The sequence below is a fragment of the Pagrus pagrus genome (genome assembly GCF_965226575.1).
Source record: "Pagrus pagrus genome assembly, chromosome: 7".
NCBI classification, from domain to species: domain Eukaryota; kingdom Metazoa; phylum Chordata; class Actinopteri; order Spariformes; family Sparidae; genus Pagrus; species Pagrus pagrus.
Window position 1 is genome coordinate 32,728,116 of NC_140191.1, and position 72,089 is coordinate 32,800,204.

General features: G+C 40.8%; 1 protein-coding gene across 1 annotated transcript; it reads left to right on the top strand.

The window, feature by feature from the left end:
• The first annotated feature begins 508 nt into the window (after positions 1-508).
• LOC311259812 (uncharacterized protein) lies at positions 509-36,650 on the top strand. The gene is made up of 5 exons (XM_084357145.1): positions 509-557; positions 1,870-2,073; positions 34,961-35,035; positions 35,212-35,274; positions 36,402-36,650. The coding sequence occupies exons 2-5, from the start codon at positions 1,898-1,900 to the stop codon at positions 36,481-36,483; spliced, it is 396 nt and encodes a 131-aa protein (XP_084213271.1). The 5' UTR covers positions 509-557; positions 1,870-1,897; the 3' UTR covers positions 36,484-36,650.
• The last annotated feature ends 35,439 nt before the right edge of the window (positions 36,651-72,089 follow it).

Consider the following 72,089-nt stretch of genomic DNA (forward strand, 5'->3'; position numbering starts at 1 on the left):
GCTTCAGTGAGCAGAAGCGTTACGGTCTGTGCCAGTCACTTCACCCTGGACTGTTTCAGCAACCAGGGTCAGTACAACGCTGGACTGGCAACGAGATTGTCCCTTAAAAGATGGATCCATACCCGCTGTCAGTGATGGAACTGTAAGTATTTAAAAAACAGTGTAGTTTGTGTTACTTTGGTCGTTTAGCACAAGAGCTAATGAACCAACATTACATGTGAAGTTATCAACGGTGGGCTTACTGGCCGTAGGATTCACGATAATGTGAATGATACGAAACGTTAATTTGACATATCAGCACTCTTTTAAAACATGACGGTGAATTGAGAAAATGAATTAGGATATTGAGATTTTATCGCTTCTAACCGGCCGGTGAACCACTGCTCGGCCGTGAACAAACAGAGGAGACGGGTGAAATGTCTCAGTTGTTCGCGGACAGTGAGCTGCTGCTCGGCGGTGAACAAACAGAGGAGACGGGGTGAGATCGTCTCAGTTGTGTGTGTCAGTTGTTCGCGGACGTTTAGCTGCTGTTCCGCGGTGAACACGCAGAGGAAACGGTGTGAACTGGTCTGTTATTCACAGCTAGTGAGCTACGTTCATTCATTAGCATGTTGTGCTAAAGGACAGTGTGTAAGCAAACTTCTAGCAGCGTGTCTTGTCTGAATGCACTGCTGACTGTGTGACAGCCCGAGGAGCTGCTGTAGTTGGGCAGATGTCATGGCTCTGGGAGACTGTCCTCTGACCGTTTTTCTGTGTGTTGGTATACATGTAATACGTGTGTAGCGTTAGCCGTAGCGTTAGCTGTAGCGGTATAGCTAATGCTACAGCCTGTAGCGTTAGCTGTAGGCTACAGCTAACGGTACAGCTAATGCTACAGCCTGTAGCGTTAGCTGCTGGCATGAGAGACCAGACCTGAGAGTACCAAAACGTTATCTGCAGTAAAGCAGTCACTACTTTGTTTTGGAGCTGGAGACAGCGGCTACCTGCTGCATGTCTGCTGTGCTACTATCAGTTATATGCAGGCACGGACACTGAAAAGCTGCGCCGCGCTGTGTATTGCTCGTTGTTTTTTTGTTGTTGTTTTTTTCTCAACTTTATTGAAAGTTGCTGTGTAGCGCTCGTTGCCATGGTCCCGCGATGCCGTCCTCACGTCTTCCGGTCGGCAGGAAGAAGTGGGCGGTGCACGCAGTAGCTCATTAGCATAAAAGGGAAAGTCACTGAATCCGGCCGCTGAGAGCAGGGCTGTGAAACTGGTGTGTAAACAACCCTGCTGTGCTCAATCCTTCGGTTTTTTCGACCAAAGCATGTTACTATCATTCCATTTAGACATCAAGGACCCATGTCAACAAGCAGAAATGAGCATAATATGTCACCTTTAATATCAGTGGTGTCATTTACATTTGTGTTTGTGTCTGTTTGCGTGCGTGTACGTGTGTGCGTGCGTGTGTGCTGTATAGGATTTGTAGGATGTCAAAGAAAAGAAAACTGGATATAAGAGACTTCTTTAGGAGTCAAAGTGTAAGTTACTTCAAGGGTGTATAGGTAGAGGCTCAACGATACAGATATTGAATAAAAGAGAATATTTAATTTAAAAGTTATTTTTAATTCTTGTTTTCATGTATTTGTGTAGAAGAGAGCAACGGTTTAAAAATACAAATAAAGAAAATTTGTGGTGGAAATGCATAAAAAACCTCAGATTCTAGATGATCATGTGATTTTATAATTATAAAATATAATTAATTAATATTAAGTAATCTTAATATTTAGTCAAAGCCTTTTTTGCTCAGGCAATAACTGTACCATCAAGCTCTATGATCATTGTATCCCTAATGTATCTGTTCATGTCATGCATCAACATATTTTTGTAAGGTGACAGACAGGAGAGAGGCTGGAGGAGATGGAGGAGGAGAGGCCAGAGAAGGTAGAGGAAGAGAGGCAGGAGGAGGTAGAGAAGGAGAGGCCAGAGAAGGTAGAGGAAGAGAGGCAGGAGGAGGTAGAGAAGGAGAGGCTGAAGGAGATAGAGGAGGAGAAGCTGGAGGAGGAGAAGCTGAAAGAGAGGCTGGAAATTCACAGGTGAGGTTAAATAATGATGGATATGTTAGTCATGAGATTCAGCACTGTGACAAATGTTAGTGTGATGATGATCTGAATAGCAATGCTTCACCCATGTGGCTTTAAAATCAGAGCTTTATATCAAGTCTGGTGTTCTAAGAGGCCTCATCATGTATTACTGTATTGCACTACAGCCCTACAGCCCTGCACTAAAGAGTAACAATGAGAACTCTTCGAAGTTGCCTCCTTGTCTTTCATTAGTTGCTTTAACCTATAACATCTGCATGACGTGAAATTATGATTGCTAATGCAAAAAAACGTCAACTTTCAGGAGTGCTGCCTTGGAGCACTTTTGTGTCCCCACCAATCTCAAAATCAAACCTACTCCCTTGGTATAACATTTGCTGAATTTACTTAGGAATTTGTCATAGAAAGCATTTTGCAAAGTTTATAAAGTTTCTCCAAACTCATCAGCTCAAAAATGAAAAATAAAAAATTGTGCAATATTTTAAGGTAGTCTGGGGATATTGTGGTTACTAGTTCAATGTTGAAATCAGTTGAATCTGCCTTTTATCATGACAAGTGAGAGACCACAAACAACAAAGAATCCATTCTGCCTGTTGTTGTGGATTCTTCTTCTTGTTTCACAGAAGACCTCGGTTGAGTAGGCCCCTGGGACAAATGTGCATGTGCAGAACAGAATGTGGCCATACGTAGCCCAGATCACCTGATTGTTGTTTAAGCGTCGGCTTTCGATGCGTCCTGAATGTCTGCGGTGCATTCACATCTGTACATGGAGCTGTCTACTTGTGATTGGATCATCCAGGATACATGTCAATGCCAGGGCTGTAGATACATCACTTTTTCTGTGTATTATGGGGTGGTCCAAGCCTTTTTGGAATCCTAAGAAGCATTTGATCCCTACCTATGTATAAATGATTGTTGTATTGTCCATATTGTCTGTTTCTAAAATAGATGTCAAAAAGTTATAGGCACTACTGGTACCAAGACTGTGAAAATAAACCAAAAAAAACAGCAGTAGCAGGAATTAGAGAGCAGGGACCCTAGATGAGACACTGAATGAACAACAGAAACAGACAATATCATTCATATCATTATCATCATTCTTTCATCAACTTTGACACCAAAGTTTTTCACAAGCAACAATAACTCTGTGGCAACACATGAGGGTTTGTCTATAGCTGGAACAGTCATCACCATCCCATAAGGTTCAAATGCAATGGAAACTTTGGTCACTATTCCGGTATAGGAAGACCCTCAGATATGACTTGGCAACAGGAGAAAAACTAGTCTGCTCAGCTCATGGAGCCCTTTGGCTCATTTATTAGCCAGAAAGCTAATGTTATGCTAGCGAGATTCAAAGTCATGGTGTACAGTTGACAAACAGTAAATATATGTCGTCCCCATACGAGTATCAAGAGTATTCATTTACATTTTTTTATGGATTAAAAAACATCATACAGTGTGGCAATTAATGAGTTTTAGAGGTGATGTTCGGTGCATTTCTGAAATTTGGAAAAGACAGTCATGTTTCCCCCTGCTTCCAGTCTTCATACTAAGCTAATCAGGTACTGGGTCTTCATACTTAGCACATGGATATGAGATTGGTATTATTTTTCTCATTTAACTCTTAGCAACAAAGATAATAAGAGAGATGATTATTAGTATCATAATTGTCTGCCCTTTTGTGTTTGACTTGTGTTTGTTTGAGGATAAAGCGAAGACACGCACATTCACCTGCAATTTGTGAATCATGATTTCATCAATTGTGAGCTAAGTTACAGCCTATTAAAGTGCCATTAGCAAGCCAAAGTGCAAAATAAATAGTGTTTTTTCTATAGTGGCCTGACTTGGTAATAAATCATACTTTTGAATCAAAAACATTTTTCCTTTAGAGAGATAACATGTACGCTTTTTATTGTGACAGCTTGATTTTTTACCTTCAGCAGAGAATTTGTTTGATGACAGGTTGAGAGAAATGCACTCAGCCAGCAGATGTGTTGCGCTGAACAATAATCTGTGGTTGAAATGTGCTGTCGCAAAAACAGCGTTTATCTGTATTCAAAAAAGGATGTGAGGACACATGCCACAGCAGCAGCACTATCCACCCACACAGTTACACTGCTACCGAAGAACACAGGAATTATCATAATCTTTTGACCTGTTGATCAAAACAGATGGAGGGTAAAGGCCTCAGTCACATATAGACATGTAATCAATATGCATGCTGAACATCAACCAGGCCAAAGAAAAAAAAAAGATAGGGAGAGTGAATCGAGGCAGACTGCTGAGCTTCACAGTGTGTGAGGGGGATTAAGAGGCACCATGAGCTGCACAAGCTGAGGGTGGAATATGTGTGTATGTGTGCATATGTGTGTGTGTACTGTACATGAATTATAATTGCACTTGTGAAAGCTAGTGGGAGGCTCTGCATACAGTATGAGCAATCATTTGCATATGTGTTTATCTTATTCATAACTCTGCATCTCAGATATTAACAGTAAGTAGTTATATGACAAGCTGCAGCCTACAGCACTTAAGTCCTCCTCAATACATGACCGCAGAATCTCAGAGCAGCACATATTTCTGACGATTATACAGTCTTCTGCACACATCAGAATGCAGACTAATCCACAATTCACTTTAGAGACATGTGGGGAGCTCTGTCACTCCGGGCGATTACATCAAGGTTAAAGAACTTCCCCCTGTGTGTCCTGCTGCAGCTCCAAAGCAAATATTTTTGCCGTGTGTCCAGAGGACTGCATTATTTCTCCTCTGTAGTGTGGATGCTGTGTGGGTTCCCGGCGCTTGCCTGCAGCTACTAAGTCAGCCATCTCTGAAGTGTGAAAACCTGTCTTTGAAAGCACAGGAATGGAATTTTCTTTGGAGTTTTCCAAAGACTGCCACAGACTACAGGATTATGATTGCTACAGGGTTGTTTTGCTACACTTTGACATAATGAAACAAGCTAAGCAGCTGCAGGCGAGGCAGAACACGGCGGCAAGCCCAGCAAACTCTGCACATGAAAACAGTTTGTATTTTTGGGTAATACTATTTAAAATCTTTCCCAAACTAGCTTATATTTGTAAAAATACATTTGTCATATTAGTCTGACAAAATGAGCACCCATCTGCAGTTTCAATTTACCTTAGTTAACCATTCTGTACAGGCCCGTGCAGAGACCTTTGGAGGGGCAGGTGCTCAAGAAAAAAAAAGGCATAGAAACTATATATATGTGTGTGTGTGTGTGTGTGTATATATATATATATATATATATATAGCAGTGATCCTAATGATGATGAGAAAAGAAAACACATTAACTAACATTAACACATTACCTATGCTGGGATTCAAACCCACACTATAGGAAGGTTCTGCTTATCAAGGGAGCTGCTCTACCAGGTGAGCTATACATCAGTCATAACACAGTGATGTGTCTACCATCTTTAAGAGTTGTCGGCGGTAAAACAGCTGGCCCCAACTGACTTTTATCTTGATCACATCAGCAGGACTGCATCTTCACCCAGCGGTCGCAGTCACCTCGGTCGTTGTGGCATTTGCCCACATCCTCCTATGGCCAGACCGTCACTACTTCCGTTTCATAGCGTAAATGCAATATTGTTGCTGTAACGTGCGATCTGTCGGATTTTGGGCCGAGCCCGTCTCTCGCTGCGGCGGGGGCATGTCGGGGCACGTCTTGGTGGATGATGTTACCAAGGGGAGCCAGGTCATTTCATTTAGGCTACATAAATTATCATTATTATTTTTCAAATGTTATTCTTTAAGGGCTACTGACAGGCCTTCACACAAACACACACACGCAAAAAAAATAAATAAAATAGCACCGACAAAAGGGCACTTTGGGTCTAAGGGGCAAAGGGGCAGGTGCTTCAGCACCCTCCGCCCCCCCCCCCTCTGCACGTGCCTGATTCTGTATGACATTGTGGGGCTGTACTGATATGATCAGAATGCAAGATTCAGTAAACTGTGGAAACACACAAACAACGTATCTGTTGCATTAGTCCCATGCCATGCCAGAGTCTGTCAGAACTCCAGCAAACAGCAGCATGTAGTCAAAAATCTGTGATGTCATCACAATGTAAAGTCTTTTGACTATGTGGGAACTCGTGAGTGGGGCTAGCAGGAGAAACTCTACTGCACATATTCAGTGGGTCACATAGGAAGAAAAACCTGGAGGCTAGAAACTTTTTTGGTTTATGTCCCAGGTAAGCAATTCTCACTGGACTGACTGAGTGCCATCTTTCAGCCCAGTATCTAACTCTATGCCATCTATGGCTTTCAACAAAGAAAAATGTATATAATCACAAGACATTCAGTGTTGGATTTATCACTATAGATATATTTTGCAAAGCCTCCAAAAAGAGACTGTAGTTTGCAGTTTAGATTCCAAAGCTGCTCAATGGATTGGCTCACACCAGAGTTCTCAATAGCACAACAATATCCTTCTGGGCAAAAACATCTATTATTATGACAAGGAGAGGTGGACTCTGTTTCCATCATTGGTGCTTGGTGCTCACACTCAGTCAAAGTGAATGGACAGTGTTTACCTGCTGACTACACTATCATCACCATCTTGTTGCTGCTGTTTACAGTTACCCTGAAGCTAATTTAAAAAACAAGCAACAAAATTGTTTCCTGGGTGTATATGTGTTTATCTATATATGCATATTTTTATAGCCCAAATCACTGTATATATGTTCTATGTTTGTGTATTATGGTGACAAATAAATCACCTTGAATCTTGAAGATGTTACATAGTGAGTGTAATAATATTACCAATTTGTATTTGCAATGCATTATATCACTTTGTTATTGCAAAAAGTAACTAGCGCACTGCAGTTCATTACTTTTGTTATGAGTTACCTCCGACATTGGTAGCAATGATTAGGGGTTGGGTATGGATGGCTACGTGGAGATTCTACTGAAAAAGAATAGCTTGGAGCAGCTCAGTAAAAAAAAAAAGAAAGAAAGAAAGGAATGAGCACTGTAGGTAGAAAAGACATAATCATTTACTGAAATAAACACTGGGAAGCACAGGCTATAGGTGCAAGGAAATATCAAAAATGTAAGATTGTTAATGTTCTATCTTGCAATGTTGAGAAATCCTTTGTACAACTGGACCTGGAACAAAAAACTAAACACTGCAAATACAGTCAACTAAACTCATTGAAAATATTTCAGTAATTAGACAAAAAAAATAATTGGAATTAAAAGAGACCACCACTTAACAAAAGGCCATTATGTTTGTAGGGAGACTCTAACTGTGGAGCCAAATTAAATGTCACCTTGAGCTGGACTGCAGCTAGCAACTGAACTTAGTAACAGGGGCAGCAGCAATTTTCATTACTTGATGTTGTTTCCTTGAAGTTGGAATCTTCTGTTTGTTTTTTATGTGTTTGGTATTTTGAACCCCTTTCAACAAGGTTACTATAAGTGCTGCTTTTGTTTTTGCTTGGTAAAAATGTTGAAATCACAAACGCTACTGGTGTTAATAAGCACAGGTGCTCATGTGGGCAAAAGTCAGACATAATTTATCTCTGAAACAACGAGGTGCTGGATACAACTGCTTTATTTTCACCTTAACACATCAACCTCATGTACTGTATGTAACAGAATTAATGAATTATGTTATCCTGTTTAGATCCCCATAGGGAAATTTGTTGCAGTGGGCAGCAACTGTGCAGCACCAGGGGACAAACTGGCGTGCTCTGGTTTCCCTTACTTACAGGTGAGGGAAACCACAGCACCCTAAGGAAACCTATGCAAACTCAGAGAGAATACACAATAGCAAGGACCGTCTTGTGAGGCGTCAGTGCTACAGCCTTCATTAGCTTAAAAATCCTGTTCCTATGGCAATGGGATATATACTGTGTTGCCTTTTACTTGTAACAGGTTCAATATGTCTGCATGTTTTATGCAAGCCTTACAAAACAAAAACTAGCTGTGTATCATCCTGTGACAACTTAAAATCATGTGCATTCAGTATTATACTCATTTATCTTTACAGTAAAGCTACATTTTTACAGCCCTATTCACACTGGGGGACCTCAGGTGATTTAGAAGTGATGCCCCACCTTTGTGTTTCATGTGGTACATTTGCATGGGAAATGCTGTCGAGGGTCCGTTCTTCAGCACCAACATTATTTATATAGTTTAGAGTTGATTTGCCCACTTTTAGCATGTGTTAGAAGCAGAAATACACTCATTTGGACTACGTAAAAGATGCTCTGTGAATGTACTTGAATATGACGACCTTCTGTTGCTCCTGACCTTCTCTGTCAACACTTTTAAGCATCAATCCAGCCAATGTCACAACACAGCTGTTGACTGCTGTTAAACATATTGTGTGCACCAAACAAATTTTATACTTGTTTAGTTGTCTGACACAAGAAGAAAAGACTGATTTGCACAGGACTAATATAATCACATGACCTCTGTGTTTGGAGAAATACGGTAGGTCATGTGCAGAGGAATTCTCACTTCACAGACACGGCAGATTACAAATTCCTTGAGGCCTAAAAAGGGTCAAAATTTCACCCTTGGATGCTCTGCTGTTTCCTGTACGCATATATAGTCACACAAACGTTAGATTAGATTAGATTAGATAGATAGATTAGATTAGATTCAAGTTTATTGTCATTGTGCATAGTACAGGTACACTGATAAAAATGATTCTGTGGCTCACTAAATATTACTTTGATTATGTGTTTAAATTTTACAAGAAATTAACATTCCTCTTACTTCAAATGTCACCTTTTATTTAATGTGTTACTTAGTGTTTGTATGTCATTTTATATCATTTTGTTACGTAAATGTGAACCATAGCACCAAGTAATAGTCACTAAAGTAATGCATTAACTGTACAACCTTAAACCTTAAAAAGCAAGTAAGATGTACTTGGGCAACGTTAGTTAACCGCGTGCACTCAAGTAGTGACGTCAGAGGATTTGTCAGCAGCACTTATGTGGGAGCTGCTTAACCACATATTAGTGTTACAGTAATGTTTCAGATGTGCTGAAATGTTCCTGTTTAAATGAGCTACAGCACGTTTATCTTGTGGTGGGCTAAAAGCAACGCGTCGCAAAGCTCGCCTCTTTGTCTGAACAGGAATAAGTCTCTCTCGCTGTAACCAACAGTGTGTGACGTTCGTCAGAACTCCCGCCAACATTGGTTTCTGTTTAAAATCTGACAGAATGAATCTCAGCTAACATCACTGGTTTACTGCTACTTTATAATCAGCCTTGCTTGGGTGCTTGCATTATGTAACAGCTAATCTTAAGACCCCAGCAGTGAGTCTCTGCAGTCTGTTGAAGTAACGTGTCCTCTCACAGTACAACAGTATCATGTTACACCAGCAATGCAAGGCACCTGACCATGCAGGTAAAATTACTCACAATTTGTCCAAAAATAATGCTATAAATAAAAAGATGGGTAAGTGCTACTGACAGTGTCTAGTCATAAATACATAATGTTGTGTACTGTATTATTGATGGTGAATCACATATTTTGTATTTGGTGCAAAACAATTAAAATGATAAATAGTAGAACTTTCTGTAATGTCATGTCTGACAAATTAATTTTGTAGATGGCTCTGAGCCTAATGTTTACAGTTTTGAAAAAGGGTCCAGTTTAGTAATGCATCCTCTCCTTTAAAATTGGTTGATATAAGTATTACAATGGACAAACACCAAGGTGCGAGGTAAATAAGCTACGGATAATGAAGCTATGAAGCACCTGATGTCTGTTACATTGTAATGAAAGATTGGATTTTGGATAAAAGCATTGCTATTTAGTAGTGATTTAGTGCCAGAGATTGCATTTTTTGCTTTGCATATTGATTTGCATATTGATTTGCCTTGAATGCAGTGACTAGTTATGTCTATAAATGTGTAACAGAATCATGGACTTTCTGAATTGAAAAACTTACACAATTTCTTCAATTCAGTTTGACATGATACAAAAAATGCATTTATTGTCACAGTCTGCTCTGCTACTCCCCTGCTCTGCTGCTCAGCCACACCCCTCAGCAGTCTAACAGCTTTCATCTGCTGCTCTCACCTGCTCACCATCTCCAATCAAGCCAGTATATATGTATGCAGCCTTACTCCACTCACCCTTTGCCAGATTGTCTTCGCTCCCATGCCTGACTCTCCAGCACTTCTTCCTGGATTGCTTACCTGGTACTTGGTACTACACTTGGCCTGTTCCTGCTCCACCAAGAGACCCACCTGGTCAGCTTCACCTCTCCAGCTCACATCCTCTGGTCTGCTGTGTGCCTGCTTTAAAACTGCTGAATAAAGACTGTTTGAAAACTAATACCTGGTTCATTTGTGCTGCAATTGGGTTCACTCCATACCCGTTACAGTACAATCTGGCCAGCTATGGACCCAGCACACAATCACACACCACTTAGTCGCTTTGAGACGATTGAGGGCGTCCTGCAGCAGCATGAGGCCATGCTGACTGCGTCTGCTGCTGAAGCCAGACAAGCTGCTGAGACTCATGGATGAGTGCTTCTCACAGCTCTCCCCATCTGCTGTGTCTGCCCCCTCCTCTGGAGCATCGGCCTCTGCTCCTGCACATGTACCAGCCTCTTCACCGCCCAGAGATGCTCCTGAGCCCTGGGTGGGAACCCCGGAGCGCTACGACGGTGATTGGGAGACTTGTGGCCCCTTCCTCACCAACTGCTCTCTTCTGTTCGCCCTGCAGCCCCGCACCTTTGCCACGGAACCGGCAAAGGTAGCATTTGTGATCAACCACCTGACAGGCAGAGCTCGACTGTGGGGAACAGCTGAGTGGGAGAGACGGTGTCCAGCCTGTGCTTCCTTTGACCTGTTAGCTGCCGAGCTTCGCAAGGTTTTTGGGTTCGAGAATTGTGGTTCCAAGCCAACAAGGGGACTGATGGGACTGAAGCAAGGCGAGCGAACGGTGACAGTTTATTCAATTGATTTTCGCACCAGAGCCAGCCAAAGCAGTTGGAACAGTTCAGCCCTCTGTGATGCCTTTCTCCACGGTTTGGCTGACTATATTAAAGATGAACTGGTCTCACATGACACACCCATCACCTTGGACGGGGTGATTGATTTGGCCATCCGCATTGACCTACGTATCCAGACCCGTCGACGAGAGAAGCGTCAAGGGATGGCCCAACGCTCTCTTCCACCTCGCTCCAGTGGGGGTGCTGCAGCAGCCAACCCCACCCCACTGCATCAGCAGGTTGAGGATCCTGAACCCATGCAGTTGGGTCGCACCTCCCTCTCCCTGGAAGAGAGGGAGCGTCGCCGCAAGTCTAATCTCTGCCTCTATTGTGGGGCAGTGGGACACTACATCTCCAGCTGTCCAGCAAAAGCCAGAGCTCACCAGTAGTTGGGGAGACCCTGGTGAGCTCAACTGCCCTGTCACCTCCCCGAAGCCAGAGACCTCTGTTCCAAGGCCGTCTTCTCCTTCCTGATGGCCCCCACACCTTGGCTATCTTCATTGACTCTGGGGCTGATGCCTGTATCATTAATGAGGACGTGGTCCTTCAGCTGGGGCTCAAGCGGGTTCCTTTGCCTCATCCAGTTCCTGCTAGAGCCTTAGATGGACACATCTTGGGCACTGTCACGCATCAGACCTCTCCTGTTCACTTGCTGCTTTCTGGTAATCATCACGAGACAGTCCAGTTCCACATCCTAAGCTCTTCCTACCTGCATCTCATCCTGGGGTTTCCATGGCTCCGTCTTCACAACCCTCGCATCGACAGGGTCATTGGGGCTGTTCTGGCGTGGAGCTCCTCCTGTCATCAAAGGTGCCTGCAGCATGCCTCAGCTCCACTTCACGCCTCCAGCTCCAGCTCCAGCTCATCACCTGACCACCTGACAGGTGCCACGTGTACCATGATTTCCGCCAGGTCTTCAGTAAAGCTAGAGCCACGTCTCTGCCCCCACACCGCCCCTACGACTGTGCCATAGATCTCCTGCCTGGTACCTCACCTCCCAAGGGGCACCTGTACTCAGCAGCCTTCAAGACCCTCAAGGATCCGTTCACCTCATCACCCATCCTCCTGATGCCTGACTCTGAACGGCAGTTTGTGGTCGAGGTGGACGCCTCGGATGTTGGGGTGGGGGCTGTCCTGTCTCAGCGCTCTGGTACTGACCATAAGCTCCACCCCTGTGCCTTCTTCTCTCGCCGCCTGTCCCCTGCTGAGAGAAATTATAACATTGGCAACAGGGAATTGTTGGCAGTTAAGATGGCCCTAGAAGAGTGGCGCCATTGGTTGGAGGGGACCAAGGAGCCTTTTCTTGTATGGACAGATCACAAGAATTTGGAGTATATACGCTCTGCTAAAAGACTCAACTCTCGTCAGGCCCGCTGGTCCCTGTTTTTTGCCCGTTTCAACTTCACCCTCTCTTACCGTCCAGGGTCCTGCAATGTTAAGCCCGATGCCCTTTCCTGCCAGTTCCAGAGGACAGAGGAGTCTGCTGATGAACCTGAGTCCATCCTCCCTACGTCTTGCCATATTGCCACATTGACCTGGGACATAGAGGAGAGGGTGAGAGCAGCCACAGAAGGACAGCCGGGTCCCAGCTCCTGCCCGTCTAACTGCCTTTTCGTCCCTCCAGCCTTGAGGTCAGATGTGCTACTATGGGCCCACTCCTCCAAGCTCTCCTGCCACCCGGGGGTTCAACGGACACGGCATGCCATTCTCCAACGTTTCTGGTGGCCCACCTTGCAGGAGGACATCCAGGAATTTGTCAAAGCCTGTCCAACTTGCAATCAACAGAAATCCTCCCGCCGGCCTCCTGCTGGGCTGCTTAAACCTCTTCCTGTTCCTCATCGCCCATGGTCCCACATATCTTTGGACTTTGTTACTGGTCTTCCCACCTCTGACGGCCACACTGTCATCCTGACCATCGTGGACTGCTTCAGCAAGATGGTCCACTTTGTGCCTCTGCCCAAGCTCCCCACGGCTAAAGAGACTGCTCAGTTGGTCCTGCTCCAAGTATTCCGCCTGCACGGCCTTCCCGTTGATGTGGTGTCAGACCGGGGGCCCCAGTTTTCGTCTGTGTTTTGGAGAGAGTTCTGCAGTCTGCTGGGTTCCACCCCCAGAGCAATGGACAGACTGAACGCATGAACCAAGAACTGGAAACAGCCCTACGGTGCATGGCCTCCCAGAACCCCTCATCCTGGTCGTCGCAACTACTGTGGGTTGAATATGCTCACAACTCCCTTGTCTGCTCCGCCACCGGCCTCTCTCCATTTCAGTGTGCATACGGCTATCAACCACCACTGTTCCCAGCCCTTGAGAAGGAGATTTCCTGCCGGTCTGTCTAAGCTTTCATCCGTCGCTGCCGCAGAACATGGCTCCAAGCTCGCTCCACCCTCCTTCGTTCCGTGGGTCGCTATACTGCCACTGCCAACCGGTGCCGTACACCTGCACCTACCTACCAAGCAGGATAGCAAGTGTGGCTCTCCACCCGAGACATACCCCTTCGGGTGGAGTCAAGAAAGATGGCACCTAAGTTCATTGGGCCTTTCACTATCCAGAAGGTCATCAATCCAGTGGCAGTCCGGTTGAAGCTCCCGCGTTCCATGAGAGTTCACCCAACCTTCCATGTATCCAGGGTTAAGCCAGACCACAACAGTCCCTTGGTCCCTCCGGCACCGCCACCTCCTGTTCGGGATGTTGGAGACCGTTCTATGTCAGGTGTCAGGAAGTAAATAGGCCTAGGGGAGGGGCTATGAGTTTAAAGGGGGCCATCTTGGCCTGGTGAAGTCAGTTTTGGTTTGGTTACAGAGAAGGTAACATCTACTGAGTGAAGAAGCATGAACCAGAGGAGGGACTCGACGCTGCCAAGCTGCCGCTACAGTACCTCAGTGCTTTGAGAAGAAGGACCGGCTGCACATCCCAACAGTGCAGCACACAGACTTACACTGTAGCCACCCCAACCTCAGCTCTGCCCCAAACTATCATGGACCTGGTAAGGACCCTGTTTGCTTTTATTGTCAACAGCCAGGTGACAAAGTCTCTGTGTGTCCCGTACGCAAAGCTAAGCTCACCTGCGCTTGCTATGCACCCTGACCTGACGTGGGGGATGGTGAAGGGACGTTGCATTGCTAAAAAACTGTGACTGGAATGGTCCACAGGTTACTTCTCTTTTGGACAGTGGTAGCTTCATGTCACTGGTTAGGCAGGATCTGGTGCCAGTAGTGGATCACAGCAGACAAGAGGAAATTCTGTGTGTTCATGGGGATAAGCATCCTTAGATGCTCCCAGACTTCGACAATAGTCCGTGTGGCCACCACAAAACATATCTTTCTATCAGTTCACGCTTTTATTGGCCCACCATGTACACAGACATTCAGAAACATTGTGCCACATGCCCAACATGTCGGAAAACATGCACTGCCCACAAGTCTAACTGAGCTTTTCTGCAGCCACTTCCTGTTATCTCCACTCCATTCCACAGGATTGCTATGGATATTGTGGGCCCTTTGGTACGAGGCAGCGATGGACATCAGTACATATTGGTGGTATTTGCATTGGTGCAACTTTTCTCCTGAGTGGGAATACCTGATGAGATCCTGACGGATCAGGGGATCAACTTCATCTCCAGCTTGATGTAGCTCTTTCACAAGCAACTGGGCATCTTGGCAATCTACTATATGCCATACCAGCCACAGACAGATGGTCTTGATGAAAGGTTGAATCAGACGTTGAAGAAAATGCTTCAGAAATTTGTGAATGATACTGCAAGGACTTTATGACTGGGAGGTACAGGGACCCTTGGATCTGTTCTGGAAAGGCAGGGAGACACCTTCCACTACGCAAAGCGAAAGAGGTGCGCTGCAGTTTGTGCTGGCGATGAGGTTTCAACTGGCAAGGTACCAGGAGGAGGCAGAGGTTAACCTGCAGGAGGCCTAGAAAAGCAAAAGACCAGGTATGACCAACAGGCCCGGTGCCGTGAGATCAAGTCTGGCCAAAAAGTCTTGCTGCTTCTCTCTTCATCCAACAGCAAGCTCCTCACAAAATGGCAAACTGTACCTCATCATCCGCAAAATCGGCCCGGTCACTTGCAAGGTAATCTGCCATGACACTGGCCCCACCTGATCGGTGTTGCATGGTAACAGTATATTTTTCGACTACTGTATTGTTTGTCCCACTACAACCTACGGTAGTTGTTTGACTCTATAAGGCAGCTGAAACTGACAATGTAAAGAAACAAATGTTGGTCTGTCAGTAAGAAACAGTGCATTTTCTAAGTAAAGTTAGTAATAGGGTAGTTTTTTAATGTGAAGTGATATTCTTTCTTTAAAAATGCAGTTGTCAAATTCTGCTTAATCATGTCATTTTTTTGTGGAAGACTAATTTCAAATTAATTTGAATGTAAGAAAGAAAACAATTGTAGGTTGAGAAAAGGGATTTGAGGATTACAGCTGTGAACATCTCTTCTGAACATTTACTAATTAAAATAATTTTTTACTGTGTCTGTGGTTGAGCCATGCAGACATGAGCAAACAACCCTCCACCTCTCACTTTATCCTGAACAATGGAGCAATATTTACCAATTTGTTAACAGCACTATGCCTGATGCCTGTGTATGGCTGCTTGCCCAAGCCATTAGCTTGTTTAAGGTGTAAAGGGCTGTTTTCTCACAAAGGAAATTAGCAAAATCCTTGGTCCATAATCACCAGAGTCCAATGAGATTAGTCTGAGAGAGAGAATTGATTCTTTGTTGTTTTTCAGCCGGAGATGGTTACATTGTCTGAAAGTCTGCCTTACAGCTGCTCTTCACATTTAGAAGAATCCATTCCAACTAATATGCTCACTTTTTCTTCATCTAGTAATAGTCCATATACTGTAACTTAAGGCCTATGCCATTCCGTGTTGTGTTCCTACCAGGAGAAACATGCACAGTTCTGTTTGCCCTGTCTAGCAAGCCTCACTGCAGTTTTTTTACTAAAGACAGAGGAGTTTTAATACCAGTATGAAGATTTACTGTTAAAATGTTTTTTTTGTTGTTGTTATTGTTTTAAAAATAAGTACAGGTGAGGCTGATGGGAATGTCTTTAGTTTCGCAGTCATAAACCAAAGAATTGGAGATGTTGAAAATCAACCTGGTATCATGCCAAACTGTGTAATAGATCTGCCAGTCAGCTCTGTCAATGTCACTTGACCTTGCCTACCCATGAAAAGAAGTTTCAAGTTTATTTCATTTATATAGCACTTTAAAAGCAAACAGGTTTTGCACCAAACAGACATATGTATATACATTACAAACAGGCTAGGCCGTAATTACCATGTATCTTGGGGGGGATACATCCCAAATTAGGTTTATTGGCAAAGTGTACAAACTAGCAGCAATTTAAATAGCTCAACTAATATTACAAGTGGTTTATCCAAATTCAACACAAAATGCCACTTTAAACTACTACTTTAGACTATTGCAGTCTCAAAATTATTCAAGCCCTTCATGACAAGCATCTTTAGTACTTAGTAGAGCACCCTTTTAATGTTATGACCTGCTGCAAACGTGATGCATAGCCAGACACCAGCTTCTGGCAGCATTCCTGAGGAATCTTAGCCCATTCCTCATGGGCAAAGGCCTTCAGTTCACTAATATTCTTGGGTTTGCGTGCTGCAACCGATTTTTCAAATCCAACCAGATATTCAATGGGGTTCAAGTCAGGCGACAGTGATGGCCACTCTAGTCTAGCCAGCTGCATGAGAGGGTGTAGAGGGCCATATGTCTGACAGCACCTGATTTTTCAGAGCTTTGGAGAAACTTTTGTTGTAAAAGTCGTGCAGGTCTGAATTGTTAATATGTGGTTTGGCGGCCCGGGATGAGCGCGTAGACGTCCGTTCGGTGCCGATCGGACCCACGCTTCTCGAGAGGCGGGGCTTTAGACAGACGCGAAAAAAAGAAAAAAAAGAAGTCAAAATTCAAGCCAACTTTCAACTTTCACTTTTATTGTTGAATTTTAACAATATAGCACCATTTCATTCAATTCGACCAATCAGACACGTCGCTGATAGACATGAGGATTATGGGTAATGTAGTGCTTCTCCGTGATATGACATTGGAAATAAAACGTGTTTTCTTAAAATAAAGTTGATATTACACGGGGATTTTGGACTCGACAGAAGCACATACTATCGTTACACAGTCTGCCTTGGATGGTTACAACGTTATGGCTAGCAATCAGATCTTTCTTCAGAATATCGATTAATCTACATTTGCACTTCCGGGATCTATGAAACAACACCCACAGCGTGACGTCTTTGAAGTTCGACCAATCAGACACGTCGCTGATAGACATGAGGATGACGGGTAATGTAGTGCTTCTCCGTGATATTACATTGGAAATAATACGTGTTTTCTTAAAATAAAGTTGATATTACATGGGGATTTTGGACTCGACAGAAGCACATACTATCGTTACACAGTCTGCCTTGGATGGTTACAACGTTATGGCTAATAATCAGATCTTTCTTCAGAATATCGATTAAACTACATTCGCACTTCCGGGATCTATGAAACAACACCTACAGCGTGACGTCTTTGAAGCTGACAATGCGTGTGTCCGCCATGAAACGGATCCTAATTGACTTTCAGTGAAGGCTGTTTGCGTGGTGATCACACGGAATTCTTACACAATGCGTGCCAGGAGCACGCAATGCGTTATTAAAAGGTCGTGCTTATTTCACGCATTTCTGTGAGATCAGGTTGGTGTACCCAGCACACAGGTGAGAAAAGTAAGGTTGGGAAATCGTGATAAATATCAAAATGAGAGGTTGTTTTGTAACAACATATAATGTTTCTGACATCTAAGCATAGGGCTAACGTTAGCATGGAGTAGCTGCTACCGCAGTAGTAGGTAGTAACGTTAGCCTATGTACTGCGTGAAAAACACAGATAATGCTGTTAATTTGAATAAAGGTAGTGCTGTTTTGTGGTTGCAGGAATGCATGGGGTGCTGAAAAAACACAAAACGACCTCTCATTTTGATATTTATCACGATTTCCCAACCTTACTTTTCTCACCTGTGTTCTGAGTCCAGTGCTACGTGTCGGACATTTCAGTACTTAAAGTGTGGGTGTCTGTGCACAATCTGGCGTGATTTTGTCGTTCCTGTACTACAACTGGTCCTCAGTACTGTCTAAAACAGCTTCCACATCTCACATCTAAACAGCCTTGGAAATTAAAACAGTTTTAGCCGTGCAGGATATTCGTGCATGGTGTGCAAATGGAAGTTTGTCACTGTCAGCAGTTTTTTCACTGCCAATCATGTGGCGTAGCCGAATGAAGGCAACATGATAGGGGAAGGTCTGTAGCCTTTTGGTTAAGCTGTCTGTCATGATTCCACACCCCTCTCAGTTGATGCCACGCCACCCACGCTAGATCAGGGTCAAAAGTCTGAAACTGAAAAAGAAAGATCTGAAACTGAAAAAGAAAGATCTGAAACTGAAAAAAAGATTTTAAACTGTAAAAAAACTAAGATCTGAATCTGAAAAGATAAAACATGCAACTGAAAGAAATAGGATCCCAAATATCAAAACATATGAAAGTGAAAAATGGTAATTCTTTTGAATAAATCATTTATTTTCAGAGTTGATCATACTTTTTTTTAACCTGAAAAAACTTATTTTGAATATGCTGATGTATTTTTCAGAATTCAAGATCAAAACTTGAAATTTCAGTTTCAAATTTTACTTTTTCAAGTACAAAACTTTTGACCCTGATTTAGCTCCACAGTGTAGCCACTGTTCCTTTAACTTTAAACTTGCGAACTATGCTTCCTACTGTATCTCTAGGAACATTCAGTGCCTTTGCTATCTTTTTGTATCCTTTTCCTTGTTTGTGCAAGGCAATGATCGCTTCTCTGAACATTTTGGACAATTCTCTTGACTTAGCCACATTTCTAACATGCAATGAAACATCACCGTCAACAGTCCAGGTATTTGAGGTGTTCTATCTCAAGCACACCTGATGCAATTCTATTCAGGGGGTTGAATATTTTTGAGACTGCAGTAGTCATTGAAAGTAGACTTAGTGTTGAATTTTTGATAAAAATCCTTGTAATATTAGTTTTATTTAACTATTTAAACTGTTCTTGTGTAATTTGTTTATTGCAAGAAAAATTTAAAATTTTGCCAATAAACCTAAAATGCAATGGGGGTTGAATAATTTTGATTGCAACTGTATATATATAGTATTACACTATAATGTAATATGAGTGTTGCTAGACTATATTATAACTGTTGATTGTGATTATGTAAAGTGTTATGAAAATTGTATTTTATGAATGGTTATCTTCTTGTAATGTTGCAGGCTAGCTAACGTTCTGACAGGAATTTGACAGTGAAATTCCTGTCAGAATGTTAGCCAGCTAGCTAGTATACATTCTGTGCATTAGCTAGTGAACAGCCCATATATATTCAGAGCATATTCCACACGCTAGCTTTGCGTGAAGTTAGGAACATCACTTGAAAGTTAATTTGCTAGCATTCACCCAGCAACCAACAGTGCTTACGGGCATATTCAACTAACGTTAATGTCTTTATTACATTACATTTGTCAGAAAGCCCATGGGAAGTTTAAGTAAAGTGTCAATCATTTATGTAGCGCTGCATGTGTAATTTCACAGTGTGTCATCATGAGCAAGAGGAAGGGTGGCACTGCCAGTGACATTCGACAGTTTTTTGGGCAGCCTTAGAAAAGAAGAAAAGTAAGTTAAGACCAATGACAAAATTAATAACGTTACCAGTCAGATGATAGAAGTATACAGTAGTACAAAAGATGACTAAATGTTTCTTGATATAATAATCATTGCCATTAAGATCAGAAATGGTTAGTACCTGGGCAAGAAACATGTTCCATGTTCACTCTGGTATGTTCAGAGTAAAGAGAGAGAGAGGGAGAGAGAACATGAGGATGGCGACAGGACAGGGAGAGTGTGTTCAGTTGACCTGGGGTTGAGTGAGAAAGGAGCAAATATTGATGGTGAAGACCGAATATTAACAACATAGCACTCTCATCTTAGTGTTAATTTAAAATGAGATTATCCTCATGTGTATTTCAGATAATACCATCAAGTGGGGGGGGGGGGGGTGAAGACAGAGAGATAGAGAGAGAGAGAGAGAAGCCAGGCAGATGAAGATGAAGGTACAGGGGAGGAGCTTGGACCTGGCCCAAATCAGCCAAATGTGAAAGTCATACCCCGTCAAACCCTATGGAATAGAACACTCTACTTTCAGGAGAAGTGGTTTAAAGGTCATACATGGCGCCATTACAGCCCTTCTGTAAAGGGTGTCCTTTGTTTCTATTGTGCTAAATACTTTGCAAAGTCTGAATTGCGTCAAAAGCAGGTTCAGCATTTGTCAAGACTGGCTTTAACAATTGGAAGAAGGCACTGGAGAAATTTAGTGTGCATAAAGACAGCAAGTGTCACAAATATGCTGTGATAACTTGGATTCAGGAGCCAAAGCTTGTTTATGTGCAACTTTTATGTGAGCTTGAAAGACAGCAGCAACAAGTGAGAAGACAGTATGAGACAGTGCTGACAGCCCTTGATGAAATGGAATCATGCAGCTCACCTGAAACTTCAACTAAGGCCAGTGGTCTTCATGAAACATTTCTGAAAGGGAACACTGTGCTTGGCCTTGTGATGGCTGAAGACCTGAGGGGGGGATTTGGGGTGCCTGAATACCTCCCCGCAGCTTAGGAAACAGACCGTTTCAGGCATGATGGAGGCTGTGGACCATGTCAAAACAAGCATGCAGGCCAAGCGAACGGAGGAGCACTTAAATGTCTTGTTCTCAAAAGCAACCGCTATGGCAACTAAGTTGGAATGACAACCTATTCAGATGCCTCATGTCCGCAAACCTACAAAGCATAACACCGGTCAGGCTGCAGCCCATACCCATCTCGATGCCCAGTCCTTGTTCCAGTCCTTGTTCCAGACCCCAATTCTTCAACGCCCTGGACACAGTGAATACTCAATTCAGAGAGAGGTTTGATCAAGCTGGACTCCACAAGCTGCAGCAGCTTGAAAATATGCTGCTACACAGAAACATGGACAAGGTGTTAAATGAGTATCCTGAATTGAATTCAAGACAATTCAAGGTGCAGCTGACCATGTTTGGGGCTAATTACACATATGAAACGAGCTAAGATCTTATTCGCATTATTCGGGAAATGGTGCCAGAGGTGAGAGGTCTCTTCGGTCAGGTGGCAGCTTTAGTAAGGCTTCTGTTGGTCATCCCTGCCTCCTCTGCAGAGGCTGAGAGGAGTTTTAGTGCCCTGAGGAGGCTTAAAACATGGCTTAGATCATCAATGAGTCAAAGAAAGCTGAATGATGTGGCCGGGAGAAACTGGACAGACTTCGAAGCAATATGCCATGTCAATATGCCATGTCTTTTATCAGTGTCAACGATTACACTTTACAGGTACAGAATTGGGAATCAAGTCAAATAGAGTGTCAAGTCAAAATAGAGAATCCAGTCAATAGAGAAGCAAGTCAAATATGCATAGTGAACATAATATAATAATAGCAATAAGCAAGTGAAGCGTGCAAATGAAAAAAAATTAAAAAAATAGTCAATGTAAAGTGACTAGTGACTGGAGATTAGAGGAGAGGAGAGGAGATGACTGGAGAGGTAGATGAGAAGAGAGACCAGGGCAGGTTTTGGGGCAGATTTGGTCCCCCCCAGTGTTGACTCCATGGTTACAGCCTTGCATACAGGCATAAAAACACACACGTGTATGGTAAGGCAATTTAGCCACCACATGAAACACAGTATCTTCTCTGGTAAAGTTAGCATAAACAAAATAAAGGCACCAAGACTACTTAGGGTTAGGAAAAATCATGGTTTTGACTGGTTTGACTAGACTGACCAGCTATGCTATCCGTAGATCCATGGCATTATATTGAAAATTTAAAATAACAACATGCATTTTTTTTTATTTAGATCTTTTAATTTACTCACAACAGTCTGCAAAAATGATCTTGATCTTGATGAAATATTCCACTTTGGTCGTCTCTGTGAACTCCCTGTGAAACTACAGCAGATTTGTAAATGTAAGTACCTGACATTCACGTCTGGTAACATCAGAAAATGTGTTTTAAATATTGCTAAGAGTGTGAGCCAGCCAGCTGTAAGAGAGGAGAAGGATGCCAAATTTCAAACTAGTGTCATTTTCATGTCAATCATCAACACGTGTGGTCGTGCCACGTGTATCTGGATTGTATGTGTTCATATGTGATGCATGTCAGAATTAGAGTATAGTGAATGTATTTGAGTTATATCATTTTTGTACATCTTAATATTTTCAATTAAACCAATTCTTGTTTATGTGGAATATGAAGTAAGTACGATTAATTTTGGCTTCAACATGTGTTATTTAATTTGTTATTTGTGTTTTAGTGTTTAGTGGGCCCTATTCAAACAATCCATGGTGCTTTAGGCCAAGCACCAGGTGCGAGTGCGTTTAGAGTGTGTCCAAGTCTATTTTGCTAGTTGAAGGACAGATAATCCGGCACAAAGTGAGGCACACAGACTGTTCATTAGTCATGGGTGTGTTTTCCTTTTAAGAATCAGGTGTACCAGGACCTGGTGCTTTACTATCAGACAGCGGCACTCATTTTTCGCTGAGGGACTGCTGCCCCCTCTTCCCCACCATTTCAAAATCATCTGTCCCATCAATAACTCCATTTGACTGCAACTTGAAGTTGAGAGCTTCAAACAGCTAACATGACTGCTATGCAGTTGTCAGAAATAAATGAGCACTGGCCTGAGCAAAATGCTAACTTTGGTCCTTTTTCTATCAATCCACAGACATTATGTTATTGGCTACGCAGTGCTTCTTAGCCCGTGTGGCTTCTGCTGCTGGTCCAGATTTCCCCTAGGTCTGGCATTGGTAACATCCATAACAATGACTAAAACCACATGATGTTGGAAGACCTTTGGAGATTTAAGGAAGCCAATAGGCAAAATTAGCCATATTTTTGGGAAATAATAAATATGTGAAACCATGGCCGTAGGATTGGGTGGGGACACTAGGTCCCCACCAATATCCAGTGAGGGAGTCATGCTATGTAGGGTCGAGGTGAAGTCTCAACAAGTGAGTCTTGAGTCTTTTGCGGAAGATGGCGAGTGACTCTGCTGTCCTGACATTGGTCGGGAGTTTGTTCCACCACTGAGGCACCAGAACAGAGAAGAGTCGTGACTTCGCTGAGAGACCTTTGTTTGTTCTCAGCCATGGCAGTACCAGTCGGCCAGCTGATGTAGTGGAGCATAGTGCTCAGGCTGGGGCGTGTGGTCTGACCAGTGTTTGGAGGTAGATGGGTGTAATTCCGTTGACGGCCTTGAAGGCCAGTACCATCGTCTTGAATCGGATGCGGGCTGCAACAGGAAGCCAGTGGAGGTCACGGAAGGGGGGTCACATGGGAGAATTTGGAGAAGCGTTCTGGATACGTTGCAATGGTTAAGTTGCAGAGGCTGGAAGTCCAGCAAAGAGTGAGTTGCAGTAGTCCAGGCAAGAGATGACCAGCGCTTGGACCAGGAGTTGTGTTGCGTCCTTTCTGAGGAAAGACCGGATCCAGCGGATGTTGTAGAGGGCAAATCTGCAGGATCAAGCCACAGCAGTGATGTTGGAGGTGCAGGATAGTCTGTCATCGAGGATTACGCCCAGGTTCCTCGCAGTCGATGAAGGCAATACTGTGATGTCCTCGACAGTGACTGACAGGTCCATGCGAGGGTAGTCTTTCCGTGGGATGAAGAGGAGTTCACTTTTATGAAGGTTGAGCTTGAGGTGATGCGCAGTTGTCCAAGCGGAGATGTCTGCCTGACATTCCGAGATGCACGTTGCAACTTGGGTGTCGTAGGATGGGGGAAAAGAGAGGAACAGTTGGATGTCGTCTGCATAACAGTGGTAAGAGGATCCATGTGATGTGATTGCAGAGCCAAGTGATCTAGTGTATAGTGAGAACAGACGTGGTCCTAGTACTGAGCCTTGAGGGACACCAGTTTCCAGAAAACAGAGTATGGACAAGGAGCCATTCCATATAACCTGAAAGGTGCGATTTGTCAGGTATGACGTGAATCAGGTTAGAGCAGAGTCAGCGATGTCAACTTCTAGTATGCATGACCTCAGTATTTATAAAATCCTGGCTACAACCCTGCATGCAAGAAAATGTTCCACCTTAAACGTTGCCGGTAGTGTTAAAAAGAAAGTAATCGTGTGCGTGTTTACCAACACCCATCACATGTGCACGTGCGTATGTACACACATGAGCAGGTGTAGGTGCGCTCCAATATTTAAATAAATAGTACACCTGGTAATAAAACTTGCTCTGTCTGTCCTTCTGGTGCCAACAGATAACTAGAAACCTCCCGGCAGGGCGCGCTTTGCAAATGCTTCGTATTTCTGTGATTTCCTCTGTCCCCACCAATATCAAAACCAAACCTCCGTCCTTGTGTCAAACATACTGAGTGTAGCTGATAAGTGGATAATGCTGCAGATATTAGATATAGATAGATAGTAGATTTAATTATTATATTTTTTCACAGTGCAAATTTGTCGCCATTGAAATCACTTAATGACCCAATTTTATCTGTCAGCTGCCTTCATGGTAATTCAAAGAAAATATAAACTGGTGTAACTTATTATACAGTATAGTATCAAAAGCTTGGGTAGGGTATAGTTATTAGACCAGGAAGTCTTTAAAAGGCACCAGTAACACAAACATCACTCCAAATTTTGGGGTTATCAGCTTATGATAATACGTTTCACGTTTTCACTCAAAACAGGAACACATTGGACTTTGATAATAAAAGTGATAGTTTTGTTTCACAGTCACATGTCTGCAATACTATGTATGTGTCCAAGAAAATGCATCAAAACAGAAAGGTTGCTGGTGCTTCTTCACCTGGGTAATAAGTCAGTGTCAGTACACTGTCTGTATGGTAGACCTGTTATGGCTGCTTCTCTTGGCTTATTTATATGGGACAATGTGACAGTGTGTTTGTATGACTGATGCCTTTGTTCCTTAGTCAGGCCTTCAGTTCAAAGAGGGAAAGGAATAAGTGGAGTTAGAATGAGCAGTGCGCATGCACACGCACACGCACGCACACACACACGCGCGCGCGCGCACACACACACACACACACACACACACACACACACACACACACACACACACACACACACACACAGAGTCACACATGAAGGCTGCAGAACAAGCTGGAGTCAATAGCCTAATACACTGAAAGCCACTGACTTCACTGCTCATGCAGGAAGGCTGATTTAGGAGGGATTATCTAGGCTTGATAATGACAACAGCATCACACTGAAATCAATGGAGCTGATGATACTACTGCAGCTTAACAAAGTAAATGTATTTTGCACTAACTAAATGTTTTTTAAATCAATACACACCCGCACTCTCAGACTCTCTCTACCCACTGAGGTTTGGCAACATCTTTCGATTATACAAATTAAAAAAAAAAAGAAAATGGGGAAAAAAACAGCAGGGAGAAAGAAAAACAGGAATCGGAAGATGAGTTCTTTGCTCCTCAATTCAGCTGGTCACGTCGATTAAGATGTGAACTTCTACAATTCCAGCAGTTCACATTCAGCTCCGGGGCCTTATCTGAAATTAAAAAAGTCCCCTTCTCCCTGGCTTTGAAGTTTTTCTAAGCCACTCAAATAGTTCCATTCGCAGAATGTGGAAGCTAAAGGAGGCTTTGATTTTTGGAGTCGGCTTTGCCTGTCACTTTGTGTTACATGCTGGCTGATCTAAAGGCTAAAATGGAGAGACATTGCCATGCTGTCAGCCTTCCCCACCCCTCTGTTTCAGTGTTTGATTCACCCATTATTGACTGTTGCACAGCCTAAATGACTGGCAAAAACAGTCTTGGGTTAAAGAACAATACTGCAGAGAGGAATGAGACATGCTGTTGCTTAAATGATTCACTATATGGATTTGGTTGTTTTATTTTAATGGATGGCCAGTGGTTCTGAATGTAGGTTCTCACTTAAAATGTCTCACTACATGCTGTTAGTCAAAGATGGAGAGCACCACTCTAGGATGATTTGCTTACACTGTTAGTGATACAAAACGCTTGATTTCAGAATGAATTGCAGCTACTTTGATGGATTAAATGTTTATTTGAATGTTAACTATATAGTCTGTTGACCAACCGACATTTCAAAACCTGTATGTATGCCGCACTAAACAATCCATGTGGGGAAAATACTCTAGTATGAGGCCTATTTGTATTGTATCAAAAGTACTAGCCAAACACAACTGGTTAATATGAATCTGCAGAGTAACTAGTAACTAAAGTTACCAACTTGTCAAATGTTGATGAAGGTTCTCAGTCATCGAGGTCATGTGCTATATCGCAGGCAACTGGACTGGTTTCAGTTCTTTGAAGACGTTTCACCTCTTATCCAAGAGGCTTCTTCAGTTCTGTCAAATACTGACACTTTGGGATTGCCACCGTCCCAAGCTACAATGAGACTCAAAAATATACTTTCTTACAAAGTGGACATTTAAATAAACTGAACGACTGAACTGTGGAGAATCTGACCAATATAACCATGTATATAGCATATCCGCATTGACAAAGGCTATCGTTATGAACTGTTTTGAATGAGCTTAAAATGGATTGCCAGCAACCAGGTGGGTCTTAATTTGGGGTAACGCGTTACCGGACTTAATAACTGTAATAATGCTACCGACAATTCAATAAGAAATGATTATATTACTCTGTTACTGCTTAAAGTTATATGTTACCGTAATGCATTACTACAGCACGTTATCCCTACGCTGTTGGGGAGTTCTACTGTCTTTGTGGAAAACAGAGCCTGTTTTCAGAGGGCTGTGTGAAGTCTGATAAATGACCTCAAATTGTGTCTCTGGAATCAGCTTTGGATTGGGCTGAATACTACAAAATTATACTAACCAAATCTGTGGAAAAAAGTGTGGAGTTTAGATAGTGAGCTTACTTTTCAGACCTCTGTAGCCTGCTTTTCATCTTGATCATGCTTGAGGCTAGAGGCTCAAGGCTACATTTGCAGCTACTAGCATAGCACACCAGAATCTCTGAGTGAACTGTTGGTGGTTCACCATGAGTCTGAAAAACGGGTTACAACCCACCATAGCTGCGTGTCTCAGGCCCTAATACATTTCTAATAAAAAATAAATAAAAATAAATTCACAAAAGATAGTTAGTTGTAGAGACCATAAAGACATAAGTTTATGTATTGCAAATCAGAAGATGGGAGATGGATTTTTTCTTGGGCCAGCATCGAGTGGTCACTAGTAGTACTGGGTGATAAACCTCAATAGCGTTTTGGTACCCACTTAAATGAGAGTAGCAGCATTAACACCATAAAACCATTTATTTGATGACATAACTACCTGTACAATAAAGTCAGAGTTACAGAGTGGACAGTCACCATTTGACATATCCATCTTGGTGTGTGTCCCGTAAGTATGTGGTGCAAAATAAATGTAAATTACAGTCCTGCTAATCGAGTAAGAGTTTAAGAAACAGTATAAATGCATTCATAATTCAAAAGAGAAACAAACAATCAACATATTTCACAGTAAATAAAATGTGATGAAACCAGAGATGAAGCAATACAAAATTACCACAGGAAATTGATAATAAAATAGAAATTGTTTGTCAGCACTGCCCCAGTCTGCTATCCCAGTAACACAAGATATCATGTCATACTCAATCCCCATGAGAGAAATTAAGAAAATCATTTTCGGGTTGTAAGTCTCATACTCAGCCACGTGCAGTAGGTTATATACTATTAAACATTTCTGTTTTCCATGTTAAAAAGAAGGGGACACCTGTAGTCGTGGTCAAAGGTTTACATACACTTGTAAAGAACATGTATATCATGGCAGTCTTGAGTTCCAATGATTTCTCTCATTTTTTGTGATGGAATAAGTCGAACACACTAATACTACTTTGTCACAAAAAAAAAAATCATGAAGTTTGGTTCAATAATGAATTTATTATAGGTCTTCTGAACATGTGACCAAATCTGTTGGGTCTGGCTGAATTTTGAACCACTCCTCTTGACAGAATCAGTGAAGTTCAACTAAATTTGTCGGCTTCCTGGCACAGACTTGTTTATTCATCACAGTCCACATGTTCTTGATGGGGTTCAGGTCAGGACTTTGGGAAGACCATTCCAAAACCTCAATTCTAGCCTGATTTAGACATTCCCTTACCACTTCTGATGTGTGTTTGGGATCACTGTCCTGTTGGAACACCCAACTGCACCCAAGAGCCAATCTTCTGCTAATGGTTTTAGGATTTCCTGAAGAATTTGGAGATCCTCCTTCTTCATTATTCCATTTACTTTCTTTAGAGCACCAGATCCAACATCCCCACAGCATAATGCTACCAGCACCATGACGTTCTTGGGGTTAAAGGCCTCACCTTCTCTCCTCCAAACATATTGCTGCTCATTGTAGCCAAACAACTCAGTTTTTGTTTCATGTGACCACAGAGTTTTCCTCCAGAAGGTTTTTTCTTTGTACATGTGATCAGCAGCAAACTTCAGTCCAGCTTTAAGGTGCCACGTCTGGATCAAGAGCTTCTTTCTTGTCTGGCAGCCTCTCAGCTCATGCTGATGTAAAACACACCTGACTGTGGACACTGACACCTGTCTTCCAGCAGCTTCTGATTCATTGCAGATTTGTTTTTTGGTTGATTCTTGACCATCCTGACCAGTTTTCTCTCAGCAGCAGGTGATAGTTTGTGTTTTCTGATGGTGGCAGTGACACAACTGTGCCATGCACTTTATACTTACACACAGTTGTTTGTACAGTTGATCTTGGGACCTGTAACTGCTTTGAAATGGCTTCAAGTGACTTTCCTGACTTATTCAAATCAATAATGTGCCCTTTCAGATCAATGCTGAGCTCCTTAGTCTTTCCCATTGTAGTGTTTGTGGCTGAGTCTAGTGGATCAGTGTATCAAACAAGCCCTATCAAAATGGGCCCAGAAAGGTCATCAGCTGTTATCAATCATAATCACTCAGAAGAAGTTAATAGGTCATGCTACAAAGAACATTTGATCAACACAACTTTCTAGATCACCAACATTGGTCATTCAATTTGTTGTATAGAATAGAATAAAAGAATAGAATATTCTTTATTGTCACTATACACATGTACAATGAAATTGTGTGTGGCTTCCTCTTCAGGTCAATAGAAATCATTAGTGCAAAGTAAGAACGGTAAACTATACCAAATAAAATATAAACTAAAAATATACGCATATGCGTATATTTTTAGTTTATATTTTATTTGGTATAGTTTGGTATATATTTTTTATTCTGTTTTTCTTTTTTTTTTTACAGTAAAAAAAAAGAAAAACAGAATAAAAAATATATAAATATATACGGTATACAGTACAGTAGTCAGAGGTAGCAGCTTTGGCAGAGCAATTGTGCAAAACAGTGGTGGTGCAAGATAGTGCAAGTATGTCACCTGCTGCTGCAGGTTCTGTGGGTGGGATTGTTCATTATGGGGGTCGGATGGAGGTCACAGCTCTGGGGTAGAAGCTGTTTCTCAGTCTGTTGGTGGTGGATTTTATTGTCCTGAACCGTCTGCCTGAAGGCAGTGGTTCGAATAGGGAGTGTCTGGGGTGTGTATAATCCTTACAGATGCTCTTGGCTTTTTTCTTCAGCATTCAATATTGAATGAATATTTTTGAGCCAACACATTTGGTTAGATTTTCAGAAGACCCATAACAAATTCAGATTTGAACCAAACTTCATGAATGTTTTTTTGTGTAAGATGTGTTCCACTTGTTCCATCACAGAAAAATGAGAACTGTAGAAATAATTGGAACTGAAGACTGCCATGATATACATCTTCTGCATATGTGCAAGTGTATGTAAACGTTCAACCACGCCTTTATGCTGAGTAACACACAACCATCAAACTATGTTTTATATATCTTGACATAAAAGGAAGAAGGCATCACATCATAATGTTTTTATATAGGTGAGACAAGAGACAATGAGAAAAGAAAACCAATCAGAAGAAGTATTTCAGGTGTAAGCCAAAAAGCACAGGAGGAGAGCGGGAAGGTGGGCAGGAGGCAGTCATCTGAGAGGTCACAGAGGTCAGAGCTGTGCATTTGTCTTGTCCTTGCAGTGGGGCTGACTCACAATCAAAAACAAACAGCCTGAACACAGAGGCTAGGTGTAGATCAAGTCCCAGCAGCCCTTATCACACCACTGCACTGACAATAACAGCAGCAGAGACAACAAACAGCAGACACAAGGGGGTAGGCCCTGACAGACAACATTTTCTGTCTACCAAGACAACCGCTGTTTCCTGACTGCTACTAATGTAGGGTAGAAACTTGGTACACATATCTGTGGCTTAAAAATACAAGAAACTGCAAAATGATAACTGTTTTCTCCTGAACTTTAACATAATTTACAATATTGTCAGCAGTGTAACTAACTTGTTACAAAGTAATCTGTTGGAGTACTCAGATTATTATTTTTTTGTAACGAGTAACGTAACATGTTATTTAGTAAGTGTTAATCATAGAAAAAATCAGTTACTAGAAAAAAGTTGTTGTCTTTTCTTTTGTTGCCACAAAAATAAAAATAAAATCCCTGAAGCATTTGCACTTTTGCAGTTTCCCCCTTGCTACTCAGCAGGTGGCTGCGTGTGTTATAGAGAAAGTATTCTTCAAGAAAAATACAGAGACTGCAGCTTGGAAAGAGTTTAATTGCAACAAAACTGAAACTTAGTATGAGTGTACATCCTCTTTATACAGAATCAAACAATTATGATTTGTTTACAGGGAGACATCTGTTTCCTGGTTATGTACTATAGGTTCACATCTATTTCCTGTTATGAAATCAAAATGACCCAATGAATAGGAGATAACAAGAGTGAGATCCATCCATCCATCCATTCTCTCCCGCTTCATCCGGGGCCGGGTCGCGGGGGCAGCTGTCTGAGCAGGGACACCCAGACTTCCCTCTCCCCGGACACTTCCTCTAGCTCTTCCGGGAGGATCCCAAGGCGTTCCCAGGCCAGCCGGGCGACGTAGTCACCCCAGCATGTCCTGGGTCTTCCTCGGGGTCTCCTCCCCCCGGTGGGGCATGCCCGGGACGCCTCCCTCGGGACGCCTCCCGGGGGCATCCGATATAGATGCCCAAACCACCTCAGCTGGCTCCTCTCGATGTGGAGGAGCAGCGGCTCTACTCCAAGCTCCCCCCGCGTGACGGAGCTCCTCACCCTATCTCTAAGGGAGCGCCCCGCCACCCTGCGAAGGAAGCTCATTTCGGCCGCTTGTATCCGGGATCTTATTCTTTTGGTCATGACCCAAAGTTCATGACCATAGGTGAGGGTAGGAACGTAGATTGACCGGTAAATCACCACGACGGACCAATACAACGACCGCATTACTGCGGCCGCCGCACCGAGCCGCCTGTCAATCTCGCGCTCCATCCTTCTCTCACTCGTGAACAACACCCCAAGATACTTGAACTCCTCCACTTGAGGCAAAACTCTCCCCCGACCCGGAGGGAGCAAGCCACGTCCTAATAATATATCCATACCCTATGTCCCCAGTACATTCAGTAATACAAATACACAATATATTCCCCCCTTGGGGGTCTGTTTTTTTTTTTTTACCCCCAAACAATCAATGCAAGGACAGGCAAAAAAATTTCCGTAGGGTAAATTTGTGCTTTTATGGTTTCTATGTAAGCACTCATAGTTTACGGATTCATTAATGCATGTTTAAACATCATATACTGGCTATAAGTTAAGTTTTACATGTTTTCTTGTAAACAGCTGTGCCTAATACTGTCGGCAGTTCACTGTCAGATTGTTAGCAAAATAAAGAGCTGCAAATATTATATTACGTCTGTCATTCCTATTATTATGCTGCAAAGTTACCGATTGTGGGCCATAAAGAAGGCTACAAAATTACGACAGAGTCAGTACATTCAAAGGTACATGTACAGTTAGCTACAGGGCATCTGGACAATACAACCGACATGCGCAATGAGTCGCAAAGGGGTTTTACCTTAATTTTTGGTGACTCAAAAGTACTCTAACGCATTACTTTTCTCAGTAGATAATGCAGTAATATAACATGTTCCTTTTTAATGGCAGTAATCCTGTAACGTAATGAGTTACTTTTAAAAGTAATGTTACCCAACACTGATTGTCAGATGAATATGGCCTGCTAATGAAACAGACGACAATCCTGTAATCTACTACTAATATCTACTGGTCCTACCACCATGACTACGTAACCCGATAAAAATTAAACATATATGACATATGTGCTCTTTAGAAGCCCAACACTGGTAGTATTGGTACCTCCAACACTATGGCCCAGAGATAGACCTGACTATGAATGTTATTCATGAGGTCCTCAATTGCTCCATAACTTCCATACTTTGGACATTAGCAGCTCAGTCATTGTTAGTGACCCAAAAGTTGGAGAAACCACCCAGGCAGAAATGCATGTCTCTGTGACCTGAAGTGTGCAAAGCTGTTTTGTTCCACCCTCCTTGAGTGGAGAGACAATGGAACCACCAGCCTTTTCTAGCATGGTCAGATCCACTCTGGCGGCTGTGCTGTTGACAAAATGCAATGCAGACGTGCCTTGTGAAATCTGGGAGTAAAGTTGTTTACCTAAATGCTGCCACTGGTGGCCAGAATAAAGGAGACTACCATTTTAGTCAGTGGTATTGATGTAAATATACAGCAGCTTCCAGCCACTGGTGGCATCAGCCGGCGCACCGATGCTGGGCAACACATCCTCATAACTAAATGACTGAGTGGTTGCTAGAGACTCCAAAATGACATATCATCATTCACAAAACAACACACACGCACGCGCATGCACACACACTGGTCTTCTGGCGTGGCCAGTTAAACAACAGATTGACTGCTTTTTTTCTTGTACTTTGTCCCAGCTGTTGTGTTGCAGCCTCCTGTCAAATTCTCAGTGGATTATAGATAGATTTAATCCATAAATGTGTTCCTAAGGAATCAATACTTCATAAAACTAAATCAACTTCTGAACAAGAGATATTTTTGGGGGCGACAGAGGATACTGGTTAAGTAATAAGGAGCCAGGCTACAGTGTGATTCTACAGATACATGCAGGTCATTTTATAAGATTTGTAGCACTCAACAATGTAATCATTTCCTGCAAACAAAATGTAATAAAATGAATCGTTGGACTTATATTGTATTACTAATTTTACCGGTAATGTTATGGTGTGTACCAGATATTTTAGTCCCAAAAGTGGACACCAAGACAGGGAAATGGTTAAAGGAACTATAAATGCAGAGTTGGCAGGTAGTGGAAGAGGCTCTGGCTCAGGTCCAGGAAGACGGCACAGCAGGTTTCTTGGCTAGCGTAGTGAGGTTTGGGCTCAGGCAGGTGGCGTGGTGGTGGAGACTCACAGTGGCCCTGGCTGAGGTATAGGTGGAGGCTCAGGAGGGTAAAACACTGAGAATCCACATTAGTGTGCAGGCAGGTTGCAGAGGTGCTAGAGGCTGGGTGGTAGGGCAGCCAGGAACCTGGAAACTGGTACTGTAGCTAGTCGATCACTAGAGAGGTCGAGGAGAGACAATGTTAACAAGGTAACACACTACATAGCACCAGAGACGAGTTTCAATGAAGATAGCACAAACGAAGAGGCTGTGTACTACATCAGAGAGATTAAATAATCTGGCAGCGAGTAGAGAGAAGACCAGGGTATTTAAACTGGCGCTGATGATCAGATGCGTTGCAGTTGTGTGAGAGTGAGAAGCTCTAGCCAGCAGCAAAGCCACGGCCAGCCTCTGAGGCCACGCCTGAGAAGAGAAAGGCACAGAAACACACAACACAGCCACACCAAAAGTCCCAGTCATGACAATTGATTACATCATTGGTAATTTATTACATTTTCAGGTGGGCTATTCACATTTTTTCAAAGCTTGTAATGTTATGACATTTTCGATCAAGTTAAGTGCAAATGTTATGACATTTTCAGGAAATGATTTCATTGTTGGGTGCTACAAGCCCTTGCTTTAAAACAGTAACTGGAATCCATTCATCCATTTGTCTGTTCATACTTACTGTACATTTCATCATAATGGTTCTTATCAAAGATTGCTTTATTTAGTTTTTGTCTTGTAAGGTTAAAAGTTGTTTTGTCATAGGTTTTGTTGACAAAACTGTGAAGGCTTTCCCAAAAGATTCATTCTAATGTTTTCAGTGATCTTTTTTAAATATATCTTATAAAAACTAGATTAGCACTTAGTAGAGTGAAAATCTTTAGCAAGGCCAAACAGTACCCTTTCAAACTCACACATAAATACAGCCAACTAAATATGCCTGATTTTTTTCCAAGATTCATGCATTATTCTCTGAGATATTATCTCTGAGATATTTTATCATGGCCATCATGGTGCCCATGATAAAAAAATCTCACTCCAAGTTGGCTGAAATTTTCCTCTCCTAAGGATCATATTGCAAATGTAGATTATAATGTTTATTTAATCATATCATATTAAATATGTATTTGTAACAGTATTTTAGCATTGTCAACTGTTGATTCTCATTATATATGAACCACTATATCCTCATAAGATTATTCCTGGTCCTGGTAGAGTAATGTATAGCAATTATTGGTGAAATAACAGAAAGATAAAGACACATATTACAGTTTTGAGCTATTACATTGAATTGTAAGTGATTTAAATACAAAGTGAATGATCCAATTGCATATTGATTATTTAAATGTTTATCTTTTTATTTGGGAGAATGTTGTCAAGCTTTAATTCTGTCTTTTATGTCTCTCACAACAAACAGTCCGGTAATCCTAAAAAAAGTGAACACCATCCAGGCTACCATCAAAATGAAGACTGGACTGCTGATTTTGAGGAGGTTTGTGTCTAAAGTTGAACATGTAGCAAGTGTATTGCCCCTAGAGGTTATCAGTAAAATGTAGCAGTGGGACAGTTTATTTAAAAACTGCGAAAATAGTGTTGCTTGATTGAATACCCATATTTTCGTTTATGTGCTATGTGCTGGTGTCTTCCTCTCACGACTAACAAGGCCAGCCAGAAAATCAGAGCCATCCAGGCCACCATCAAGATGGAGGCTGGACTGCTGATTATATGGAGGTTTGTTTCTAAAGTTAAACGTGTAGTAAATGTATCCTAGAAGTTATAAGTAAAATACGACCGCATATTAGGGCCATTGTTGGTTTAAAAAAATAAAAATAGAAAATACGGAGCTGGGGGAGATGGGTAATATTCACAGAAAAAACTTGGAAATTCTGAGATTAAAGTTGCAAATTTAGAAGAAAAAAATAATTCTTCCCGTTTAATCCCCCATAAATGACACACACACTCAGAGAATTACTGAGTTTTTTCAAAAATATTTGACTTCATAATCTCAGAGACTATCCAAGTTTTATTCTCATAAATTGATGACTTTAATCTCGGAAAATTTTTTGCTTTGAATATTACCCCCCTCCCACGGATCTGCTTTTTTCCCCCCTACCTACAGTGGCTAGGGTAATAAAATGTGGCAGTGGCCCAGTTAATAAAAAAAAATGTGAGGAACTGTTTGCTAAATTGAGATTTTTAAGTGTGTTTATCCTGTGTTTTATGCTGAATTCATATCTTGTCAAAATCTAAAAAAATTCTAAGTCTCTACTCAGAATTCTACTCTCTCTCTCCTTGATTCGTGCTCATCAGAGCGGAATTTAGAGCTTTGGAACATCTAACATCATAAAGGATGTTAGACCAGATCGATTCAAGCATTTTAATTTAACTGACTACACTTTCACATCACACACTTCTTTAAACTCTATACTTTGCTTCTCTAAATGACCTACTGTGGCCTCATAGCAACAAGGTCTTGGGTTTAAATCTTGCTGAGCCAGACAGACATTGTGTTTATCATTTCCTTGTTTATTGCCATGTGATTGTGAATTCTTAAGTAAAATTGCAAATACAGTATAAGACATGCAAATGTGGTGGATTGAAAACTGTGTAATTGTCACAGAAGTAAATGTGTATACTGCCTCAGACTGAAACGTGCAAAGATAGGCTTGAGCAACCCAGAACAAAATAAGCAAATATAGATAATGTATTGAATTTGTTGTTTAACTAACATTGATCTTATGGCAGCATGTGCTGCTTAAATCACATGATGGATTTATTGTAAAAACATTTATTGTAAAGGATTACAGTTTGAAGTTCTAAGGTATTTGCTAAGGAATTTTGTCTTGCCTCTTTTTCAGCAACGGTTGCTGTCCAGTTTCCGGGTACACCTCGGCATGTCCTTTGAGAAGCAGCAAGGAACAAGCTTTCAAATTAACGTAAACTGTTAAAAAGGAAAATAAAATAATCCAAAAAAGAGGGATTTTTTTGGCCACCAGAGAATGTAAATTGAATATCCCCTCCATTTTATTCTGGTTTGGCCTCTGTTAAATATGATTTATAAACATTAGTTTATTTTTATTGTTCCTAAATCCACTAATCTATTTACATGTTTTATTCTGTCTGTCTCATACTGCATATTTTAAAATTGTAATTAAATATGACCTCTGAGAATAAGGTGTTTCCTTTAACTAATTATAAACAACTCATTTAAAGGTTGGGTTTAGGTTTGTTGTAGTTGTGTATGATATAGTATGGTATACTATGGTATAGTACCACAGGATTTGTAATACAGTACCACATAATGTAGGGTATAGTACCACAAATGTATAGTACAGTACCACAGAATGTGTGGTATAGCATGACAGGATGTGTAATACAGTACCACAGAATGTGTGGTATAGCATGACAGGATGTGTAATACAGTACCACAGAATGTGTGGTATAGTACCACAGAATGTATAGTACAGTACCACAGAATGTGTGGTATAGCATGACAGGATGTGTAATACAGTACCACAGAATGTGTGGTATAGTACCACAGAATGTACAGTACCACAGACTGTATGGTACAATACCACAGACTGTATGGTAAAATATTAGAGACTGTATGGTACAATACCACAGACTGTATGGTACAATATTACAGACTGTATGGTACAATACCACAGAATATATGGTATAGTACCACAGGATGTGTAGTACAGTACCACAGAATGTATGGCATAGTACCACAGAATGTATGGTAAAGTACCACAGAATGTATGGTACAATACTACAAACTGTATGGTTCAGTACCACAGTATGTATGGTAAAGTACCGCAGTGCCTGAGGTACAATCCTGTGGTAAATGTCCCAAAATACCACATAAACCTCTAGAGTACCACAGGAATTTACTACAGGAACATGTGGTATAGTACCACAAGAACATGAGATACGAGTACCACAGAAATTGCATTTTTATTTTATGGTATTTTACCACAGGAAATTTCCGTAAGGGTGACAGGGCTGGGTGTCTTGTTTAAGGTGAGTGAAAAGAAAAATAAATAATATTTCTTATTAATAATCAATTTAATTTGGGCGATCGCCACAGAGATCCTGGATCTGTCCCTTAATACGGAGCCGGTTCTCTCACCTTGTTGGCCAAATCTTGTGAGTTTTTGATGTTGTGTTGAGTGTTACTGACCGAAGGAGCTAGGATACTGGCTAGGTGCTTGGATATGTTATAGGTAACTGAGTTGATGCTGTTGCTGATGGGTCTGAGTGGCACTCCTTCCCTGTGTATCTTGGGGAGTCCATAGATACATGGGATGGCTTCTCCGGGGTACAGTTGGTAATATAATGGCCTGTCAATGGCTTTGTCCTTTTCCAGTTTTTGCAGATATTTTATAACCTTCTTTTGTAGATACTTGTAGGATCTTGCCTCAGTGTCTCATAGGTGTAAGTATCACTAAGCAGATCAGTGATTTTGGTGTGGTAGTCCACTGTGTTTAGCGCTACAGTGCATCTCCCTTTGTCTGCTGGCAAGATGGTGATGTTCCGGTCTTGTTTGAGTGATGCCAGGGCCTTCCTTTCCTCAGTAGTGAGGTTGGAGGGGGGTACTTTTGCATTAACAAGAATGGCTGATACAGTCAAATGTAGATGTTCTACCTCTGTGTCTGCCAACTTGTTGTTTCTGATGGTTGACTCTTGCTGTGATGAGATCTACTACTGGTATCTGTTCTGGAGCTACTGCAAAGTTCAGTCCTTTGGCAAGGACTTTCTTCTCTGGTTGGGTGAGCTCTCTCCGTTGGACAAGTTTTTCACCCACTTCTCTTGTATGTCCAGATGTGTTGTGTTGTTGATGTCCTTATTTCTCCAGATCAGAGCTTCTGTTCTATGTGAGTTGCTTTAACGTGCCTGTAATGTTTGGAATTTTCGTGTCTGCCGCTCCTTCTTTGTAGGAACACATCTCAAATGTGTTTCATGCGTCTCCTCTGAGATGTAAATTGGGGCCTTGTTCTCTGCAAGGTAAACATTCATTTTATCATAAGCTGACTTTGTTGTACCAGGAGGCGCCATATAGTCTCCACTACCTCCATCTGGCAAGAAGGACTTTATTTTCCTTTGTAATAAAGCCGTCAAATTGGACACCTCCCAGATACCACTGCTCCTATCACGCTCATCTTAAGGGCCCCTTTTTAGTTGTAGAACTGAATTCACCACTAAAATATTATTAACCAGGATGTAAAGTTCATAAAACTGATTCTACTCTCATTTCTGCGTGATGAAAATTGACTGAGGTAAATTGAAAGTGTGAAAATATCCTGTATTCCATGGAACCACAGTGCTCTCTAGTGGTGAGTCATGGTATGATTTGGACAAGTTTCAAAAGACTAATTTATGCATGTTACCAGTCAATGTTTAAAGTATTCCCTATTATAATAAGTATAAGCTAGAACTAAAAGAAATGTGTGCAAGTAATTAGTTCTACAGTGTAATCGAGTGTGTTTGAATGTTTCGACCAAGTATTAATTTTCTTTTGAATGGTAATGATTTAATGATTCATGTGATTTGTGTTTAAAACAGTCCACATATTAAGCCATGGTGACATTCTGGGAAGGGTGAAACCCGATCTTGAAACATTAAAAATGTTAGTTTAGTTTTAGTTAGTTTCTCTGCGTTTTAGACTTATAATCTTCTCTAAAGTGCGTACACTGGCAGCCCTGCCCCTTTGGGTCACGCCTGATATCAGTGTTTATAAAACCGAGAGGCATCCCCCTCTCTCCGTCTCTTTTGTTTTACCTCTTCTTGCACCTCTCTTTGTTTTACACTCTTCTTTTGTTCTTCTCTTGTTACTTTCTCTTGTTTTTACACTCCTTCAAGACAGCACTCTCAGGAGAGTTGCTCATGTGTTAAATTTCTTACTTTTATATTTTTCACTGTATCGATCGATTTATTTTAAGTACTTCAACTTTCGTTAAGTTTCTACCAGAACGAAGTTCTGTTTTAATTTGTTTTATCCAGTTAAGTATCGTGACCTGACTTAGAGGAAGTGAACTTTAATTTGAAATTCTCTCGTATTAAGTAACTAAAGATAACTCGATAGGCCACCGAAGCATCCTTCAGTTATTTTAGTGAAGAAGTTAAATTAGTTTCAGTCAGAGCCTAAGAACCACCACTCAAAGTGACAGAAGAAGACCATCCTCTTCATCAAGATCATCATCATTAACAAAGACGTTACAGTAACCGGCTGTCTAAGAAACCGTGTGAGCGGTTCCCAACGAAAGAAAGACTCTTTTGCCAAGCCGAACCGGCTCTGCCCCCAACACTCACGAGCGGTGCCACCTCACTGGGCATTGGACCGAGACCGTCACCCACTGGGTACCGGATGAGCTGTGCCATCCCGCCGGCTATTGGACTGAGACCGTCACCTGCTGGGTACCGGACGTGCTGTGCCATCCCGCCAGCTTTAGGACCGAGACTGCCAGCCTGCAGTTGAGCGACAGAAAGGCAGCTGGAGACGAAAGCAGCAGCCTGCTGACTCCACAAGACAACTCTTCAAACCAAGTAGGCTAACCATCCATCATCTTGCTGGATTCACACCTATGAAATATGAGTTGGTGTCTTTGGCTTTGATGTAGATTCTTTGAGTTTAGTAGAAATTTGGTTAGGGCTCCGTTAGCATAACATTTTTCTCGTAATATTTACAGGCTTTCACCCAACCCGTAATTTCACCATCTGCACATATTTCATTCATGAGCTCGTTACATTAGTCATTACAGACTCAGCATCTTTCTGTTACCTGTTCATCTTATCTTTTGTTTAATTTGCCATTTCATTTATTTACTCTGAATTAGGGCATTAACAGAAAAGCCGATTTGTCGACGCGTCGACGTCAGTGGCGCAAGTCGACGACCCCTGAGAGTGGTCGACAAGTCGTGTTTTTTTGGTTTTTTTTGGGCAGTGAACAGTGACAACAAATTTGTCTTCAAAATAAGAGCTTTACATTGCACCCCATTGGATTTTAGAACTGGGTTCTTAGCGGGGGGCTTTAAATTTGAAAGAAGCGACCGTATGTAGCTTGCCGCTACACAACAAGCTGACAGCAGCTACTAGCTGTTTGGTTGTGTCCGCTAGCTGTCAGTTACAGAGACCGAGGAGACGCTAGCATCTCCCGGATCTCAGCGGCTTTCCAGTTGCTCATCTTGACGTCCGCGGATGAAGTGATGTACTGATTGCTGTGATCAGCTGTTTCCTGGTTTTAAAACTCTCCGGCTGTGGGCCAGACACACATCCCATGTATGGAGGTGTTCCTCCGCTGTGTCAATGTGATGACGTCATCAAACGACGTGTCGACTCAACTTTGACTTTATTGACAGATAAGTCGACTTGAAAAAATCTGAAGTCATTAATGCCCTACTCTGAATTATTTAGTCAATACATATATTTAACCTGTCGTTGTCTGTGCAGGTTTGTTTTGACGTGGAGAACCAATGGTAACTGTGTAGAAGTCACTGCTTCAGTTATGAGAATGAATAAATTGATCTGAAATTGATTAGAATTGATTGATATTGATTCAAGTTAACCTTGTCTAGTCGAATTTGATTAATTTCCTCCGGATTAGTCAAAGAGATAAAAAAAAACGGAGGTGGTGCCCCTATTTACGAGTGCTTTATTAATTGCAAGTGATTAATAAATTACATTTATTAATCGTAGTGTATCTCCTACACCTTTAGTGTGTTGTGATGCTTGTGCCTTCTCAACAAGCTTGGAGACATTTTCCAAGACATTGCTTGGTAGCAGTGATGTTAGTTCCTCAAATGTATGGTCAGTCTTAGTGGTGATTGCATCGATGGTGAAATTAATCTGTCGCACTCTTTCATTGAGTAGCTGGTTTTGAGCCCTCTGAAGGATCCTTATGGCCCTGTGTCCTTTCATGGTGGAACTCAGGCATAAGCTCTTAGAAACTTGCCTGTGTTGCCTGCATCTCAAGCTGAAGCGAAGGTGGTTCCTGTGATCAGCCGGCTTTCTGGATGTTCTTTCATACTCCCGTACCAGTTGAATGGCATTCCTCCCAAAATGGTAAGCAACATGTTGATGAAGGTTCTCAGTCATCCAGGTCATGGTAATTCTAATTGATCTGTGAGTGTAGGTTTTCTGTACATCTCAATGTTGAGGCTTCTGTCTTCTGCAATGTGTACTGCATGGTCCAAGACAGGCAGAATGTCTCCTCTGACATCTTCCTGCATGAACTTGAAGGGAACGTCTTAGTGTTCACATGCAACATGGAGGTTATGTTGTCACAGGGTGTCAGTGGAAGTAACACATATTTTTGTGGGGAGTTATCACTGTTGACATCATATTGACATCCAAAAGTGTGAAATTCTCTTAATGTTGAACTGAGTTAAAAGTTTCCACTTTCATCCATAAAGGAGAGGAAGCCATCCAAAAACACAAGGACAAAGGACTCACTAATTAATGTTTTCTGCTGTTTTTTGGCCGCCAGCAGAGCCTCTGTGGCACTCCCCAGCAATAGGAGGCGCCATTCTGTGACTGCCTCTCAGCCTGCGTTAGGGGGAAGATTTCCGACATGACTGACAGGGAGTTGGCTGGATGAGATATGGAGCATTCTGTCTCTAGCATCGGGAATGTCTCTTTAGGTTTCAGGGGAAATGTTTCTGGCAGTGCTCCTTCCTTCCAACACACAGTCTGGGCAGACACAGTCATGGGCATGCAGGCTAAATCCAGACACACGCAGTAAACAGTATTTGTAATGGGATATTAGCCTGAGCTGTTCTCTCATTTGGAGTGTCTGTCTCATTTCATGGCTGACATCTGAGAGCTGCAGAGGTGTACATACTTCAGGCAGCAAGAATCCACCTTAATCCGTTGGATCTAATCATTCCTGGCATCTGTCAGTTGCACTCTGATGATCTGAGCCAAATGTAACAGCATCTGGACAGAGCATGTGTGAATACACAGGTAATGGCTGCAATAGATGAACGTGATGCAACCTTTACCCCAGTGGAGCACCACAAACTGCACTCTGAGGTGGCATAGAGGACTCTGTAATGTTATTCACAACAACTCAGACAGGCACAGTAATGGGCTCTTTATATTCTCTGACAACGACGTGGATAAGACCTTTGTTGTCCCCTGTGACAGCTAAAGTCAGAGGTTGGAATTTATTTCTGAATATTTATGAACAAACACCCAGACAATAAAGAATGAGTGACGGAGCAAGTTTGTAGAGAATTTTCAATTTGCTGTTTACACCTAAGCTCAAAGTGGGTAAAGCAAGGTATGGAGAGCTGAAATCCACCCTGAAACAGAATTCACATGTAGTATTTCCATGACGTTGACCAGGTGTGTTTATATAGTCCATTCAAGGGTCTATGTGGGGTAAGTTTTTTTCCTGCTAATATATTTCTTGCTTACTAATTTCCTTCCTTTACAGGAATCTAGTTAAAGGATAGTTCTGGTTCATGATCTTATTTTCATAGTTGTGGCCAACATTTCTGTTAGTAATTAGAACATTCTACTCACCAAGCTACACACAGCACAGCAACATTGCTACAAGCTACAGTCTTTATAGTCTGACACAGCGGATGTAGACTGTTGGGTAAGCTGGCCATTTCAGGCGGCATTCTTCTCCCTACTGCTATCTGCCATACAGTGTTCAAAATTTTCTACGGGCAAAAACAACCTCCACCCTAGCAACCTAAACACTGAAAATGGCATGGTACCCATACCTGGTTGTTAACAGTAGAGGACTAAACAAGGTAGCATCTTTTACCTTTTTATTTAGGAGGATTTAGCCATTTTAATAGGGCTAGTCTCCCCAAATGCAAAAACACCCCCCCTGATATTTCTCTTGTGGTTTGGCTAAAAACATCCATGTCCAATCCATTCATCCTGTCCTCCCTTTGCAGACGTTGTCTTTTCCTCTTTGTTGCCATACTAAATCCTACAGCCACTAGAGGTTGCCCTCTTAAGAAGAACCATAAATATGAGTCATAATAAACTGCTTACACAGTCAATTTATATGGTCATTTTTCTGATTAAGGACTGACTGCAAAAGAGAAGCAAATAGTGTTCTCCCATGTCAACATCTGACGTCTTGTTGACCCATCCATCCACTCTGACTTTGTGGACTTTATGACTCTCTGACAACATAACAACATAATAACACATTTGCTCCTGACAGACAAAAGTCACAATTCACACAGCTGCTGAAGGTCAAATGAAGGTTAACATTATCATCATTGGGCATCTGCTGAAATGACTGATGTTCTTGTTTTTCTTAGGAGGACTAAAAAGGAGACAGGTAGTGAAAACAACAAAACTCAGGTTAGACAAACTGATTTGAAAGAGAAAACAAAGGTGAACTGCAATTGGATGCAACAATTATTACCCAGATTGCCCATCCTACCTAAATAAGATCCAAGCCGTGATAAACCAGAATTATTCTTGTTTACTATATATATATATATATATGTATATATATATATATATATATATATATATATATATACACACACACACACACACGTCACATTTAAAGTGAGTCAAACTATTTCTCCTCTCTCTCTTTCTGCTTTCTTTTCGTCTATTCTCCATCCTTGTCTCCTGAATTCTGAATTTCACGACTGCTCCTGCTGGGACAATCAATCCTTAATCACCCCTCCCCACTGCAGCCAGCTAGACAACTCAATCGGCGCTAAGATATGCTAATCTTATTCCTCAGATGATTACGCCATGGAGTCAACATTGATCTTCCATGACCTCAGAAAAACACTGGCCCCCCAGTCAAAAAGACTGATGGTGATGTGTGTTGGTGTGTGTGTGTGTGTGTGTGTTGTGTGTGTGATGAGGGTAATGTCTCTGCTGTGCATCAGTGTATGGCTGAACTGCTGTGATCTATTTCAGAGCAATGAGACTGGACAGGCACAAAGGGCTGATAAAGGCTATGTGCTGTATACCAGCATGGAGTTTGCTGAAGGTGCTGATATATTGCAGCAATTTACCAAATGATGAAATTGGAGCTTTTTCGTGTCAAAAAGATTCAGTCGGGGTGGAGAAGCATTTAGACGATCATGAGACAATAAAACCCTCCTGTGAAATCCAGACAAAATTTGTCTAAGGTTAGCAGGATTATCACCTTGAACTGGGAAATGGGAAACTGACTCAACATTTTGTCAGAATAATTTGGTGAATATGTTAAAGAATCAAAATAGAAGATTACACAACACAAACCATTTCAAAGATATTACCATGCTCCAACAGGACTCCATAGATAATTTGTGATGGAAGTACAAAACACATGTGGGGACTTGCATTAAATGTTTATGGGAATGGGAGATTGAGAGAGATCGAGGTAAAACAAAAGTGAACCGACGGGCATTCCCTTGATGGAGAGTTCTCTGGTGTCAATGTCTGTTCCACTGTGGATTTGTGTTTTCACTTACCACCAGGACATGAGATGGTCATTCTTTCTACTAGATCAGTAAATCACAAAACCTGCTTACTTATTAATATGACAAGGTATTTAACTTTTTTTGCTGTGGACAGTAGCAAGGCTGGTAGTGTTAGCCATGTTGCTAATGCTTTCTTTGTTACAGTAGTGCCGACAGCAATACCACAGGGAAATGCTGGGGAAGGGAAAATGTGACTATTTCTGCTCTAAGATACAAAGTATGCCGCTTTACCCACCTCTGTAGTGTCAGTTTTGGACGTGAATGGCTCTGCAGTCAACTAAGCAATAATATGCAATAATATCCACTTAGACTTTCAAAATAAAGCTTGCTAACAAACATTTAACATTATGATATGAATTTTATTTAGATTTATAGACCCAATCAAACATGGTTAGGTTTAAGCGCTGTAACTTCTTGGTTATGCTTAGGAAAAGACAACTATGATACTTATATTAGTTCAGTCATGTAGCTTACCCAATTTACATAAATTGTTTATGAGCCATCCAACCACCTCCTGGCTCGGACTTGGAAATGTCAGCCACTGACCAGGCTGCTGCATGTGCGCTTTGGGAGTTAGACTGTGCTTGTCTGAGTCAAGGCTCAGGCGATTAACAGGTTGTTTAAAAATGGCATAGCATCTGCACATGGGATCCGTTTTGGATTTACAGCTATTAACAGGATAGATGCAACTACATTGCCAGAAATCTTCATCTTCATCAACACATGGTCTTGTGTCTTATGTTTGTAAACTCAATAACAAGACAAGCTTCTTCATGGTTTGGATTTTACATCACCAGTTTTTCTTTTCCAGTAGGTCAGAAGACTGTTCATCTTGCACTTGATGTAACCTTTGATCCTCCTTCACAAGTAAATCTTGCTAACCAGAAAGTATGGTAATATTCTGTATTTCTCCTGTTGACAAGTTATACAAAAAAAAAAAACAATAATCACCTGGTTCCACTTATGTATTTTGTGTATCCACAGCCTGATAATTGCTTTACGGACATATTTCAACATGGCCAACTTATGGCTCCCTCATGTTTGTTAAACCAGTGTTTTGTTGTAGTACCCACAGCTCCTTCACCAGAGAAGAGCTTATGAACATCAGCGCAACAACTTTAGTGGATTTCCCCCCCCCCCACTTTTCTTATCTCATTCATGGAATTATTAGACATTCTCATCAAAGGCACCCTTTGTCCATGCATTGAATTACCAAAGGACTATTCTGTCTCTGCATTCAGAATAGTACTTCTCCCCAAATGCGATCACTGTGACACAAACTGGATGAACTTCAGAGACTGGTGGGGAAAAACAGCGATTTTATTCATCTTCTGTTGAGTGCTTCATAGTAACATGGCAGTAATATTGCCTAGCCCTACTGTCTGCCTTGAATATCCATAGAGAATTTCACTAAAGCAATGTCCTGGTCAAGCTAAAATTTGGTTCCATTACAGAACTAGAGACAAAGGGTTTGGGTGTTGAGTGAATTGAGTAGATGTGATCTTAAGTGTCACTGTCTAATCTTATCCCCATTTGGCAGTAGTTACTAGACAAGTGTTGGACTGACCATCCACTCACCATTGACTGGCCTCACATCTAGCACAGCCAAAACATATTAGAGGATTTCAGATTTTCAGCCTCTCGACAGCACTGATTGGCTCATCCAGTATTACCAAAATTACTTTATCAATATAGCAGCCCAACTGTAGTCTGCGTTTTTTTCTTTGTTTCTCTGCCCACATGACTATATTGGACGTGTATTTTAAATGTATGCCATGATTTAGTTTCTCTCTTTTATATTAACAAACAGTATTGCAGTGCATATATTACAATAAACTCCATTACATACCAATCGTATCCCCTGCATGACATGACCTACTTTAACTCACCACAAGTCTTCACCACAGGCAACAAATGCAAACATTTCTCTCTATGAACTGCACTGCACATAGCCCTCGGCCTCCTGCAAGCTCATATATTGCTTTAGCAGTTAAATTGAAGCAGGGATGAATTAGTTCTACAATCTATTAGGCTTAACCTGCAGGGGCTGAGCTGTCTGTATGAGGCCAGTTGGTATTCCTTATGCACATGGGAGAGGCTGTGAACAAGCCTTGAATCCTGCAGTTAGACTCATCTAGCAAGTTTTTCCCAGATCTGGACAGCCTGGCCTTTAGCTGAACAGCAGTGGTCGCTGCTCAAACTGCATCCTACCATGAATATATACAGAATATAATGATTACCCCCAAAGGACTAATAATCAGACCCATTTTTGTGTGCGTGGTCAGCAACACGGACAGCACCTGTTGATGTCTAAACTGACACTAGATGGCACTATGACTCAAGCCAACTCTCCATCTCCATTATTCCTCCCCTCCTCCCCCTTCCTCCTCTCCTCTTGCAGCCCAGCCCAGTTCCCCTCCGCGTGGAAGCTGCAACCAGCCTCTTTAATGGAATGTCAAGAAAAGGCAGCATTGTGCCTGCCTGTTTGAAATACAGAGCGAGTTTAAACAATCTGCTTCCCCCGCTCAAAAAGATGCGGCATTCCTGCGATTCGGAGGGTGTTTTCAGTTCACTTTCAGTAACTCCGATAAACTCCCCACAGATGCTGCTCAGTGCTGCAACATTGTTCAATCCTCACTAAAGGCATGACAAGCTGGTTATTCCCTGGAAAGATTTCGTATTGTTAGACTTAAAGTAGCTGCATTTGGTAAACACTGCTTAGTAAACACAGGGTGCATGGAGCCTACAGTGTTCAGTGATAACACACATTCAGTGTTTTCTTGCTCACATGCAATTTCTGTATGCTTAGAAAATAGATCTTGGTGTCACTTGCTATTTCTCATCTCGTCCATCACATTCCATCACCGTGCCCTTGCCTCAGAGGACAGTGATTTTCATGTGATTGAGTATGACCTAACATAACAGTACTGTCACTGGACTGAGATATGCACACATGCTGTTATTTTACAAATATAAGAATACAATTAGGCTTCTATTTCGTTACATGTACCTGGCACAGGACACACGTTTTTGCTGCTGGGTCTTTTTGTTTTTGTCCTGAAAACAGGTATATTCAGTCAGCTCTGAAAGGGTTTGGTGCGGTAATACCTGAGATTACTTAATTTCTCAAACAGTTGGAGCATCTACTTGAAATGTAAACAAAGAAGTTACCAGTACGTATGTATGTTTTTTTCATCTAATGCACTTGAATGACTTACAGTACATTGTTTTACTGTTTAGCAGAACCTTAACCTTGAGGACAAACAGGTGTGTTTAGTTATTTATTTTTATTTGAATATTGAACATTAACTATATATTACCTTTATGTCTTGTATATGAATGCCAGATTCAACAGATGCTCTTGTGTTGCACAGATGTTTTTAGTATATAAACTACTAATTTGCAATAGAAAACATGCTTTAATGCTGCCTGAATTCCATTTTGTATCTACATGAGAAAAACATTTTCTATGAACTTATCTGTATGCAGAAACACAAATATGTATTGTCACTGTCATTAAATTCAGTTTGTTTTTGTTTTTTACCAAGAATATCTTAACCATAAAAACAATCATGGTAAATATGTTTTACAAGTCACAAGAGTTTGTTGTGCAAATTTGCTAAATCTGTTAGCATGGAGCTCAGTTAGCCATGGAGCTCAATGGCCCGATTAGCTAACTGGAGTCTGCCTGCATTGCAATCTCAGATGACAGGGAATAACCGCCGGTAAAGGGGATCGGCTCAACTGACCTCAGTCGTCTCCCAGTGAACATGGCTGGACACTAGACTGGGAGTGAACACAGTCTCCAAGACTGACAGATGCCAGTTTGAAGACAGATGATACAGTACAGAGGTGATTTACAGTGCCTCTGACCAGGATTATGACTTGATGGGTGAGACGACATGGCAGGCAAGGACAGGAGTGAAGTTGTAGACAAGCTGTCGGACTTCAGCGACGGGCGAAAATGGCATGTAGAGCCAATATATTTTGACATCTTACTCTGTGAATTGAGGATTTACCAAACCGGGTCAGACAGGTTTTTTATTTTTATTTATTTATTTTTTTTTTAATTTATTTATTTAGATGGGACAATGCATATTGATGAACATTACATATGAAATGCAACGTAAATACACCGGATTTAGCAAAGATGCTAATTTCCATCCGTAGTCCCCAGACATTAAACAGCACTGGCATAACAAGACAGGAGAACATCATATATTACATTAGAGACATAGCATTGAAAAACATACATGGGTGGAAGTGTGGGGTGCGACTATACATGGTATCTAGTAGAATAACTTGTGCATAAAGTGCAGTTTTGCTTTCAAGTATACACAGGTATATACAGGTATACACAGGATTCAACTTGTGCATAAAGTGCAGTATTGCTTTCAAGTATACACAGGATTATATAAGGTTTAAAGAGCAATATGTCTTTCAAGTGTTACAGGATTCAAGTAATACAGGACTCACATAAGTAATACAGGACTCATTTAAACGAATAAACTATGCATGGTCGCAGGTTTGGTTGTCGAGTAACCATTTCTTTAGATTGTACTTAAAGGATGGGAATGACAGACAGTCTCTTATTATCAGAGGTAGGTCATTCCAGATTGAACAGCCTTGGACTGAAAGAATGTTTGTACTAAAGGCGGTTTTTCGGAACGGCACCTAGCAGCCTCCTCTAGCGGTTGTTAATATTTACACACTGTTTTCGATTTGATAAATATGACCTGAACCATTGAATTGTCTCTGGGGCAAAATTGAAATGTGTTAATTTGGACAAGAGGACCTGGTGGTTGTGGGAAGACAAACCAAGATTATTTTGGTGAGTTTTATTTTGTTTATGTCGAGTTTAAATGAAGTGTGTTTTACGGTGAGTTAACGAGGCAATTAAGGTCGCCTTAGTTCTGTAAAAGAGGAACTTGAATTCTCAGTGCTAACTTCAGTAGACATCTCTGCATGCAGTACATCGTCTTTGACATAATGTCAACACTGTTGTATCTTCACACTATTTTGATAAAATCACTATTTTCAGCTTTCAGCTAACTATTATCTAACCTTTAAGTTGTGATCATGATTTACATTATATCTTATGAGGTTTCATGGTCAAAAATGTATGCTAAGTAAACAAATCATAATGTTATAAAAAAAACAGCTCTTTTGCCATTTTTAAAAGCCAACATGAAGGAACAATACACACAATGACTAAATCTTCCTCCAATAGCCATCAGAGAACTACCTTTATTATCATCTTGTGTGTTGTCTAGGGCATACGGACCACAGCAGACTGGTTCAGCTGCTGACACTGTCACTGTGACAAGTCCAGGTGGGAGTAAAGCTTAGTCTTAGGCTTCCTGCTCGATCGATGCTTGGCTTTGTGTCTCGCTGGTGGTATTGAGTTTCCCATGTGCTGGGCTGCAGGCTCTATTGTCTTCTTAACTGCCTGCACTCTGCTATGGGTTAATGGAACAACCTCTGCTGGAGCGCAGCACTGGCCGTATACTTGACCTCCCTCTATACTACAAGTCTGTCGCTGCTGGGAGGCGTTTTTGGAATCTATTAACTGTATATTCTCTGTACATGATTCTGAAAGGTTGTACAGTACGAGTTCCATCACTAGACATTCATGCTGCAAATGTGCAGTTTGGGCTGTATGCTGTATACAATCAGAAAAGATGGGAAGAGAGCGTGATGTATCTCAGCTCCACAGCTTGGATAAATTTACATATTTAAATTGGAACACTCGTCTTTTTTTTTTGCATGAATTTCAAATAAGTGGATTTGCTGACATGTTAGGGGTTTAGGTTGCATGGCTTAGATCTGTGTTTACCGCTGGCTGCCATCTTTTGGAGTTACTGGAGCCAAGAACAAGCCAACATGGCTGTAACAGGACAAGAGACCTGTCAATCAAAGAAACACAACCAAAAGCAGTTCTCTCTTTGAGCCTTAACACTGAACCTTGTTAAGACACTATGACAGCAGTGAGAGTGAACCAGAACAGTGAATTTATGGGCTGGACAGTGAAACAATGAACTGAACCTCATTATAAAGCTCTGTAACACCAAGGTGAGCTGCAGATTCAGTTTCTCTATGGATTCTCTGTGGATTTGGTTACAGCTGCTTGTTACTCTTTAATGTAACAATGATTCAATGATGCTGCAAAGACACAGTTTGAAAAGGTCCAAATATTTTTGCTTTTTGGTTTTTCACTTTGCCGGCAGTGCCTGCACACATGCTTAACAGTCAGCTGCATATAACAAGCTTTGTTAGCTCCTAACCTTCTCTGTCATCGCTTTTAAACGGCATTATAGCCAATCTCGCAGCACGGTAGTTGACTGCTGTTCAACATGTTATGAGCCGTGATCAAATTTCATAACTGCTCAGTTGTCTGACAGCAGAAAACAGCAGTTTAAAAAGAACTACAACCCCAAATCACTGACTAGTAATTTGCACGGGACTAATATTCTCATATACCGTTCAGTTATTATGCGCCACATATGTGGAACAAACTCCCTGAAAACTGCAGGTCTGCAACTCCAACTCTCACCTCTTTTAAATCAAGGCTGAAGACCTTTCTGTTTGCCACTGCTTTTCACTGAAGCAATTTTAAGGCTTTGAACTGCACTGTGACTTTCATTTTCTATCCTTGTCTCCTTTAAACCTATTCTATTTTAGCCTACTTTCCTATTTCTTAGCTTGTTTAAATGTTTTGTTTATTGATGTCTTCCCACTTGTTTTTAATGTATTTTAAATGCAATTTTTAATTTCTTTAATGTTAGTTTTACGCCCCTGTAAAGCACTTTGAGTTGCCTTGTGTCTGAATCACTCACCTATTACAAATCACCATAAGTCCACAGGTAATTCTAGTTCCATTCAAAATTGTCTGTGTGTTTGTCTGCAGAGCAGGAGTGGGTACTTGAGCGATAGAGCAAGGGCAGATTGCCCACCAGTCAGTCGGTCATGGATGCTGTCGTTTTCTCAGACTTATTAAAAAATATAAATGAATGCTTAATGTTCTTTTATACTTTAGTATACCTGGGCGGCCCAACCAAGTGAAGTCTATGTGTGGGAAAAACTATGCAATCTGTATGTGTGAGAGAGAAAGAGCACAAGAGAGAGAGCACAAAAAATAGAAAATTGAAAAATAATTATGAAACAGCCAATTTTGATATTGTGGTGGGATGCCAAAAATGAATGTATGGGAAACCCTTCTGGTGTCAGTATGCACTTTTTGTGACATAATAAAAGCTTTTTTGCAAATTGCTTTTGTTAATAGTCTACAACAAACAAACATCCAAATCCCAAAACTAAAAACCGAATAACTATTCAATGAACAAATTTCAAATGTTCAGGGTCCAGCCCTAATAATTAGGGTGGCGTGGCTGCTTTGAGTGTTTCTCCTTGTCACCTGGAGTCGAAATTCTTGGGGAAAAAGTGGATTAATCTTCACTCCTGCTTCTTAACCTTTTCACAGCAACGAGCCGCAAAGTTGCCGAAATCTACTGTAATGTACTGTAATTCTCTGTTATTTGACTGGTGAATGGAGGGGAAATGTAGTTTATGAACGTACAGAGAGGAGATGGGGAAAAGAAAAGACCTGCAGGATAACAGAAAGAAACAGAATATCTGGGGAGTGAAACTTTGGTCAGAGACAAAACTGAACACAAATACACACACACACCGTTGGTGCAGGTTGTTGCTGGCTGTCATGCAGCTAAGATACAGAAATGTAGTCTGGCTATTAGCTAGTTTTTTTAGCCTTAGCTAGCTTGGTAGCTTCCAGCAAGGTGGGCTTGTTTAAGTAACTAGGCCCGCTTCATCTACGCCTGCTGCTGATGTCCGATATCTCTCTCTCTCTTCTCCAGCTGCATGCCTGTCCTGTGTCCCCCTACCTAGTCCCAGTCATAATCCTGGTCATGCTGCAGTAAATTACCTCTGTACTGTATCCATTGTCTTCAAACTGGCATCTGTTGATCTCAGAGGCTGTGTTAAGTAGAGTTGTTACGATACCAGTATCAGGAATGCCGCCGATACTGTCAAAATGCAGTCGAGTACATGAGTATATTAGAGGTGTGGAAATTTCTCGATTATAAGATGCATCGTGATGTTGACATGTAAGATTCTGCATCAATGCAGAGACAGAGCATAATCAAGAGTCTGCAGCTTATGTTGATTGTTGATTGTCCGTCCTCAGCTGGACAATAAAGTTGCGTTGTGATGTTGCTCCCATGCTTTGAACTGTGGGCGGACTTTAGGCTAACGTTGCTTAGGAGGTACGTTGGAGGGAGGCAGAGATCATCTGAGAGTGTAAAAAAATCCATTTTGTCCATTTTTTGAAATAGACATTTAGGGGCACATGCCGAATTTTATGAACTTGCTGAGAAGCATGAACACGATGAGACCCACGCTGAGTGTGACTTCTGCCTCACAACAATTACTAATCATGTTAGCCATTTCCACCTGAAGCTAACGTCTGCAGCCAGAAATAGTAACAGTTACAGCAAGCCTAGCTAATCAGCCAAGATCTGAGGAGGTGCTGTCAACCTAGCCATCCAGCTCTGAGAGAGGTGTATGCAGCAGACTTAATAGATGCCTTATGTTAAAGCTGCCATGTGAAAACAATATTATTGTAGATCACAACCAACGTGTAAGACACTGCAGATGGATCAGTGTTTTGTAACGTTTATTTATTAAAACGATGCAGCTTTTACTTTGTAGACTTCTGTAGTCTGCTTATTGGAAGGACTTTCTGAATAAAAGGGGAATTTAATTGATGAAAAGTAGCCAGATCACTGAGGATGCCATATGCTGAGATGCATCAAGATGCATCGAGAATCGTTTTGCATACGAATCGTTGACAGCTGAATTGTAATCGAATCATGAGGCCAGTGAAGATTGACATCTCTAAAGTCTATGCATCACATAATTTAGAAACAGGACTGTGCTTCTTCCCAGATAGCTTCAGTAGCTCTACCTAATATTACACACTGGAAATCAATACTTCTCTGCTGTTCTCAAAGCCAACACAGGAAGTTGCACTGTTCGGGGTGCGCCCGCTATTCCGACATCTTGCTATTCCGACATGTCTCTATTTAGACATGCTGCTATTCCGACATGTCTCCGACAATTACAAAAAACAATGTCGAAATAGTGGGACGCTTGAAAAATAACTTTAATGCCGCTATTCCGACAATTAGAGGTCACTGTCTAAACAGCGGCATGTCGGAATAGCAGCATGTAACCGCACTGTTCTGCCCCTGGCAATTACTGTTTTTAGAGTGGCGAAGAAGAAGTTAATTTCACGTGAGTCAGACGGAGCTCTCAACATGTCAACATGTCTATTTGGCAATATTTTAACCCCACCAGTAAAACGGCGACCTGTTCAGTATGCAGGGCTGTAATTTCAAGGGGTGGGTGAGTATTACCAATTTCAACATAAGCAACCTTATAAAGCATTTGAAGAGGCATCATGCTAAAGAGCACGACAAAACTGCAAACTGCAAACTTTATAGTACATTGAGGGAACACATTTCATGTAGGCTGAAAGACGTGCAGGTAATCAGCTTTACTACTCATATTTGAACCTCCGACATGTGCCCCATGTCCTTGCTGAGTGTGCACACTGGGTATCGCCATCAACATTTGCCCTGCAAAGTGTAGTACTGCAAGCAAACAATTTCCGTGAGTACGCTTTAAGGGAATTATTTATTACTAGATTTATTTAAATTGCTGTTACACTACTGTTTAAAACTGTTCTATTTAAAAAGTGGCTGCACTTTAAAAGTTTTTAAAGTATTAAAGTTTTTGTATTGACAATTTGAGGTTCTAGCTAATGTCAACTTGTTATCACAACCTATATTGAGTCTGGTTAGGTGGCAACCTCTAGTGGCCGTAGTAATTATTACAGCAGCAAAGGAGGAAGTCAGGTGAAGTTTAATGAAGCAAAAAAGTCCACCTAGGGAGGAGGTCATGGATGGATGGTCACAAACGAGAACAGGACTTTCATCCAGGAGACCGCTGTTTTTATCCGGTGTGAAATCAAAAGTCAACAGTGAGTAATCTTACCTCACTAATGTGGTAAAGTGACTTCATATACATAATGCAAGGGAAGTTGCGTACATAACGTAGGTATGTTCCAAACTGAAGTTATACAACTTAGTTATTTAAACCAAACTACAATGTTTTCTTAAACATTACCCTCATTTAAGTATAATGATTTGTTGGACTGGATCCTGTGTTTTCCTAAACCTAACCAAACAGCGAGTGTGTGAGGTCCAGTACATGTGTCACTGGTACGCTCCAGCAGTCAATGTTGTCATGGGGACTCTGGTCAACTAATAGGGCCATTTTGATCCATGGCTAACTGAGCAACTTGCCAACGGCAGCTAGTCCCTTGAGCCAAAGATTGCCACATCAAAGACTATAGTGAGCAGCAGCTAGTGGTAATGCTACCCCCTATAGTTTGGGGCTACCTGTAACACTACCTTTGAATTAGAAGAAATATTCAGATCCTTGAATTTGGCTTCAACGTATTATTGCTTTTATAGTATTTTATACTGTAAACAACACGTCATTACATAATTGATATGAGAGGCAGAGTAGAGGCAGTTATAACTGACCAGTCTGGTGTGTGTAGAGATGTATGGGATTTTTTTGCAGCAGTCTGGTGTCATTTGCATTTGATTTAATGACAGTAAACACAGAGGACGGCCATGCGTAGTGCTACTGCACTCTGGCGATGATGATTCATCAACATATGTGTCCTGCTGACTTCAGATAGCTGCAGGTGCAAGTGTGCATAACACCGTAGGCTAGCTACAGTGACGGCATAGTGGGAGTAGCATTTCAGCAGCAGGAGCAGCTTCTGTGCTTGTCTGTGACCACAAAGATGTGTTCAGGCACAGTATTGAGGGTAGGTCATCCGCCTTTGGCAGTGCTGAGATCCCAATACATACTCACTCGTTATGTGCATAAAGATTTTGTATGGATTAAACAAGATATAGTGTGTTAATTTGTGAATTTAAGAGGTTCTGGAGGTAGATTTATTCACCTTTGAACTGTTTCCCCTATTTTCAGTCTTTGTGTTAAAAGGGCACTATGTCATTTTTGGAGAAGAAATGTAAACTCTAACTTAAACTAAAACTGTAATATTTACAATATTAATGAGGTAAAAATACAAACTCAGAAATATTCATTTTTTCCATATGTGAATAAACAAGCTGTTCTCAGAGGAAAATAAGGTCCCAAGAACAGTTTGAAGGTAGAAAGGTGGCAGGGTCCACCAAATATAAACAAAGTAAAATAGGATGAAATTGTGTTGTCCTTTAAGGTTTAAGTTTATTCATTCATGAAAACAAAGACTGTTTATGTTTATTTAGTTTGTTCGGGCAAACCAATTCAATACATGAAGATCTTTCTCTTTTTATTAAAAGGGGTGTTAATGTAGCCATGTACAGCTTTACTTAATGTCCCTGTCATGATTTTAGAAGTGAAAATGAAAATCTAACTAACAAAAGCCTCTGATGCAACAACACCTCAGAAAGAGCAGACTGACAGGCTGCCAACTCCTCTCAGATAAAAGATGAATTATGTTGTTGAAATGACGACATAATGCTGCTTAGGGGCAACATGTTCTTCAGATTCTCCCTGACAATGAGAAACAGCTGTTTATTTTTGCCTTGGAGCATATTGCCCTCGGCGGTGTGTTTCATGTGTGTCTGTTGTATTCAAGATTAACTTAACAGAAAATGGAATTGGTGCCACCACACGTACATTGAAACTAGTAGCGTTCTCACCACATATATGTAATATTATTCAACATAACCACATCCATTGATTAATTAAGTGATCACATCAAATGAATCAGTCCTGTCTGAAAGTTTTAAATTCTGATTACATTGATCTTGATCTCTGTTATAAAGGGAAACACAGATACTTAATTTAAGATATTTACTGAACTACTATGGAACATGAATGATAAATAAGGACCACTAAACATATATAGATATGTACACATATACAGCTTGAGTGGATGAATGATAAGGTATGAATGGATTGTAAATGTAGTTACTGTCGACAGAATGGATGAACTAAAGAATGAATGCTCTCAAAAACGAGTCAATAAGGCAAAAAGGGAAATACTTAACTAAATCAATAAAAGCAAAAATCATTTAAGAATCAACTCTTCATCTCAGACACACATATAGATGGTTATTTCCTACTTTTCTGCGGTGATGGATGGGCTACTGATCAGACAAACTTGAGCAGACTCTGTTGTCTTCGGAGCCAGGGTGATAGCCAGATGACAACTGCTGTACAGTAGGTTCAGTGAAGAAGCTGATCTCATTTCTTCAGGATGAGTCCAGGCTCATACAAGGCCTATTTGAGGTCACCGAGGAGACACATAGACATGTTCCTCGGTATTGCTGTGTTCAGTGACAGGCTGCAGAGTTGAGATGCATGAGGCTAAAAAGTCTTCAAAAGTCAAAAAGTCCCTGCATAAAAAAAGAGGATTACAAATTTAAGATTATTCATTAGGCAAATGGCAGATTTTGCTTGTGGCTTTTAGGAATCTTTGCAGTCTTTCGGGGCACACAAATCGGACAAATTAAATATCAAAATCAAATTCTGCCTCTGGCCTATTTTTTAATTCCCTGTTTTTGATCCAAGCATAAAATCAAAAGTACCAAAAAAACCAAAGCATTGTTTATTCTTTGTATCACATTTATAAAAAAATAATGAAATAACAAATCATTTTTTAATTTTTTTTTTAATTATCTCAATTGAATATCAAACGAATGAATGATACATGGACCCATAACAAATAAATATTTTCTTATCTGTAGCTTAGGATTGTATAATATCTTAAATCACATTAAAAATAAAAAATGATAATAGAACTAAAATCATAAAATCATAAAATTTAAAAAAAGTCGCTATCTGTCATAGTTTGAATTTGTGGTTCTGCTTTTCACCTCACCTGTGTGCTATCAGTTAATCAATCCTTGTTTATTTAAGTCATTGTCTTCCCCTGTCTCTTTGTCAGTTCATCTGTTCAGTTTCCTGAGTCTGCTGTTCTGTTCTGCCCTTGTGTATCTGTGTCTCCCTCTCCCATCTTCTGATGTGAATGTCTGGATTCTCGTTCCTGATTTTCCCACCTTATTCCTGGTGTGTACTTTTTCTTGGTTTGTACTTTGTTTTGCTTTTGTTTCCTGCATTTATCCAGTTTTGTCATTTGCCTTTGCTTACCTTGTGTTGTTGCTTTATTTGTTTTCGATCTCATAGACTTCGATTTTCAGCTTTATTCTATAAAGCTCGCTTTTTGTTCCTTACCTGCCTGCTTGTGTGTAACCTGACAGCTATCCTTCCAAAGTTGGTGGGATGACACTGTACTTCTCAGGTCCAGCTGACTGCCAGCAGACTGGCTGGGAGTCCCCCCCTCCTCCTGGGGGTGTGTCTAGATTCCACTGTAGACACACCCGTTCATTCAATTGCAGGGTGTCACCATGAGATGGCGCTTCCCTCACGAAAACCATATACAGCATAGATACCTTTTAAACCTATATACATATTCTTCTACCCATTTACATCACAGTGCAAATACTACACTTTTATCCCATTACATTTATTTTAAAGCATTAGTTAGTTTAGTTAGCGTTAGCCCTACTGGTTACTGTACATTACTTACTTTATTTATATTTTATATCAATAATCTAAAGTTGTAGCTAGGTTATATCATTATAGGTTAAGCCACCAGCAGTATATACAGTTATTAAAATTAGTTCATCCTTTACCTGCTGCGGCCCTAAAGTTATGAACACATTAATGCATCAGTAGTTAGAATTCGAGAACATACTATACGTATATTATTCTGAAATAGACCATTTGTTTATTCAGTCATGAGAATGAAGACTGTGTGTTTATTTAGTGTGTTTAAGCACATGAAATCAGTCAATGAAGAATTAATCTTTCTGTTCTGATTAAAATGTCTCTCTCTAATGCACCCCAGTAGCTCAATTCATAGAGATGTACAGTGTAGTAGCCTACAGAAAACTGTCCATGGAAAATATTATTCTTCAGTAGGTATTATAGTTATAACAACCTGGAGCATTTCTGTGTTTATATGTGCAGTATTTATTCATTCATTGAGAAATCCCACAATCTCTGGAGCATTCAAGGCAAACTCAACAGAGACTAGATACCATCGCTTCACCAAAAACTGCTCGAATGTGCCTTCTACATTTGTGGAGCAAATGTGTCGTGTAATCCAAACATTTCTAATACAAAACATATTGAAAAATTTATGTAATAATTTCTAAAATCCACAACATGTTTTTACCTAACAAAATATTCTGCTTGTTGGCATTTAGCCTGTCAAAAGTAACATTTTCACTGTGACAAAAAAAACATCTGCTCCTGGATTTCCACATGCACCTGACACCTTGGTCTAGCAGTAATCTAACGGCATGAGAAATTACATTTATATAACTGCAATAACAAACGAGAAAACGGCTCTTACACTATAATAGTTTGTCCCGGTACCGCTGCAGATAAAGTCAGCCGCTCAGACGAGTGCTGCACACGCAGTTTTTTCCTTCCTGTTAAATCATTAATTCTCCGGGCATATTACTATAACTTTAATGCAGAACTGTTGAAAAACGAAAAGCTGAAGCAAAATATTGATGACCTCATGATATGGTAGCCTAATAATCAATAAATATGCTCTGACATCCTCTCACACACGTCAAAGACTGTATACCCATGATACACTAGCCCCATTCACACTGTCATTTGCATGCCGGGATCCTGCGGCAATTCTCCGCATCCGCCTCTGTGTGAAAGTTTCAGATGCGGCGAGGGGTGAAATTTCACTGAGCCTCTGATGCGCCTCCGGAGGTAGTATAAGAGGTAGTATCAGATGTATTGTGCAGTATTGGCGAACCGAACCAGTGTGAACGGATGAGCTGGCGGCGCAGAGCGGTGGTGTGTTGATCTGATGGTGTTCACTGTCTGATAACTAAACAGATCCTTCACTCAACAAAATAAAGAGAAATGACCAACAAAGCAACGTTACAGGACCAAACAACAGTAATGTAGTAACTGGTAGAGTCTTTGGCAACTTATATGAGGAAAAAAATACAGCAGTTATACATGGAGAAGTGTCTGTCCTCCTGTCTGTCATCCTGTCTGTCTTACCGACTCTTCATCACATTTCTGCCCGAACAACATCGTCTGTCCCCGGCAAAAAACTTAAACTCACCAACTGTTTGTTGCGGTGAAAAAAATCACTGCGACGGTCAGCCCTCCTGACCGAGACTTCAGTGAACTTTCCTCCAGAAAACAGCCTCCCTCCCCGCGAGTGAGAGAGTCAGACAGCGTCCTGTTTACTGATGGCGATTATGTGCTGAGACTGTGCATATTGGTATGTATCTTTTACACCACCACTTTCCACGCAGATTTCCGAATGTATAGGAATCCACAGAGCATGAGAATGTGCATACTGGAACACATCTTTAACAACATGCATAACATGCACAAGCTTTTCAGTCTGATTATTGTGATGTTGCAAATTGGCAAAAATTATATGAAAATTGTGACTTAGGGTGACATTTTATTTAGAGATTTTTTTTCACTAAATTGTTTTAGGGTTTCATCTGTAGTTTAAAAAACCTTGCATGAGTTGTTACACCTGTTTTTACTGTCTTCTGTAAATATGTTTGTCAGTGTGCATTATGATACTGTAATTATAATGATAATGATCTTTACGTAAATAAACAAACAAATATATGATCTTTATATACATAAATAAAGATTATTTTCCTGTGTAATTGGGGAGTAAGAATCCTTGAGGTGTAACCAGCACTATATGTTACTAACTAATATAGGTACTAAATGTACTGATGTTCTGGCCCATGATGATAGCTGCTCATCAAGCAGAGAGAACCTCCCGCTTGAAATCAGACCACTTTTAACTCCTCCAAAGTCCGTGGCTCTGAACCCGCTGCGTTCACCGCTTCTGTCACTTTCTGCTGTTTCACTTGCTTTATTGCATTGCTAAAGGCAGAACTGAAGCCTCCAAATAATACTCTTTTTCATCTGTAAGCTTGATCAATCATTACATCAAGTCCATGGTCCGCAAAATTACGCTTCCTGTTTCCATTTCTCTTCAACAGGTCGACAAATCAGGTCATTTGGGGCATGTTCAGTGCTATTTATAGTGAATTGTGGCGATGGTCAGACAGCTCGTGCTTGCGTCAAATTGCTTTTCAGAAAGGTGCAGAACCCACAACTGCTTCAGTGGATCAATATTGTTGTGTTTGTCAGCTTCCAGTGTCAATTCTCCTGTGTATTTGTCTACAAAAAGTTGCTAGTGTCCAAGTTGTTTGTAGTGAACATACCTGGTTAAAAGTTAGTCTCTAAAACATACATACACACACACACACACACACACACACACACACACACACACACATGCACAAGCACACACACACACACACACACACACACACACACACACACCAAAGTCACATTTCCTTCAATTTCACAAAAAGAAACTGTCTATCCTCCTCCACATGTATTTCCTGTAATGTTGCCTCTCATACATACACTCACATCCACTTATTTAGTTTGCACACAGATTCTGTCAGCCAGTGATCTCTCAGTGCAGGGGTTGTTGTGGTGAACAAGTGTATGTGGCTGATGTTGCAGTGTGTGGGAGAGCCAAGTAAAACGAACATCTGTTATGTTGCTGTATAATCAGCATAGCTGCGTGGGCGACGGATATGAGAAAACTTCGGAGGAGAAAGATACTGGGATTCAACGTGTTCCATCACATCCACAGGGCCGTCACTGAGTTTTATGACTGTTATCACACAAATGGGGCTATGTAAGGAGGTGGGACTCACTTTATGAGTGATAAGAGAGCGCCTGTTCTCAGAAAAACACCGTTAACATTGTCCACAGTTTGCTATTGTCATCACAACAGCAAGCTTCATTGCTAGTTCTGTTTCCCACTCTGACCGGAGAATTCCCCTGGGTTCGCATTGACACATAGTAATGCATGACCTGCCGGCTTTTTCTAGTCTGGTGAAATACAATGGTTCTCTTGAGGGACAGAAAGAGGAAGATAGAGAGGGAAACAGTCTGATGAGGATGACCTAAATTAGACTTTGAGTGATGCAAATGGGTGTTTAATATTTGTTTGTTTGCTTGTCTGATTATATGTTTGTCTGTGCATGTGTGTGATCCCTGCATGTGTTCATGTAGCCATGTGTGTCTGCCAGAGTGTAATGGTGCCAGGCCCTCTAGCTACAGGCTACAATCCAAATGAGATCTGAGGAACTGTATGTCAAGCCAGCTATTCATCAAACATAACAGCAGTGAGGAGCAAGATTGAATGGTGGAGATAGCATCTTCAATCATTGAGTGTAGGAGGCCACTTTGTGGGTTTCATCTCCACAATATATGACACACAGGACTGTCAAGTGAATATGATAATGTGTGAATATATCTTCCATGGGATGGGGGTCGGTTGAGGGATCTGGTGTAATAGTTGCAATGTAATTGACAGTCCAAAATGACATCCACAGAGGTGCAGCGGATATTGAGAAGTCTTTAGTATCAACAAAATAATCTTCATATAGTAGAGGCTTCAGAATACTGCTGCTGATTGAAGAGAGTACCAACCACTTCACATCAAGTTGAAATACTGCCAACCCAATCTCTTTTGAGTATGCTCTAATGGAATGATTTTGCAGAATGAATTATGTTTTAAGGGAAATGTAATGGTGGCCAGAAACATTCATAATAAACAAAAATACAAAATCAACAAGCACAATCACAATGTTCAAATTCAATGCAGAAAGTAGTGTGGAGGTTATGTAAATGTTGGGAACAAAAGGGATTTGGGAATCAGTTGATTCTGGGTCTAGTGAAGTGTTCATTATAACATCAGTTCTCTGCCGTTTTTAGGGGAAATCGCATTTTTCTGTACTCCTGACCACAAATAAAAAGTCTGTGAAATATCTGTCACGTTCACTCAAATCTCCCCTCCCAAAGCATGCCACTGAGAGTAGGAGTAGTTCACTGAACACAGCAGTTAACAACACACTGAACTTACAACTGAACTGAAGACAGTAATGTAACAGTCTTCTCTTAAAACATGAACTATTCTGGATCTACACTCCCAACCCTATGTCACCCTAGGGCTGTGATTAGGAAATGGACTTTGGCCCTTTTTTGCTTTTTATATTCTGTGTCGCACTTGTGACAGTTAAATGTTCTGTGTAGTTGACTTCTTGTTATCTACAGCCTTTGTATCTCTGACTGTAGATGTTGCACCATGTTTAGGATATATATGTTTAGGCACCTCTTTAGTTTGTTTTCATACTTGATTACAGCTTTAAGCCCGTTGGTGGTTAAGGACATGCTATTGAATACCTGCCCTCTATGAAATATTCTTGTATATATCAGTGTATTTATGATGTATTATTGCTATTTTTCCTTTTTTGGGGGGATGTTTTACAGACACCCAATGTAGTGTCTTCCCTCTATGATACAGAATGTGTGTATATACATATTCTAGTGTTTTGTTATTTGTTTTGGTTGAGGAGGATTTTTGCGTATAATCTCACACTGGTACGTCAGATACTATATCTATTGGGGACTGTGTACAATATCATCTTTGTCTGGGTATATAAATGCACATATTTTTGTACTGGTGTTTTACAGTGTCACTCTAGTCTGATTAAGAGCAGTGTTGTTCCAAAAGTCAAAACTTTGGTGCATTAAATAAGCTAATATTGGAGCCATGCAGTGTTCGAGCTGTTCTTTTTTTTATTTCACAAGCTTTACACACTCACACTTTTTGCTCTTTGGCAAAGTGTACTGTGAGTTTTGTTGTGCAGAGGCAGTTCTCACAACTTGCTGCCATCTCCATATCACACCAGTAGGGCGGAAACACTGCGAGGCGCACTGAAGAGCTGCCCGTTTCCTTTTGGTGCCCATGTTATACCACTTGGGTTGTTCAGACAGAGCATGCGCCCCGGTGCACTCCGAACGCTCGTAGGCTGAATCACAATCTGCAGTGATCATTTTGGCATCTGTTCTATTTATTACGGTGCCACCAGTGAATCAGGCAAGAACACACACTGATAATCTATTACAAATAGTGTCACTGCTGTTTGTGAATGTGTTTTTAAGTAGGCCTATTTATTCCTCAGAGCTGAGCACATCAGGGACCACCCAAATCATTACTGTACAGTCCATATCCCTTTTGATCCTGTCTCTGCCTGTTAGTCATTATTCAACATACAGTTGATTTGCAGTCTTAAAATACTAATAACGCTAATAATTAGTTATTTCTTCATGATATCTTTTTGACACCAAAAGCCGAAATACACATCAGAATTATTAAAGTGCTGCATAAACGACACTTTAGGTTGCAGTTGGGGTCGATATATAATACTGTATACCCATAGGTTAGCATGGCATATGCTGACAAACATTCTGTCCAGTGGGGCCAAAAATACAAGCTGCTCAAAACAGAATGAACTAGCAAACAAAAATCTTGCCAACACTAGGTAGTTTTTTGACCTTAAAATAATGTTTCTAAACTCAGTTAAGTGGTAGAATAACGGTTAATAACGCCATGGCCAAGCCAGCTAAAAAAGCCAAGAAGGCATTGTCTGAGGAGGCGAAGAAAAGAAAAAGAGAAAGTGATAGAACAGAGCTGGACACGGATAAATATTGGACCAGCTTACACTCGGTGGCATGAGCTGAGTAAGAAATGGGTTTCAAGAATGATGGCAACCTAGCCTAGATGCTACTGGATTTGTAAGTCATATATTACATATATACATATTTATTATCTTACCGACTTTTACTTTGAGTTGATGTGTTGTTATGTGGTGTTCATTGGGGCTCTATTTGTCCACAGTTTATAACCGTAATAAAGCCGGGAGATAAGCTAATGCTGTCCGTTTCAATAGCTTGCTTGTTTTCATGTAGTGACTGTAAATGATGACTAACTGACTAAAACACTATGAACGTCTTGTCTTGTAAAGTTACAGATTCCTTAGTTCATGCAGATAATCAACATAATTGTTGAACAGTGTGGTCGGGAGGTAATGTTAGGCTATTGTTGTTATCGGTAACGTTAGCATGCTACTTAGCTACTGTTGTCGAACCAAGTTGGTTGTAGTTATTGCAACAAACACAACGTCAGCTTGCACGTTTTCATGTAGTGACTGTAAACGATGACTAACTTACTAAAACACTATGAACGTCTTGTCTTGTAAAGTTGCAGATTCCTTAGTTCATGCAGATAATCAACATAATAGTTGAACAGTGTGATCGGGAGGTAACGTTAGCATGCTACTTACTGTTGTCGTACCGAGTTGGTTGTAGTCATTACGCCGAACACAACGTCACAACTTGCGATTGTATTTAGTAACTCCCGAAAACATAGTTATATTTTCAGACGTTACTAAACACATTCACGCCCAAGCGTCGTGTTTTGGAAGACTATAACCAACTCGGTATGAGAATAATTCTAGCATGCTAATGTGCTGTGCAGCCTATATGCTAACAAACTACCAACTGCTAACTCTGAATCTAGGTTGTTGTTGGCACTCGATTGAAGTTTCATGTTTTTGATGTTTCCAAACGAGGCTTCGTGATTCGCCGGCTCTGTCAACAAATTCATGTGTATTCATCTTCCCCAGGGATGCTCATACAGTGACAGTATTTACGACACTAGTAACAGATAATTGCGCTTCTCAACCAGTCAGGGGTAGTAATGAGTCCAAACTACCTAGTTTTGCTTTAATACAATCAGTCTCTAAATGTTGGCTACTATCGTAACTTAAAAGTATAATATGCATATGATATGTCATACACATATGCGATTACTTGCTAGTGAGTAAGGGCACGCACTGAGATCGGGTCAAAGTATGTTTAAATTCAGGTCAACCTCTCATTGAACATAGCACTAACCAAAGACTCCGGTTTCCTCCCTTCTTTTTCCCCTCTCCTCTGTATCATAACGTTTATGAAGTAAAGTACATTTCCCCTCCAGCTCCAATTGCAGTCAACTTTACAGAGCATTCAACCATGGAGGTCACCTCCACAGATCTCTGCTGCTGTCGGGTTGGTAAATGGGAGTGAGGATAAATCCATTTTTTAGTTTGAAAAGCTGTGTCCTTGGATATGGCGTTTGCCGTAATGTTAGTCCCATTAACTAATTACTCAACAGACATAGCTCAATGCAAGTGTTATGCTAGCAGCTGCTGGTTATATTTATGAGTTAGTTTTAATTTCTTTATTTACTGTATTTACTAAACTTACTGTTGGGAAGCTACCGGGAAGCTACACCGTATCTCACTACAGTGCTAATATTACTTGAATTACCCTTATTTTACCACAGTGTGTGAGACAAGTAGTCAGAAGATGGACTCTAACCTTCACAAGAAAACATCTTATTCTCTTTTGTTGTTTATGAACTCAAGTACATTGCTTTGTCCTTCAATATGGCACTTGTTGCTTCTTGACCACATCATTGCAGGACCTCAGGACAAACCATCTGTATGATATTAAAGGGGCACTATGTAGATATTCAAACACAGAATTTTAATATTTACAATATTAATGAGGTAATAATACAAACTCAGAAATATATATTTTTTCCATAACTGAATAAACAAGCTGTTCTCAGAGGAAAATAAGATGCATTCTTTGAAGCTAGAAAAGTGGCAGGGTCTGCCAAATATAAATTAAAACAGGATTCATTTGTGTTGTCCTCTAAGGTCAGTATGGTTATTCAGTCACCAAAACAAGAGTTTGTTTATTTCTTTTGTTTAGGCAGAAAAAAATCAGTCAATGAACATCTTTCTCTTCTCATTAAAACATTCTTCCTTAAAACAACACAAAGCACCTTTAACAAAGAATATGATCCAGACAAAACGCAAAAATTATTCATGAAATTGCCCATTTAAGAGGTCGGAGCTTATTGGATTGGTCCAAGTGTAAATGTCCATAATTCACTAGACTCTTCGCAGCTCTGTCGTATACCTGCTGCTCTGGTCCGGAATCTGTTTAAATTGTGCACATGAGTAAATGAAAGACTTTATTAAAAACACCCTCATATAATAACATACCAGAAGGGTAAAGTCTCTTTAATAATAAAGCTGAGTCACTATGTTGCTCCTTGTTCCCTCCGCACCAGACAGAGGTTAATGAGAACTGTTTCCCCCAGCCCCACACATTTTCCTCGAGATGATACTCTGTGGTCACATTATTGTCTTATTTTGCTGCTCAAGATGCCAGGCAAGTTCAAGCAGCAGTGTGTTTCTCTACTGCACTTTCAATAATGCCAAACCCGACAGCATTCTGTGGGTGGCACTTTCTTTTCCTGTTCAGCCTCAGTGGCTATCCACCTTCTTTTTTTCCAAATAAACTGGCATCATCTGCTCATCATCACTTCCTGTGCGCCAGAGATTTTTTTTCTGAGGAAAGGCCTAGCAATGACTGTGTAATACAGAAAAGTAAGAATGTGGCTATGACTTTCATCATTACTGCATTGCATCAGACAAGAGTGAATCAAGATATGTGGCTACTGAAGGGAAAGTTTCACAAGAATATAATGCATAGAAACTGAGGCATGGGAATGTACCACAATGAGTACTGTAATCTGAATTTCACATGCACCTGTTATGTTTCTATACACAGTTCAGACAGTACATAAACCTCTAAAATCATCCCAGTGTGTTAGAATGCCTTCAGAGTTGTCTATCCTTCTTGTCAACAAGGCAGTTAATCTGCAAAAACAGTGTGTCAACTCGCATGTGTTGGATCTTGTCCGGGTCATCCAGCTCGTTAACCCTCGTTAGGTGTCTGGCTCATTAGGTCTCATTAATGAGCACCACACAACTGAGGGCACAACTGAATATGCTGCCACTCAACTGTACTTTGATTTGCTTCGTCTTCACACTGAACAGGGATTGGCTGGTCAAATAAGCTATATTGAGCTACAAAAAAAGAACATGATTAATTCATTGTTATAACTATCATCATTATTATACGTTTTATTCATAATTTATTAAACTATACATAGTTTCAAGACAGTGTGTCCCATTTTCTGAATACTGTTTTCATCATATGGAACCTGGTAGTGTTAACATGCTCCTCGGAGGGTTTCACCTCCTGACCTGGAAAGTTGTCTCTCCCACTTTATTGATTTCATTCGCTTCAATAGCTCTTATTGTGGAAACATTATTTATTCTTTTATATCTTTTATTGTTGAGATTGTTTCAACAACTCGTTGATAGTTGTTTCCACTAGAATATGACATATGGTGGGGAACTCGTTTTTCAATTAGTCCGACACCACAGTCAAGTCAACATGGCTAACGTTACCACAACAACTCAGAGGAGCGAACTGATCATGTAATTAAAAGCAATCCTATTCAGTCTGACTGATTTGACTGAGCCTATATCTGATGCTTTTGGATCAATATTACTTGTGTGTTAATGTGTATGTTGCATTTTACTGCTGTAGAAGTTTAAGGTTGAGCTCATTTATAAACTGTTGGGTAGTTTATTGTACAGCAATGCATCACATTCTATAATATCATCACATGTTTGTAGCGTGGCTGTCCTGTGAGAACCACGTTCCTTTAAAAAGTCAGAAAAACAGCCTGTTTCCAGCTTTGTGATGATGCATTTTACCTTTTAAAAACCCAAGATGGTTTTTAAAGAGTTTATTTCTCTACACCTAAAGGAACACTTCATCCATCAGTCTATCAGAAACATGAAAGATGAACAAACCTGGAGATTCATGCTTTAAACAGGAAGGGGATGGAAAAAAAAGTAACTAAAGCTGCCAGGCAAATGTAGCTGAGTGAAAAGTTAAATATATACCTCTGAGATGTAGTTGAGTAGATGCATAAAGTAGCATCAAATGGAAATATTGGAAGTAAAGTGAGTAAATTTAAGTAGTTAGAGCATCAGTGACACCCAGCCCAGCCACAATCTGTTCACCCTGCTGCCATCTGACAAAACATACCGAAGTACCACCAGACTACAGAGCAGCTGCATTCCTACGGCTGTGAGACTCCTCAATTCATCCTCCACACTCCATTTTATAATGCTTTGTTTTTTTGTGTTTTTTGTTTTTTTGTTTTTTTCCCTGTGAATGGAGCTCAAAGTGATTCATAGTAAGTGTTGTGAAAAATCCAAATACATTAACCTTGTACCTTCTTGTGTGCTGAGAGGCATCATTTGATTTGGTGGTCAAAACTACAAATAAATGCCAGAATGTCTTGTTGTTTGCTGTATTTGTCCCAATTTGGGCAACCTCTGGCACTGTTTTCCAGTTTATAAAGTATTCCAGAATGATTGAATGCATCAGAAACAGCAAATTATGGGTAATATGAGCACAGCAGCACTCCCAAGGGCAAACAAGCACCATGCTGATAGTTGTTATTACTTACTTTATATTGTGTTCATTTTAGACTGAAGAACTCACATCAATTACGAGAAGAGTAACACTAATGCCATGGTTACAAGTGAATGCACCAATATTAGCTCAGTGTTGTGGCTTACATGATCCTTTTAGTAAAAATGGGATCCAATTAGTGTGTCCATCTTCTGTGAGTGCATGCACTGTGGTCCTCTATGTGTTGCAGTTTTATTGATTCCATATTGACCCTAAGTGTATGCCATAATCCTAACGCAAGATTTATTTAAATAAAAAACACATACAGCAGGACAGATGGATTCAAAGGAAAGTTTGTAAGACCTAATATAGTCATTGGAACAGCTGAGATTGGTTCAGCTTTCAGAGCCAGTCAGAGAGCTCTGCTGATGCGGGTTACATTGTATGCATATGTGAAATGTGAAGTCAGACCAAAATTGCACAAAGGTGGACTATTTTTTAAGTCTGTTGTGAATATTTACAATAAATAAAGGTTACTTATGTTAATTTCTTAATTATTAAAAAAGTGAAATTGCTAGAATCAAATGATTTGATTAAATTCCTTCCAGAAATTATACCATTTCTATCACATTTCACTCAGAAATATATCAGGTGCTGGAAGCTGTCTCCATGTCTCAATACAGAGAGAATGAAGCTCACTTACAAACACATTACATCTCGTTTGTTTCATCCATACACAAACATTAATGTTAAAACGACACTGTTGTTTTACGAGTGAATAACAGTGTCAGTATCCCTGTCTGTCAGTGTCTCGGGCACTCTGCACAAAAGTGCTGGATGAATGAATTAACCTTTTACGAAGAGATGGTTTCATTATGTAACTCCCCCTAAAATCATAAGATGTAGTTTTGATGATGTAGTGATCAAAAATATCTAAAAAAATATGTATAGGATATACCAGATTAGGTGTCCGTAATCTGAAATTAATTGACAATGTGGGGGCCAAAACCAGCCAACAGAAAACAGTGGTATAAACCACTTATACCATGGTCTCTTACCAAAGAAAACAAAATAAGATCATTAATTTATTTTTTCATATTTTTTATGATCAAAATCCAAACATTGTCCAAACTCTCAAACTCGTTCTAAGCAGTATTGCTCTCAAAGCATGCTAACCGCTAATACCTACATATGAATTAACAGTGCAGCGGGATGAAGTCAGTTGAACATCAGACACAGTCAATATATATCGACCCAATGGAAGCACCAAGAGCTGGAACTCAAATAAATCATACTGATTAATATCAAATACACTCGCAGTACTGGCATTTCCTCATATCAGTGTTAAAAGTGTTAAAATTTGTATCAAAACTCATCAGATAGCAGTGTGGTATCCTGTAAATTAGCAGATTTTGAAGCAGCTTTATTACACACACACACACACACACACACACACACACACACACACACACACACATTTAAATAGATAGTTCTGACTATTTCAGACACTTGGGGTCAATAGAATAGAGGGGCAGGTTGAAACACACTGAAAGAGGAATGTTGGTCATTGCCCCACAATTTATGGCCCTCGAGCGATCTAATAGTCCATCTCTGTTTTTGGACAAAGACACGATAGCTGCATCAAGTCTTAATGCTAAACTAATTGTCCTCTAGCTCCAGCTCACAAGGACATGAGAGTGGTACTGAATTTCTAATATTGCACTCAGAAAGATTAGCAAATAAGCAATTACATATTTTATACATAACTACATATTGAACTTTATATTATTTTTCTTTTTAATTTTGATGTGTTTACAAGACAATTCATACAGTATGGCATGGCACTATGAGATTTGAATTGATTACACACAAAAAATCTATAATTATTTGCTGCTGATGACGGTAATGATAACGCCCATTGTTATTGGTATCAAGTTGTTAAGGAACTTCTTATAGTGAAGAACAACATAGTTTGTGCAGAAACAGTCATAGACAGTTCTGTTTGTGCTCATGACTTTGACCTGCCAAATAAGCCTTGCCTTCTAGTGTCAGCTGCAACTGAAAAATATAACTTTTCACACGTGAGTCTGTGTGTGTGCACAGACAGCAGTCGAGGTGTAATTGTGTGTTTCCAGGCCTGCTGTGCTGAGGTCACCTGTGATTCCCAGGTCTGATTTGACCCACAGAAGCGTGAAGATGGGCCAAAGGGAGTAGCCTGAAAGATTTATGAGAGTCTGACAGAAAGAGTGGGTCTGTCTCCTGAAGCTGTGTTTGTGTCTGAACTCTCGTGTATGCACACACACAGACATACATTCACACAAGATGAAATGGTACTTGTGTGCCACAGCCTGTCCTGATCTCTGCTGTGGAAATAAAGAAAGTGGCAGGGTCATATAAAACAGGATGATTTTTTTTCTTCTGCAGTCATACATCACAAGCCGAGAGCACATTCAGTTTTGACAATGCACTGGATTATAGTCAAGCCTGGATTGTTAACCAGGCAAAATGGGCACCTTTGCCTTTGACCCAGACCCCTAAAATGCATCATGTTTGAATGTCCAGAAATTCCTTAAATCTCCAACCCTGCCTTGAAAAATGGTCAATAGGGGCAAAAAGCTTATTTTTACCTGAGGCCCCTCTAATGTCACATTT

Excerpts from the sequence above, each read along its gene's own strand:
- LOC311259812 (XM_084357145.1), top strand. The coding sequence starts at position 1,898 with ATGGAGGAGGAGAGGCCAGAGAAGGTAGAGGAAGAGAGGCAGGAGGAG. Across the intron at positions 2,074-34,960 it reads GAGAGGCTGGAAATTCACAG|TCCGGTAATCCTAAAAAAAG; the intron begins GTGAGGTTAAAT and ends CACAACAAACAG. Across the intron at positions 35,036-35,211 it reads GGACTGCTGATTTTGAGGAG|CCAGAAAATCAGAGCCATCC; the intron begins GTTTGTGTCTAA and ends TAACAAGGCCAG.